Source organism: Xylocopa sonorina, chromosome 6, assembly GCF_050948175.1.
Source record: "Xylocopa sonorina isolate GNS202 chromosome 6, iyXylSono1_principal, whole genome shotgun sequence".
In the NCBI taxonomy this organism is placed as follows: Eukaryota; Metazoa; Arthropoda; class Insecta; order Hymenoptera; family Apidae; genus Xylocopa; species Xylocopa sonorina.
The window spans coordinates 8054104-8123684 of NC_135198.1; the positions used below are offsets into that span (position 1 = coordinate 8054104).

A 69581-nucleotide genomic window follows, 5' to 3' on the forward strand; every position below is an offset into this window, starting at 1 on the left:
GAAAGATCGAACGGGCGGCGTTGAACCGTAGCAACGACGAAATTTTTATCTTCCTATATGATTTCGGGAGAGCGACGACGCTGGATCTCGTACCGTTAAGAGCAGGCTTAGCGCGCGCTCCGCCGCGATTTGAATATCAGAGCGTACACAGAGCGAGAAAGAGATCGAGATGGTAGGCGTGAGTAAGCGAGAGGGAGTGAGAAGAACACGAGGGCACACCGTGGTGCCCCGCTACACGTACGTCTGTGTACGTGAAGATCGATCGTGAAAGATCACCTCGTACGTTACCCGGAACGTAGCCTCTTCTCGCGGTTTCGATCGTGCCACGAACCCAGAGTCCAGATCCCAATAACATCCTGGGCTCGCCGTTAGAGGCTGCCCGATCGCGAGCCATCGCCATCTCGAAATGGATCCAGCGTGCGATTTTCAACGCGCTCCAAAACGCGGCGACGTCTCCTCTCGCGGGCACCTCCGTCGATGCGTAACGCGTACGCGGATCTAGTACGGAGAACATCGACGGCACGATTTTCCGTACGCGATAAACTCGACGCACGACACGTCGAGGTTCGCTGCCACCTTTTGCGTGGCTGTGCATTCCGTTTGGTGGGTGTGAATCGGTCGAACGTAGACACAGGGATCTCACGCAGGATTCTGATCGCTGTTGGCGCGACTGATAGTGTAATTGGGTTAGAAGGAAAATGCGCACGCAAAGGGCATTCCGTTTTCGCATATTTCCTCGATGATCATCTAACGTTTAGCTTCTTCGATTGAGATCGATGGACACACTTGTACCGTTCTTTCTCGATACTCCCTTTCATCATGGTTTTAAGTGTTCGCCGTTAAATGGTAAATTGGAATTTTGCTTTCGAAGCAAACTTATCGTATCGATCAATTTCACGGACATTTCCACGGCGGATACCATCGGCGCGTAGACGAACACCGGCAATATTTCCCATCCGGACAGTTATTTTGACTCCGACACGGTCCCCGGCAGTCGCCTCGAAGACATTATCGGTGACATTTGTCCGCGCCGGACAAAACATGTTCCGGTCCGGTAGGATGACCCTAACGCCGCGCCTTTTGTCGAGCGAAAGGTACCCAGCCGACCCGGCGTGTCTTTGTCATTATATAACGCCATTGTGGCCACACTTGCCCGGCGTGGAAGTCGACTATACCTTTGCATATTATTAAAATGACGATGATTGTCATTTTTCTCCCCTCTCGCATCTCCCTCCGTCGTCCGCCGCCACCACCTCCGCCACCTTCTCCTTCTACTGATTCGCGTCCTCTCTTCCACCTTGGCGGTCTCTACCTTGGTCGGACACCAACACCAGCCAGCCGCGGAACGCCCGTTTCGTTCGCGACGTTTTCTCGTCGAAAACAGAGGGACGAGAGAGACGAGAGCAACGTGTACAACGAACACACGCAGGAATTCCTGCTTGTCGGGGTTCACCCTCTTCTACCTCGGCGTCTGCCGCGTCTCAAGGCGAAAATATACGCGGTTCGCTTTGGTCGAGCGAAATATGGCCGATGCGAGCGACGCGCGTTACCTGTCGGACCGCTTCGAGCGACTCCCGATCTGCATCGTCGAACGTAACGTGATTGATTCTGAGGATAATCAAAGGAAATTCGTGGACGATGAATGAAAACGCGAAATAGAGAGGTATCAGTGGCGATTCTTGTCGTTCGAATGGAATGAATCATGTACTTTCGCGTGCAAGTTCCACTATGACCCTTCGTTTCCTCCGCAACGCTCACACCTACGTCCCTAACTGCTCCTCCTTCGCTCTTTCCAGCTTTTCGCGCCGTTCTATTCTTCTCCGTTTCTCTGTGCGATGGTATTGTGTCTAGTCTGACCGCACACATCCGGGTGCAAAAGGTGTTCGTGCAACTACAAATTTGAAGGTTCGCATATTTCTCGTGTTAAGTTCGAGTGGTGGCCATTAGTGCGGATAGTTTGAAAGCGAGCTAATATCGTTTTACGTGGTACCACGGTATGGAATTCTGTAAATTTGAAATGGTAACGCGTTACTGGAGTAAAAAAAAAGTTCCGTTCGAAGTTTCGGTTCTCGAGCTCGCGTTCGATCGCATCGCGCGTCTCCGTCGCGCGGCCTTTCGACCGAGGAGAAGCTTGCCCGTGGTTTCGCCACGGTGATCGCAATGGTAACGTCTTCCTACGTGCGCGCGGGTACACGCGGCGATACGCGGCACCGCGCGAAAACGATAATCGTAAGTTTCGATGTCGATGATGCTCGAAACGAGCGTTCGAGCGAACCGTTGCACGTACGCTACCAAGCGCTGGGGACGGCGGCCATTCAATCGCCCTCGTACACACCGCGAATCGATGAATCGCGCCGATCCGAGAGCGAGGGAGATCGTTCGCGATACACTCGCTGGATTTACTTCGCGATTTCGATGCTCTCTTCCTTTTCCAAACCTGAATTTCCAGGTGAATAGCAACGATTTTCTAAGATACCATTAAGAGTGCAGAACTCTCCTAATTCGCATGAAAAATAAAAGATTCTTAGTAGAATCTAGAATTCATTGAAACTTATCTGTAATACAAAATAAAACTGCATACTGCGAACGTTATGAAATCTTCGAGATTAAACAAACATCTATTCTGCTCCAATATCGAGGAGACATGGAAACCAGCCGATAAAACCATCCTACCCCTTTCCCTTCAGCGACGTATCGCGATGGCAATCTATCCATACGAATTCAACGCGAGTCCTCGAACGAAAAGCACGATTGTGACAGCCGTGTCGCGTCGATAGGTCGTGGATGATCAGGTCGATCGGGTGAGCTAATGGATGGATCGTCGCAGCGTGGAGGGACCCGGATGACGCAACGGCACGATTCTTTCGGCCGTCCTCCGTCGTTTTCTTCGGTAAATTCGATACACCTGTGTGCCAATTGTTTTGACATGTGTCCCCATTGTCGCCTGTTCGGGCCACGGGGCGAGAGGAGGCCGACGAGCGGACACGCGCGTCCCGGACACCTATTCGGCCTTTCGTCTCGTAACGACATGCGGGTCGTACAGTCCGACGTCGAAGAGGACAGGAGAAAGAAGCACGAGAGGCGGGGACGATAGAATCGGTGGTCGTGGAGAGGAGAAAAGAAAAAAAAATGAAAGAAAGAGAACAGGAGGAGAGGCTGGCGAACGAGAAACGAGAGAGGACGATTCAATTTTCTGATTAGGAGACGTAACGGTGCGCCTACCGAATTTAACTCCCCACCCCTTGCGCGCTCGCCTCGTCTAAATCGAGACCAAGCTGTACGCTCGATTCTTTATTTTGTAAATGGATTTTCTTTTTTGTTTATTACTTCTGATCGATTGCCAGGGTGCCTGTTTGCGCAGAAAAAATTTGTACCACGCGATCGACCATCGAAGAACGCGATACAAGTGCTGAGAAGCTGTATTTTCGTCCGTATATTAATGTATTTGGAAACAGGAAGTCAGTTGCGACGCGATTACAGAAATTACGATACCTAACGACGAAACGAAATAAAGGGGACAAGCGGATACTGGATACACGAATAAATTCCGTGTCACACGATGTTGTACACGATTAATTTGTATTCCGCTTTATTCGCGATCTTCTTTTTTTTCTTCGTTCTTTTTCTTCGACTGTGTTGTCTCACGTCGGTGGAAAAAGAGAGAGCAACAAGATCGCGCGAGAGATACACAGGCGACTTTTTGGGCGCGCCTCGTGCCCGCTCCGACACAGGATGTAACGACTACGACCGCGCGGAGAAAGTTATGGCTTTTCTATTGTTTCGCGCGGCTGCTACGACCTGCGGGATCGTCGTTTTTGAACGGGACGCAGGCTCGATCGCCGAGATGCGACCGGCACCGGCCGCAGCCCAGTCGCAAGAATGTTACGACCATCGAGGAACCCTCCGTGAAAATCGCTCGAACGGACGATTCGAGGCGCCTCCGTCGAATTTCGACGACTGATGGGACGATAGAGCGTGTGGTGTTTTGTGGGAACTTGTTACCACGAGAACGAGGGTTTAATTTGATTTGGATTGGCTCCGTTTAAGTAACGAGTCGCGCTCTAGCTACGCGCAGAGTAGGCAAGAAGTATGATAAATTACTACGCGGACAAAGTTTCGTTGGACTCCGGCTTTAGCTCGAATTTGAGAGTTTAATCTTTGCAATTAGACATTCGGTGGAGGGCTCTAACTTGACGCGAGGAAAGTGAAAGTTTAATTTCGAAAATTGCCATCCTTTCCACTTGTTCTTCTGTCTTCAATTTTCCTCGTACAATTTTCTAAGCGAGCCCTCCAAGAATGTTAAAGAAATCGAGTCGAATGCAACGACGCTTGAAGAAAGATTTAGTACGCGAGTCAATTTCGATTTATGAATGACCCACTGTTCTTTCATCGAGTCATTAGGCGCGCCACGATCGCCTGAGTAACAGCCATTTAAGTTGCCTCTCATCAACAGGCACTTCAGGTCGTTCCCTTTTTCTCGTTTCGTTCGTTTGCTGCCACGACTGTACAGGTGGTCAGTTGTCCCAGCGTGGCCCGCATGGAACAGGACAGGTGAGGGCCAATGAGATAAATTCGATCTGACCCTCATGACCGGTGGATACATTAGAACGTGTAATTATGCAAATCTCCGGGAAAGTTCTGACAAGAAGAAGGTCGCGCTTTATCGGGACGCGCGGCACGAGCGTATCGATCGTTCAAAATTTGCTCGATGATGTACGTACGTAGATAAACCAACTTCACAAGGCCATTTAAACGCTTCAATAAATTCCTCGTTCATAATAATTTTCACTTTTGTAAAAGTTGTCAAGACTTGTTACGAAAAAAAAAGAAAAATAGGATATAATCTGTACATTTTGTTAGATGCACCTGGACACATTCGTCACCCTCGAAACTCTCCCATCAACTTACAGAAAGAACTCTGACCACTAATAACACGAGTATCCCTTATAAATCAAACATCTCACGTCCAGTCCATCTCCCTTGCAAGCATTCGGAGCAAAGTACACGCTACTAAAACGTTTCGAAACCCAAACAACCAATCCTGCCAAATCGAATCCTTTTTCCCTCACAAAGTACCCCTACCATCGCAATTTCTCATTATGAATATCACTATACAATACAAGAATAATGTACGCGTACTAAAATATCCAATTCGATGCAAAGAAAATCTGAAACGACTAAAAGCTGTAAAAATTAACTAACCAAGCATAAAGACACCAAACCCACCTCGCAATTATCACAACCCAACCCTGAAACGCTCGAGGAAACGGAACGTCCACGAATCCGCCCCCGAAATCGAGTTAATCAAGACGCTTTTATCAAGCCGGACGAAAACCTCAAGATGGAAGACGGTTCGGAATAATGCTCGCGTAAAGACTCGTACACGGCGAAGATAAAGAGGACAAGAGGTGTACCGGAGAGAAGAGGCACGGTCGTATTCAGGAGAAACGGCTGGTGGACCGTAGGAAGAGAGGCTGGCCACGATCCTAATCTCCCCGGGCCAAGGCCCTCGGTCGAAAATTCAATTAAACTTTTGATATACGGGCGGCCGCGCGGCGCGGCTGTGTAAACGAAAATTTCGCAAGGTCTACGTACTTTCCTTGGGCGAAACCGCGCGGCCGTTTGCCGATCGTTCGGCCCCGTAAAACGATTAGGCAACCGCGACGCCGCGTTTCGTTCCTGAGGCTCCATTTGCCTCGCGGAGGGTGGCTGAAGATTTGAGAAAAAAAAAAAAAAAGAAACGCACGAAGAGAAAGCCGCGGATGGGCATCCTGGATTTGGGCGAGATCACGCGACGACGACGCACGCTGGGAAATCTGGGCATTCATCTTTGGACGGTTCACCCCCTGAACGCCACGGGCGACCACGATTCTAACGAGCCGGATATCGGCGCGCGAACGATTACTTCCTGCTCTTTCCGCGTTAGTCCAACGCCTTTCTGTTCTTTTTCGATATTTATTGTCGACCTAATGCGGGGACAAAGGGTGCCTCTCGGGTGATTTACGCGGAGAATGGTGTCGGATTTTTCTTACCCTAGGAGATGGGGTGAGGGTGTTCTTTAAAGAATTCTTTGCTGCAGTTTAGAGGTGAGGTGTCTCGTGGCTGGGTGAAAGAAGAGGTTTGGATGGTACAGAGATTTCGCTGGATGGTTATCGATAACTAAATCAATTTTCAGTAAGTAGTAAATCAGTAGTAAGTAATGGTACGTGTCTCGAAGGATGAAGGTGAGGAGAATTCTTCTACGTTTCGGAGTATGTCTCTCGACGAGTATATTAGAATGTTATTTCGCTTGTTCGATGCAGATGTGTGTTTATAAAACGCGTGTGGGGACGTGTTTACGATGTTTCTAGGAGCGGTGGCTGGAGAACGAATTGCGTCTGACTTGGTCATTGTAACAATGGAATGTGCGTAGTATGTTCATGTTTAAGAGTGAATTATATAAGCGCTGTACATTATTTAAATAAATTTGTTCGTTTCTCTACTCGAGACAATTGTCTAAACGTATCGAGGAAATATAAATTGGAATATGTTATCTTTGGTATTCCATAAATCGATTGCAATATTCTTAAACATTTCTAAGACACACTCCCGCTGTTACATAAACGAAAATGGTTGATACGAATGGAAGACACCAGTTTAAAGCACGGTCTTGCAAATTATCAACTCGGAAGAAGAACGTTCTAGTAACTTTATATGCGAACGTATCCTTCAAGGATCTCAGCACTGAAAATATGCGACTCGCATAGCATGCTTTGCGAATTTATTACCTTCTAAAAATACAGGTACCTTTAAGATTCATTATTCAGACACTGTGTCCGTGTGCGATACACGTTTAGAATTGCTACCGTTTAAATTTCAGGACAGTATCTTCGATTCGTATCGATGAAACAAGGTTAATCTCTTACCTTCTGTATCCTCCTCGTCAATCAGCACGCAGCCGGATGGTCCTTAGCTGTACGTCGATCGCAGACACTTTAATGGCACTCGTTACGTACATTTCAACAGAACACACGCGCGCACGAACAAAGAAATTTTCACGTTACGTTTCCCGTCTCCAGGTGCGACCTTAAAGAAGGCTCGCGAAATACTGGCGATGTCCTGCGTTTAATATACGACCGTACGCGAAAGACTCCGAAGGAAATACAAACAAAGTCGCTCGGAGAGCTCGCCGCGACGGACGTCGATTACTGCTATTATACAACATTGATGAATCGAGTTCTACGTACAGTAAAATTAATACTGTTCGAAATTAATTTATACTAAAATCGAAGAAATGATTTTCATACTATTCTCTATTACAGTTAACTATTTGTGTGTTGTAATAAAAATGAAATAGTATGCGATATGGTGTTAATTAATCGTTTCTATATAAAATAAAATATTATTTCGTTCCATAGGAGTACAGCAAAATAATTCGTTAGATCTAATTTGAAACTCATCGTTGCATCGTTCTCGCAATCATCAACCACGAGAATTAAACCAACTCTGAGAACCCGATAATAATAACCACCCCTGTTTACCTAAAACAACAAATTTTCCTAATATATTCATTCATCCCCCTTCTGTTCCCTTGCGCCCATCCCACGAGCTATCGCATCATCATTCACCCTTCCCAAACTCGAAGAAACTCGAACTCCTACCCACTTTGACTCCCATCTAATCTCTTCCACCGTCTCTAATAATTCACCGCTAAATACCTAACGAAGGCTCGCGCACAAAGCCGATCAGCAGACGAGATTCCAGCTTAAAGATAGAATTGTCCAGATGCCAGGCCTGCTTCTGACCAAACAGTCCAGAAGTGGCATCGCCTGAACGATTTATTTTCCCGCGTTTATTCGTCCACCAAGAGGTGGATGGTAACTCGTCCAGGTCCCTTCGCTCGTTCGCAGAAGAAAAAACGGGGAAGGGAGAAAAAAAATCGGCGAATCTGACCGCGCGCCGTCGATCGTCGATTGTACGCGAGCATGTGTTTGGACGGGGGCCCTAATCATCCGGTTTCGGTGTGGAATTGCCGAAATCTGGTGCGACCGGACCCCGGTTCCGGGCCTCCGATTTCTCTGTGAATGAGAAACGCGCTCGTCATCGCGGGAATCCGTTTGCCGTGTCGCCGCTGCCCTTTCTACGGCGAATCGTCCATCATAGGCAAATATGACAACCGGGCAGCGCCCCCTACAAAGGGGATCGGCAGCGTGAAAAATCTGGCCGGGCTGACGGTGCAGATTCGGACCTCGCAATCTGGGCCCGCGTCTTAGGCAACGCGAAAGAGCAACACGGTTGCTCAATGGGTCCACGCTTGGTGACGATCTCTATGGGTTTCTGTGGATGTTACGCTCCGCTTCTGTGCGAATGAATTTCTCGGTCTTTGGGTCGCCTGGCGATCGCTCATCCTCGTGGCGAACCTTAGCTTGCGAGCAAGTCGTACTTCGACGAGAAAAACGATTTCTCGAGCGATATATATATATATTATATATGTGGAAATATAATTTTTGGGTGTTTTTTGTTGTTGCTGTGTTTCTAGTTGATATTGGAGCGTTTGGATTGGTATTTTGTCAGGTGCCTATGTTACGTGTAACCATAAGATTGTACGGTATTGTGTGCATTGGTGAAAGATTAATGCACGACCGAACGAAGTTTCTAATACTTGTAACTGATAGATGGCTATCTATCATCTGATACCAGTTACGTTTCGCTCGATTAACAAAGCACCTTATAATTTAACAAAGTACCCGATGCATCGTAAACTTGAGCGCGTTGAATAATTGCACTGCAAATAAATGCATAATAATACCATGCCTGTTGCGTATCTGATTTATCGCTCGAAATTGACCAGAGGCTTCATTATTGAATCGATCTCCGTGTAAATCGATCGCCTCTGCGTGTCGTTTGAAAGTATATCGCGCAACGATAGTTAATCAATTTCGCACTTGACGAGCGACGATTTCCAGCGTGTCAGGTTTTCGAATTTCTTCGACGGCTGGCGAAAATATCGAGAGCGATCGCGAGTCAGTTGAATCGAGACGGGTGTTCGAGCGGGGTCCACTAGGAGCCACGGGTCGCATCCGTGATTTCAGCCGGATCCAGCGAGGAGGAAATTATTTTTTCCGTTTTGCCGGCTATTTTTGCGCCCAGAGGAGTGACTGACCTCTGGCCAGTTCGCGGTGTGCCATGCCGCGGCGATCGCCTATTTTTAAGCCGGCGAAAAATGCATAGTCTCCCTTTCGAAAGAAACGGAGAGTCGAAGATCGGCGGAAAGAGAGCAGAGAAAGACGGGACAGGAGCCAGCGTAGCGAAAACAACCGAGACGAGGCCGTCCGTCGTCGTCGTCGTCGTCGTCGTCGTCGCTGGCGTCGTCGTCCCCGAGTTCCTCGACGAAAAATTTATTTCGAATACGGTCCACGTGTCACGGTCAAGAGAAACGTTCGATCTTCCTGAACTCTTTGAAAAATTAACCAGCGAGATCGTTTATTTGCTCTCCGCTGCTCCCGACTGGAGCCAACGACCAGAGGAGGAAAACGGGGAGGCAATTCTCAGGCGACGAGGAAAGATCTCACGAAAACATCCACCGGTGTTAACAAACGACGAAACGTCTGATTAACTTCACAAGGTGGCATCGATCTATTTTCGACCGCGTTCCTCGCCGTCTGCAGGACGTTCAGTGTATGGATACGCGAAGATGCGTCGGGACAGGGGAGAAAGGAGCGCTGGTCGTGAAGCTTCTGCTGGAATTCGCCTTTGTTTTCTACTAATCCGTGTCGTCCACGTTTCTCTAAAAGTATGAACACGTACCCACGTGAGCGGGACTGAATATGAATTTAAATAGTCTAATTCCAATCGACTAGAGGAATTTTAATACAATTTTTTAACAAGTTTTTTTGATGGAATTCGTCAGATTTTCTGAATCGATGAGAAACAACCCCGTCGTCTTAGCGAGAAGGACACGATTAACCGGAATACGAAGAAGTTTCGAAACCTCGTAGTTCTCGTCGGAAATCACCCTTCGCAGAATTCATCCTGCGCATTATTTAACAAGGTTCGTCCCAAATAAGAGCCAAAATCGGTCGGCAAATGTGCTGGCCTGTTCGCTCGCTCTATTTCCGGAAGCGTGGTTCAAGGCTTGACCGATCTACCTGTTCGGATGCATCTAAGCAGCAGCACCGGTGGCTCGCCAATTTAAAAGTAATTTACTTCGAATCCCTCGAAAAAAGGCAGCTCTTCCCACGGTTGGTCAGCTGGTCTGCGTCCAGAAGCGATGCTCGTTCTCGTCTCTCTCTTTATCATTTCTCCCCGTCCCTACTCCACCGTCGCTCTGGCTGTTCTCTGTTTTTTTACGAATTTCGATTTTTCTACCTGAGATCTGTTCACGGGTCATCCGAGACCTGGCTGCCACTTACGGGTCCTTTACAGTTACGCAAAGAGATTCGGGGAGGCAGATAAAGCGAGAGGAAAACCTTTATTATTCCTACCACGGGCTGCGTGGATGTTAACCCTGAAAATCGTCTGATGCAGCGGACAGTTACAGGTTCGTGAACAACTAGGTGGGCTGGTGGAAAGTAGCGTTTGAATTCTAATGTTTTTTTCCTTGGCGTCAAATGAAACGGGGTGGATTTCATTAAATAGAAATTCTTCTTATCTTTCTTTTACGAAGAACAGTGACTATTCTTGGCCAGGAGAAGGGTTTTCATTATTTTGATAACTTGGGATAAGAATAATATTGGCTAATTAATGGCTAGTAATTTATCGTTGCGATAGATATCTACTCTTCCAGATGTTCTTGCAAATGATATCTAAACACGGTTTATTATCGATACGTAAAAAAATAGTACGAAAATGCCCGCGCAAATGTTTATGCTGGCTGATCTCACGGAACGCGCGCATACCGTGAAACGCTTAGCATAATGTTCCACGGCTAGTTTATATTCATCAGGGCCCATAATTCGAACGTAGCAGCTTTCGATAAACACTCTATCCTTGCAAGCTAAATTTCAATTAGACCTCGAGACCACCGTGGCGCAGTGCGCCCTCACGTAAGGGTAGGTAAGAGGGACGTTCAGGTGGCGAGATTCGATTTTAAGAAGGAACAGCTTCCCGCGAGCGGTGTTTAAAAATTGATGCCAAGAACGAAAGGGTCGGTCGAGCAATTAGAGCGCTGTTTGGATGTGGACTGCGACACGACGGGCGAAACGATTTCTCGCGTTACGTTCTTATCGTGCCAACTACTCCGCATTGGCGTACAACCCTCCAAAAATTCGACACTCGAAAATTACTAATTTTCTGTACACTCGAAACATTTGATCGTTCAACTTTACGCGTAGATTTTACATAAAATCACCTTCGTCAAAGAAACGTACACCGCATTCTTATTAAAAATGAAATCGCAGCTGAAGCGAGTCAACTTCATCGCAGAAACGCAAGAAACGTCGCAGAGGACATTGGATCTCGATCTTAGCGACGATATCGAGCCACCGTAAGAGGGAACGAGTCGGACAGAAGAGAGAGCCGATCGTAAAATCGATCGAAGGGATGAATGGCCGAAATTCGATCAAAGAACGAATCTGTTCGGGCCAACTCTAGGATCTAGCTCTCTCACGAGAAATGTTCAAGAACACACGTGGTCCATCGCCCCCGGCCGTCCCCATGCCTTTTTTTTCCCTCCCCAGATCGCTTTTTATAAACCTCCTCCCTACGACTTTCTCTCTCTCGCTCTCTCTACTTTCGTTTTTTCTTCTCTTTTTTTTTTTTTCTTTTACCACGGGGCCCTAGGATTTTTTTCTTACCCCTTGGCCGGCCATCTGCCGCTACGGAAGGGGCGGCCAAGATGCAGGATCCGCAAAAGAGGGGTTAGGGGAGAAGGTAGAAGGATGCGCGGCGTTGGACGAGCAGGGCGAAGGTGCGACGCAGACAGAGGAATGATAGAAAGGAGGAGATGAGTCCGAGAGGAGCCGGGGTAACGGCTTAAGTCCCAGTTTCGGCTCACAGAGAACTGATCCGTGACATCCAGCGGGTTCGAGGAACATAATGCGTCGTGGGACGTTGATAGAACGTCACGTAACGCGGAATTGTTCGGGGGACGTGGTACGACGGCGTTAAGGGTGGTCGTATTCTTCTCCTGCGATTATTAACTTTCAATTTTTGAACTTCTACAATCGTAGTTCCATTCATCGATGGGACGAAGAAGTTCGTATCTGATTACAGTTTTCCGTTTAATTTTCCTCAGTAGCTACGTAGAATCTTTCGTGCAACGTAACGTTACTCGAGAACGAAGAAACGTCTAGTACTTGATGCAACAATAATGCCAATAATGGTCCCCCTTATGCTACAAGGCATCGATCACGACAAAATCCGCTCGCAACGCGGGCTCTGACGCCGTTAGATTCCCAAAAGGTGCGGTGCCGTTTTTTAACACGTGAACGGTACCGGGGTGCGCGTTCTCACGGAATCGCTCGCGAGATTTTCCCAAAAAGCTGAGGGAAAACACCTCATCCGGCCTCGCTTCCTCGCCCAGTCGCGGCAGTATTTTAATTTTTTCATCTCCACCCCTCCGCCTAGTCCGTTCGCTTTTTTTCTTCCCCTCCCCTCGCCCCTGCCCCGCCGTCGGGACAGAGAATCTGTGCCACTCCGGGTACCGTAAACCACTCCCCTCCATTCACCCTCCCGAAACCTGCCCTCTCCCGGCTCTGTGCTCGTTTTTTTACACCGCACAAGGTGTTTCCGTCCTCGCGTCGAAGTTCCGCCGACCGCTCGGCCCTCTCCGTCTTCCTGGATCACCCCTCGAGCGCAGAGGAACGAAAAAACAGACAAGGGGGCCCCCCATCACGGAAGTCGCACGTTCGTCAGCGCTCCACGGATTCCGATCGAAGGAATCCACCTAGCGAATCCTCGATCCTACCCCCCAGCAGCCACGGAACGCAGTTTTTTTACCCCCGCTGCTCACCCTCCACGGTTGCCTACGCGCAGCTAGGCAGGGTGAGAATTTTTTTATGCTAAATCGGACATGGGAAAAAATCTCTGCCTACGAGAGACACGTTCGAGTGGACCAAGGTGATTAGAAATGGCGGACATGGGAGCAGTACTTGCTAGGCCTTCGGGAGATTACAGTTCTTTTGGTCACCTGCTTTGGAGGGACGAGAGACGATGATGGTAATGGTTGGTTCATGAAAGTGACTCGGATGTACGATATTCTTCAGAGCTTTTTTTTTCTATCGATACTGCGATGCGGTTCTCAAGTATTGAGTGAAAATAGCGCGAACCGGTTTTTCATTTTTCAGAGTGTTCTGAAATATGAACGCGGAGTCGAGCGTGCTTTTCCATCTTTTTAAGTAAAGTTTAAAGCGCTCCGTGGGGCTCCGAAAATAATCTAATCCGGTGAAACAATTTTATTTCTCCATCGCGGACGGCTCTATTGATTTGCGCTGACATTTGTCTTGGATGTTCAAAATGTTCGAACATTTTATCGGAGACGGTCGAGGACAGAGAGGGCGAGAGGAAATCGAAGCTACGGCAAATACATTGGAAATGCAAAAAGGAGCTCGATGGCTCGGCGTTGCCCGCCTCTCGATGATTTAGGAAACCGATGAATCATCGATAGAGCGCGACCCACGCTGGGCTGATTCGCGAATGGAGGAGCACGAGGATCCCGCGGACGTTGATCATCGAGGCGAACGGTGGATTTATAGAGTATTCGGTTCGACTCGACAATTTTTCGCCCAGCTCCGTGCCAAGGAAAACACAGAGACTGGACTTTGTCCTTTTTTCCGCCGCCCCATCGATGGGATTGGAAACCGTGCCCGTTCGCGTAAGACGTTACCCCCTCATTTTTTCACATCGCGGTTCAACGACCCGCGGAAGACCCAGGGTCCAGGATATTCTGTCGTTCGTGCCAAGGATCGAGCAGCTGCGAGTTTCCGCTGTAAATTAGTGATCAGTCCTGGTGCAAATTTTTAAGAAGCCCGCCTTTAAATAGCCGGTTACGAAAATCCCGACGAAAATACCTCGGGGCGACGACACGAGGAGGGAAGACGATCAGCCGGCTCCAGTCACGCCACGATTTTCCTCTACCCCGAAAACAGTTTCTGGCGCGAGGAACGCGGCAGGACCAGGGCCTGGCTAACCCTTGCGAGGAGGATGGCCCAAACACCCTTGGCAAGGGGTCTCAATCTCTCCGGTTATATTTGGTCTCCGACTACGCTACTCCCGGGCACACATGCCGCATTGGCGTAGCCAAAGGTCGAGAACAGCGGTCAAACGGTTTTTCAACTTTAACAGAAAGTCATTTTAGTTTGATTGCAATTCATGAGCGATAGGAAGGTTCGTATGAGAAACGATGGTACTTGAAATATCGTGGACTGCAGTAGCGAGAGTGTAGCTATTTAAACAGGAGCGCGAACTTAATGCTTCTTACTCGTTATCTACCTGGAACGCAACGAACTTTGCTACTCGAAAACACGGAGCAACAGACGCGCCTACGTCATACGATATCGTTCGAAGGAGGCGTTATCAGACGCGGAACTGCGGTTCACAATAAGGCCAGTGTCGACAAAGATGTCCAAACGCAAACTGAGGCAGCGCGATATCGTAGCGTTGCGTCAGTAAGGCGAACCCCTTTGGGGCCCAAGGCGCGGCCCGTTCGCACCTGCGAGAGATTACGATGCCCCGCGACGTCGCGCGATCCTCCGACCAAGGCGAGCCCTGCCACGTATCTGGCCAACCGACATTCTGCCGCGAACGGCTCAGACAGGAAGCCTATAACGTCAGTGCGGTTTCGTTCGACCTCTTGACCATCCCTGGTCACCCATATGTATATATATATACCAACGCGACGACGCGCAGCCGCTTTGGGGACGCGTTCGCTTTTATCTTCGCTCCTCCGCGCGGTCCTCCTCGACCCCCCTTTTGGCCGCCGTTTTACGACGGACTCGCAGCAGAGGACGAGCTGAAACACGGCCCAGCCTGCCGCGTCGAAGGGAAGACGAAGAGGGAGCGATAAACTCCCACGAAGAGCTGGACGCGGGCAACGAAAAGCGCACCGAAACCATTCGTCCGCCCCGTCTTGGTCGTCGCCGTGGCGAGGCACATGTGCACGTCGCCGAGTCGCCAGACAGATCTTTTTTGTCCCGAAGTAAAAATAATCTTTAAAACCCCGAACAGGATGCGTTGTTAGGGTTGGTGTGAGCGAGACGGAGCGAGAGAGGGAGGGTGACGGTGCCACGCGGGCATCGTCACCAGCATGGTCCACGGGCTACGTTTTTTCACCCTTTGGACGATCCTCGCCCTGTAACGGGTGTCCGAAATTAACGCACGCGTACGCCTAAGGGGCCCCTCTGCGATCCTCCTTTCCTGTGGAGACGCTTGAACGCATCTGTCGGAAGCGACGCGATTCGACGGCCCCGCGATCCTCCTTGGTCCCCGTGCCTCTCTGGTTCTTCTAACAATAATCACTCGCAGACGGAATTCCTTCGAGCGGGATACTTGTTTTCTTATTAATCGATCAACTGGACGTTCCTCGATCTTCATTTTCTCCGCTGGCAAGGTTTAAATTTTCCTTCGACTCGTCGTCAGATTTTTCTGTTCCCTAAATCGTTTCGCGCGGAACAGTCGAAGCGCGTTACAAGTGTCGCGTGCACGCGTCACGGTTGTAAATTGTACGGCGATCATGGGACGCGTTCTTGATTCCACGTTATCGCGGCCTGCTGTTTGACTTAACTAGGCGGTCGTGCTGCTAAATGGCACACGTGTCCACACATGGCGCAACCGGCACCCAGCTCGCAACGCTACACGCGGAATAAAGAAGTCGAGCGAGTGGATGGTAGCCTCGCGCGCGATCGTCGCGAATTCGAAGGAAATTCGTCGAGATCGTGCCTGCGCGCGGTTAATCGGACCAGGAGGATTCGACAAACCGGCGAACAAAAGGCTGCATCGTCGTAAACTTCGCGCTCGACGATACGGTTCCAGTTGGCACCGCAGATGTCGATTCTACCATTCCGCGGTAGATTTTCTAACAATGGATAAAAAATTCTTTGACGTGGAAAGAGTATTTAATTAGGACGGCCCAGAAAATGTAACTCCATCGCGTCCTAAGTTTAGCTCATTGAGACGAAACCAACAATGCAGATACGAACAATCGGAGTGGAAAAACCTTTCAGACGATACATCAATGTACAGCTTGTTTCTATAGGCGCTTTATGCTCCATGATATGTTTTACGAAACGCTCGGATGGTTACCTAATTTTCGAGTCACTTATTGGCGGCGAGGTGCGCTCATTTTTTCTTTTTTCTTTCCCCTCCACGCTCAGGAAACCAAAGGCTCTTCCCATGGGTCAAAGACCGAGTAATTCTCCGGTTTCTCTTACTTTTAATTACAGCGCGCGTACGCTTCTTACCTCCGCGCTCGTTCAGCTACTTCAGACCTGCTAATAATCAAGAACCGAAAAACGACTTTTCAACCCTCTCAGCCGCTGCGCGACTTAGAAAGCTGCGGTACTCCCGTATCCACAAATTTTTCTTCGACACCTTCTTACTTACATTCACCACTGTGTAATGTGCGAAACTGTATTCCTGCCTATCGTGCTGGTACCAGGTGGTCTACTTCTAGCAACTGTTTCTACTTTTCAAGTCAAGGCGATCAGCTACAGATAAATTCCAGTGAGTATCCGAGTTCGAAATTATTTCAATGCTTCGAACGGAAATCACGAGTAATTAAATGGTAAAAATTGATATTCTCGTGGTGATTTGCGAATCTGAACTTCGATCGTAGACAGTCGAGGAACCCCCCAAAGAAGTTGCGATTTTTTCGCCACAAGCAGAGGACGCGGTACTTTTTCCACTCCCGTTTTAAGTAACCGCGGTCGAGGATCGCTCGCGCGATGGCTGGCAGCGTTTGAAAATATTCCAAAGGCACGGAAACGTCGACGAGGAGGAGGAGGAGTGACCGTAGGAGACCTCTTCCACGGTGTACGTGAGCGTACGTGCGCCGCCGTGGAATCGTAGAAACCCACGGGTTAAGACGCGGCGGAAAAATCGTCTGAACTTGCGGACGCGTTTGAAACACAGTGCCCCCGCGGTAATGAATGTGGGAGTTTCACACGGGTCAACGGATCGCTGCGTTTTCTAGGGATAGCGCACGCGAAGGAGAGGAGATGCGCGCGTGGAATTTCTCCTCGCTTAGAGCTGGGCCCGCGCTCGCGCTATATAGCGTGCACGTCCGTAATAAACTCGCCTTGATAACTTATGCATTCCGAATAGACGATACCATCTATCTGGCACTGCGATAAATTCGCCGACATTTTAAACCGTGCCCCGCAACCCTCCGCCGCTGCTCGATGAAGCTGTCCAATGCCGCGCGGACCGTGGAATTACTGGACCCTCGCTTCGGTTTCTACCCTGCGTATCGAAATTTATGACACCTCGCTGGTCACCAGATTTCCCGTGGACTTCGAATCGAGCGATAATTGCCACGATGCATCTCTGGATGAGAACAGTTTCGACTAACGCGTGGCAAATTTTTGAGGACGATGATACAGATGATGATAGATCGAATAAATGAGTGACCATCGAGAGGAGAATAATCGAAAAACGACTATTATTGAAAAGAAATGGAATTACTGGACCCTCGATTTGGTTTCTACTCTGCGTATCGAAATTTACGACACCTCGCTGGTCACCAGATTTCACGTGGACTTCGAATCGAGCGATAATTGCCACGATGCATCTCTGGATGAGAACAGTTTCGACTAACGCGTGGCAAATTTTTGAGGACGATGATACAGATGATGATAGATCGAATAAATGAGTAACCATCGAAAGAAGAATGATCGAGAAAGGATTGTTATTGAAAAAAAACGCAATTATTGCCATAAATGGGCAAACAGAAGTTCCACCGCCAGTTCCATTCATAAAACTCGATTCAAGGAAGCTGTCGAGCTTAGCGTAGGGTTCACGCAGTACACCCGAACACAGATCGCTCGAGATATCTCGGACAGGTCCGTGTCCCCGGGACACTGTCCAGGACCCCGGGAGCCTGTGTCGCAGGAGCCGCAACAGATAATTTCTCGGGTTAGTTAAAAGTCACTTCAGATCCTTCGCCGGGCAGGACAGCCCCCGGAGCCTGGGAAACGTTTTCGTCGCCCTGCCTCTTCCTCCTTTCTCGGCCGGAGGCACGAAAACAGAAATAACGCTCTCGTCCCGTGGCATTAAATTGAAGACTACGCCACGTAGGAAATCGCGTATATCCTGCGCGAGTGTTCCAGATTTTTGTAATTAAAACGACATCGATATTAAGAGAATCGAACGAGGGGGAATTGCAGGCTGATCAGTTGAGAAAAATTCAGTTCTGTGAGTTTCATTTGTCGCTGATTTCGTCGGCTACTAAATGGACAATTTGGTATTAAATTCGAAGGTATCGCGGGCAAGGTTTCCATCGATTCGATCGCCTTCGTTGGTAAATTCCGGGCCGTTCCTATCCGTCCTCCTCCGGACTGTCTTTCCGCCGCAGGATCTCGATCCTCGAACGAATAATCCCGTGGAAAGATCCGCGTCGCGGGTATCGATCCCACCGCGGATGAAGGGTTTAGTCACGGAATAATTAATGTGAGAGAGCAGGTACCTCCTTGCTTGCGTACACTCGTCTACTCCACTTTCTCTGCGATTCGAGGCTCTGTATAGGTGTACGTGTTTACGGGAAGTTCGAAGGGGACCGGCGTGCATCGGTAATCGCGACGCTGATCCATAACGTTCGCGGTCGACTGATGGATACGACTCGTATCGCTTCGTATTGTAATTTTTTACGCGATCGTAAATAACATTAAATCGTCGTGCTCGAGTGTTACAAATCGAACGTAAGATATGATTCTCGCTGTTTCCGCGGGTTTGAGAATAGTTATTTTTTCTTTTAACGTCCGATTGGACGATGATAACGATTTCATAAAGTGCTGGGAAGGCGGTCTCTCGGCGTCATAATTAATTAGAGCGTTGCAGAAGTTAATTAAAAATATTTTAGGCAACACGTTCGCTTCAACCCACCCCGCAACCTTCTGCAATCCTAAAGTTACACGCCTTTACACGAATATTCTATAAATTTCGCGGGTTCGTGCAACGTAGATAAAGAGCGCAATCTGAGTCATGGCGGTTGATACTTGTACGCGAAAGAGGAAGGTAAGACCGATTACTTCGACAACGATCCGAGACTGAATTATTATTACTCAACATTTAACATCGATTCACGATCGAACCGATCAAGCCATCCCCTCGTTCGCGACTCTGAAACTTTTATCGCCCACTCTATAATGGATCTGTACAAATCAGTGTGTTACACTCCATATCGAGGCACCTCCAACTGTTGCACAAAGGCGACGATTGCTCTCGCGGATCGCGCGCGAGCCTTTCATCCATCCGTGAAAGAAAACCAAAAAGGGCGACGGGAACGAAAAACAAAAAGGAACGGACGGAGAGGGCGGGGGGCGAGAAAGGGAAATAAAAAAGAGCGCGGGGCAAAAAGCAACGTAATGACCATGCCGCCAGAAGGGATACTCCGAAACGCGGCGAGGAAATTTAGCGTGGGCCACGGGTAACGCGAGTATAACAAATGTGACACCGATCGTCAACAAAAGCCTGGCGCCGCTCCAAGCCGGCATTAACACGCGTGGAAATTACCCCTGGTAATTTAAACGCCTGGCCAGTGTTAATCGCATCGTCACCCTGCCGACTAACGGCCGTCCAAGATATTTCCAAAACCATCTCCACGGATTCCCTCCAATTTACCCGCGTCGCCAATAAGAACCGAGAGTTCACTGCTTCGTCGAACCCTGACCTTCGTTGGGTATCGTCGAAATACTTCTCGGCTACGTTATTCGTCCGCTTCGAAATCTAGCAGTCTCCTCGTTCGTTTAAAACGGAAATGGGAATAAAAATGCGTCGTGAGAATGGACGGATACGTTTCCGACTATTGCAGGGAGAGAGAGAGAGAGAGCAAGAAAAGTATCAAGAAAAACGCTCCGAGGATATAGATAAGGTCGATCGTAGAAGCGTATCAAGCGCATTAAAATTTCTAGAAGTCACTAATCTACATTACGCAACGAATTGACTAATTGCAAGTAGTCAACTCGCGAAAGAGGAGGTACGCGGTTCACCTTGTTTTCGATCTCCACGAATCGCCGACCGATTCGATCGAAGACGCGAGAAACGAGAGCGACAGCGGCTCGTCGTAGCCTCGCACAAGACCACGCTGACGAGCGCCCAGCCGAGAGGGATGAAAGCTCGCCTGTGCGACGGGGGGTGAAATTTCCGAAAGAGGAGAAAAAAGAGAAACCGCAACCCTCCGAAACGGCGAGTAGTCGCGCGAGGACACCGCGTCACCGTCGCGGAACTGTCGGTCCGATCGCTCGAAAGACTCGCGGGCCCCTAAACCCAGACGGAGAGGGAACGATCGAGGCGGACACACGGGGGCCGTGAGCGCGAGAAAGAGCCGTCGAGGCGGTGGGGAAAACGGAGTCGGCTGGCAGAGTACGCGCACGAGTGTACACACAGTGTAGCCCGCGCGCGTGTAACTGCACGCGGAGGGAAAGACAGCGAGAGAAAGAGACAGGGAGCGAGAGAGAGAGAGAGAGAGAGAGAGACTGTATGCGAGAAGTGGCGAAGGGAGAGACGAGAGACGAGGAGACGAGAGAGCAGATGCCCTGCCGGCAGACAGAGAGAGAGGCGCCGCTGGAGCGAGAGGCGCCCGCAAGCCAGCGCGGTGCGAGAGAGAGGTGGAACGCGTTACCCCCACCACGGGGGTGAAAACTACCCCGAGAGCGCGTGGGGTGTCCGGCCTCGGCGCCGAGGCGAACCGAGCGCGTCCGAAGTGAGCGCAGTGCCCGACACACCAGGTCCCGCACGGCACGACTAGGCGCACCGTCCGGCACAGTCCACTCAGAGATACGACCCATGCTGGACCATCGTCGCTCTGGTCCACGCCATCCACGGCATCAGGCATCCAGCATCCGCGCGTCGGCCCACACGCTCAGACAACACCAACGGCGAACGCTCGTCCGGGTGGACCGCGTTGCCCGGGACACGCGTAGCCCCGTCACGCCAACCACCACGTTGCCCTTGCCCTCGTACCTGTGCTACGCGCCCGGAAGGACGAGGTACCACCAGCGACGTAGACGCGCACCGCGTACCGGGTCTCGTCGCGAGCATCGCCGCGGGAGAACCGACGGACCGTCGTTCGGTGTGCCACAGTGCTGCGACGAAGCGCGCCTTTTTCTACGCGATCCGTATCGCGTAGAGGAGTTCCCTCGCGGTGAGATTTGTGACTGAAAGAGGAGGACCCAGTGTGTGCTCGCCCGGGAAACGTGTTACGACGGCCTGTCAGAGGAACAGCGCGGACAGAGTTGCCCGCCATCGGAGTTTATACTGTTTTCGTTTCGTTCTTTTTTTTTTTGGTTTCTTCCTCTTCGTTTCTATTTCGCGTCTTCGTGCGAGACAGGTGAGAGGGAAGACGATGGAAACGGCGGCGGGATCGTTGGGATGATCGTGTACGCTTGTGGCACCGTGTGACACTGTCGCGCGACGGTTACAGCTGGCCGCGGTGACCCTGTTGCCGGGAATATATTTCCGCGAGGTGAAACTCCATCCAGACGGTGGATCTGTCGTCTGGCGGCGGGCTGGTCCCAACGGGAAAATCGGTTGTCTGGAATCCGGCGAATCGAGCACAGCGTTGCGGACAACCGATCGGTCGGCACCTGTACGCGCGGACAGTATCCTCCCTCTCTCTCTCTCTCCCCTTTCTGTACTCCTTGAAGTGTCGACGGATACGATCCGACGTCGTTCGATCTACAAGTGTGCCGCGTATATGTGCGTCGCGACGCGTGTCGTACCGCCTGGCACTCGCGAACGCGCCGGTCGAGGAACACGATGAGGACGAACATTAGTTGACGAAGAAGTGTCAGTTCCGTCGTCGTCGCGGCCGGGTGCACCAGACGATCGGACGGAAACCAGCGAGGAAGGGGAGAGATCGAGTGGATCGTGCGGTAGAACGGATCGTTGACGATAACCGGGAATAATAATCGGATGAGAAACAGTGCGTCGAGGGTGGTTCGCCGTTGAAATCGACGAGGCGGCTCGAGAAGAGACGGAACAGAGGACTCGAGGGTACCGCGGTGTGAAGTTTTTCAATGTGGGAACAGGTGAAACGTCGGATGGACTCGTATAAGAGGAACAACACCGCGGGGCGGAGGTGAGGGGGAGGAGGACAGGAGCGTCGACGATCGTCCACTTTGCTTAGCCAGGCTCGAAGGAATCTGTCGTCCTTCCAGCGTGGTCCTCGCCTCCCCCTTTTCGTCCAACCGACCCCTACGAAAAACGTGCGTCGAAGTTCGCGAGGGTAATCGCGAGCAATCGTCGCGAGCGCACACACGCGAATAGAGGAAACGACGAGGAACGCTCGAAGACCGGGGGAACGATACCTTCCGTCCTGGACTATCGAAGGAAACGCCTGGATCGGAGGCATAAATCGTGCGACGCGCCACGAAGATCGACGAACGTCACCATGAGGATCAAAATGCCCGCGGTCAGGATCGCGCAAGGTGAGTGAAAAATCAAGCGGTTCCGATCGCGAGCGATGGACGCCGCGTCGCGTTCACCGTCCGTCGGTTGACCGGAACGGCATCGCTCTTTTCGCCCCCAACGTCTCATTATTTTTGGATTTCGCGTCCGCTCGCCAACGCGCGACGACTACGCCGCGGCTGAACTTGAAAAGTGAAACGCGCCTCGTGCATGAATTTTCCTTAGCCCTTGCGAGTGTCCCGACTCGAAATAGTTTCCCTTTCGCAAAAGCTCGCGGGTTCTCCTTCCTTCGAATCTCTAGTTTCCATTCTCAGTTTCGCTTTGCTCTCGAAAACTACGTCTCCGCGTTTCTCTGTTCTCCATTGGACGCGTGTACGTGAAAATTCACGGTGTAACCTGTGTCTGCGAACTCGAAATTTTCCCGCGTTGCTTCAACCGTCTCAGAAAATCGAGGTTCTTCTAATTCTAGTGGAAATTTATTTGACGCGAGTGGAACAAGTTTTTAGTAGGATTATCTGCTTAGGAAACCGTAGAAACGGTGTACGAAAGTTTTGTTTCTCTGACGACCGTTCTCATACGATTTTGCGATTCTTTAAATGTCATATAGTATGGAACGAATCGACCATGTTTGAGTTCCTCCTCTACCGCTTCTTCCAGCTTGCTCGTTCGCAAGAATATGCTCAAATATTTCTGTACCGTACAAAACTGTCAATGACTTGGAAGTCCGTTAAAATGGAGCTCAAATTTTGTCCATAAATCGAGCACTCGCTTGAAATGTCAATTAACGCGAACCTTACAATACGTTTCAAATGAATGCGAACACTGTCTTGCAGTAGCCGCAGAAATGATCCTCGAAATCATTCTACAAATATGGAAAATGTTCGCGTGAACGTTTCAATCGTGACGGCGTCGAAGGATCGACGAACGAAGGATTTTTACCGCTCGATCGATACCCTAATAAATTCCCAGACGAAGGAAAACGTGGTAGCCGGGCTCGCGGTTCTGGTATAAACGAGCATCGACAAATCCGTTCGATTTGTAAACCGGTGGCTCGAAATCCAGTCGATCGCGCGGCCATAAATCGCTCTGGATCTCCCGTCGCGAATCCGCTGGCCCAATTCTTCGCGATGCCCTTAACCCCGTCGCAAGATCGATCGATTATAAACCGTCGACCATCTCTAGACCCCTTCAAAACAAACACGCGAAACGATCTCAACGTACGCCTCGAAACGCAACCTGTCGCCTCTCGCGGCGAGGGCGAACTAAAAGCAGCTGCAAAAACCGGGAGGGGGGGGGGTTGTGGGGTGGGACGTAGAAGGGGGAGGGAAAGGGGGTGAAAAAGGAAGAGGAATCGGTGGCGGTCGCGTGGCCACGGTTAAGAAAAATAAAAGACCCGCGGTGGCGCGGTCGTCTTCGAGGGAACGGGGGAGGCGACCGAAAGAAAGATGGTGGAGGAGGGAGGGAGAGAGGCGCCGCGCGAGGAAGAACGTGGCGAAAGAAAGAGAAAGGGAAGCGAAGGAATGAATGAACGAGGCGGACGCGGGGGTGGCGGCGGGAAAAGCGGGGTAGCAGGCCAACGTCTTCGGAGAACTCGTCGCAGACTGAATTTTTAATTAGTCCCCGACGCCCCCACCGCGCGTCTCGCGAGGGTGGAAAAAGAAGAGGCAGCGGAGAGAGAAGCAGAGGAGAAAGGTGGCGTCTAAGGCGGAGGTGGAGAAAGAATAGAGGGCAGAGGGTGTGGGGTGGACAAGGAGGGGCGGCATTGTCATGCGCGCGTTTTTCAGAGACTTTTCCACCCCCGTCTCTCTCGTTGCCGGCGTCACCAACCGTCGTTGCACACCCTGCACCCCGCGTCGCGTCGCCTCGAGCCAGCCTGCACCCCCTTCGCCCCCACGGATAGAGAGAGAGCAGCGGCGGCGGCGGTGGCGGCGGTGGCGGCGGCGGAGGCTCCGTTTTCTTAATTACAACTGCGATATTCTTTAGTTCGCGCGATGACGCCGCCGCGAAAAGATACCGGAATATTTCTCCACCGATTAACCCCGTCGTTCCATCCTCCGGGATCGTCCGTTCCCCTTCGAGGAGCATCGATCAGGATCCACCGTCTGACCCTCTCGAATCGGTCAATCGACATCGTCGTGGACGCTGAAAGGGTGGAGAGGTGTCTTCGTACGGTTCCTCCGTGTGGAGGAGCTTCGGAAATCGCGTCGAGTACGTTCGTGGCTCCACGGGACGTCGCGTTTTTCGCGATTAGGAAGCCTGCGGGGGTGACTCGTACCTTTCTCGGTGTCTGGAGGCTCCGTCAGTGTCGAAAAGTGGTCCATCGTACGCGTGCACGTATAAAAGAGGCGGAGTCCGTCCGCGACGACGCTGACCGATGCGCGATAATCGATTCCGGGTGAGATGCTCGCGATCGAAGGTGACGACGAGCGATGCGTGGACCGCTGTGGACACGCGCGTGTCGCGTGACACGGAATTTGGAGGAATTCGCGTTGCAAAAGGTGAGTCGATGGGCTTCTACCGCGAAACGGGTGCCCGTGTTGATAGCTCGCGTTCCGCAACGCCACGAGAAGTGACATTTCTGATTACAATAATACAGATTCCTCTCGTTTCGCTTTTGTTTTTCAAACCCCTCGACCGTTGTAACGTCGAACGTCGCGTTTCGAGGGGTCTGCCTGTCTAACGGACAGCTCGAGCGGAGCTCGGTTCGACGGTCGCCAGGCGAACCTTTAAATTTCTGTTTGCAAATGCGGATTATCCTGCCGCTGCTTGCTAGTACGACTCCTGTTTACATCGCGATTATCCGCCTTCCGGCTCGTCTTACATACGTATAATCAAGTAAATAGATCACGCGTTTGCCTAGACGCCGATCGGCAAACAGCACGAACGATTACTTCTCGATCAGCTACTGTGACTTCGATCGAATTTCGTTTCCAGCCATTCTTTGCATCTTCCCTAGCTGGAGCACTCGGATAATTGGAAGAATTTTTATTTTTCACGATGATTCGAGTTTGACAATTGTGTGTCACGCCTAGATTGTGGGTACTCTTAAACAGACTGCTTCCACTCTCTCGATCAACGATTCTACGACCACTGAACGACTGAATGGAAATTTTTCGACCGAAATAATCATGTAATAATCATCGCGATCGTTCTAGGATGCTTAATACAACCTGTTTCTCGAGCGACAAATTTTTTTCACCGTTCGACGATCGAAATCGACGCCGCGGGACGATTCGTTATCGGACCAGGCGAATTCCCAATTAAGATTAGGATCGTGTATCGAGCCTCGTACAAGAGCGAAACGGTTCAATCCGTGAAACAGGGACAGCTGTTGTTTGAATACAAAACAGCGAGTCGGGTCGGGCGAAGTATCGTCGACGGCCAGGGGAAAATCGCGTAACCAACGAATCACCAGCATTGCGAGTAAATTATCGCTTCCCTGTGGACTGTATCGCTCATTGTGTGCAGGTAGACGATAAAAGAAGAAAGGGAAAGGTGGACGTGTCCCACGTAACATTCCAGCCAATTTCTCTATAAGTGGTAGAGGATACAGTCGCCTCGCGGAGGGAACGAGAAGGGTTTTTCATCCGAACAAATTATGCATGCACGACTACAAATAGAGTTAGCAAAATCAATGAATATATTAGCAGAGAAATCGATAGATATAAGTGGGTCGCAAAATTTCCATGGTTCACTGTCCTACGTTTAAGACAGCGAAGCGTACCTTCTTTAAATCCCTACACGCACGTGTATCCATCGTTTTACTATGACTCGCGAGTTTAACGAGATTGCATCGATCGTCGACGCAGAGAAAGTCTCGTCGGGAAAAATCGCTGGTCCCTCGATACCAGCAGTGCTCCTCGATACGCGCGTCCACGCGTGGTAATCGCGTTGGGGACGCGAATGGTCCCGCGTCGCGGGCAAAAGTCGCCCGCGCGCCGACACGGGGCTGCCGTACGACGTTTCGCGTAGTCGAAAGCAATTTTATCAGCGGCTCGAAAGCGTGACTCGCTAATTGACGCAATTACGCCCGCATAGCAGGACAAGCTCGCGCGGCGCGGCGTCCTGCAAAGCCTCCGCGGAGCCCGGTATCGGCCTCGAACCACTCTCGAGGATGTTATTTAGCAAACAAAGTGAGTTTTACGCGCCCCTGTCGGCACGTGCACGGCATATGCGCGTTTTCTATATACCCATGCGCGTTAAATATTGTCTTTGACGCGGCCCGTCGGAAGCCCTTCTCCATCTACCTTCTCCGTCCCGTTCCCTCTCGTTCCCTCTCGTCATCCCTCTTCCAAGCCTTCTTCTGGCCCCGCGTCGGCCCGCCTCGTAGCCCCGGCAAAAAACCACTTTTCACTTGATTTCTTAGATTAACCTTTCGGGGTTTCGGCGCGTGGCGAACCCTTTCTCTCGCGCTACCATCCGTCCCTACCTCTCCCGCGGTGGGCACGTCCTCCGCGGGTCTCCCTCGTGCCAGCCGCGGCCCGCTATCTTCAACGGAGGGACCAGCACGTGGCCAGGTAAGAACTCCAAGTCGCGATCGTGCGCCCGGGGCCCGGCTCAGCCCGACTTTTGATCCCAGAAGCACGCGAGCCACGCAAAAACTCCTCCGTAACACGAGTCTCGCTAATGGCGATATCTTTTATGGGCCGTGAGGAAAAGTCGTGCCGCCATCGCGCTACCGTTCCGGCCAAGCGCGAGTTCCCTGCCTCGTGGAATTCCTCGAAACCGTTTCTCGCTCGTTGCCGGTTTATATGTCCGGTTATTTATTTATATCGAAGCGGCGGTGGGAAAGACGAAGGCGAGACGGTGGACAAGCACGACGAGGAGGATGTTCGAAGACGATGGTTTTTAATTGGCAACGCGCGGGGCGCTCGCGACGATACGTGCGAAGCTGGTTTGTTTTAGGGGTTTTAATTGAAGGGATGCATAAATTGGGGGATGTTTACGGGGAAATCGATGAGAGGAGGACGGGCGCGATAGATGGCGCCACCGACCGCCTCTGTCCGATGTCGCATTGACGTCCGCTACTGGATGGCAAAAGGTGTTTGCTGTCAATAACTCAGCTGCGTAAGAAGTTTTCGTTCTCCGGCTACCGTGGTAGGGGGTTATTGTTTGGTTAACTGCTGGCTTGATTGCTCGATTGAAAGATGCTCGGAGCGGAATTAAAAGCGGGAATTGTACGTCTGACGGAATAGTTTGCGGGTTCGTGAGTTACTTGCGTTGTCGCTGATGAATATTTTTAGAAATTTCGATAGCCTCCAAAGGTGAAAAAATTTTATTGCTTAGGAGAAAACCCTTTTCATCTAATATTCCTGCATTACAATTATTTCTTTCCTCACAAATCCTTAAAAAATCCATGTCTGGTGTTTATGCTCTGGCGTAATCACTGTTTCACGCATCGTACACAGACAGAGACGGTCAGGTTCAGCGAATGAAAATTCGCGACGTCCGTTACCATCGCTGGGAGAGTAATTAGACCCGTTACGAGAAAGAAACGACCGCTGGGAGGACTGGAAATTAATTAGCCATCGAGTCGAGGCTTTCCTTAAATCCTTGTCCACCGTCAGCAGGGCGGGCGACGTCGATACTGGCTCTCGCTATCTTTCCCAGGAACGTGGCTGTATATCGTCCGTCCAATCTGCCGTTCGGCAATTTCGGCTGAAATACGATGTCGTCGGGTTCGTTCGCGAGGCTCGACGACCTGGCTTATTGGCCTCCCACCCGGTGGAACCCTCAAAACGGGGTTAAGACCGCGGAACCGTGCAGAGATCCGCTCGCGTCCCCCGTCAGTCGAATCAAGGCGAAATTATCGATCGATTTTTGAGAACGGAGACGCGAACAGGACGCGACCGAGGAATATCGATAACAGCTGAACGATTCGAGCGAGATTCGTCGATTCGATTCGAAGTAATTAAGGAGAATGAAAATAGTTCCTCGCGCTCTTGATCTTGCGCAAATAGTACTTTTAACGAGCAATTAAAACTGCCATTGTGTATCGCAAATCTCCTCTTCAAAACAAACCTCGAATCGCTCGACAACAACTCACAACAATACCACCACCGAAATAGCATTGGGTCTCGAATAAAGGGTACCAATGGAGAACGGCTCGACTTTCGGCCAATAATGGACTTACAAGCACTCTAAAATAGGCTTTCTCAAAACCTGCCCGGCTTCTCGAAGGAAGCACCCCGTCTGTTATTTGTCCCCGCGTACGCAGCCGTAAAAAAAAAATGAGTGGAGAAGAATCCGTGGAGAAGGAGAACGGTCCGTGGACGATATAATGGCGAGGTGCTGCGAGGAAATTTATGTTGTTTGCAGTGTCGGTTTCCGGGCACCATTGTCCAGCATTGTCCGAGTCCCTCCTTCCAAGGTGCGAACACCCTTCGGGGCGATAATCTGCTCGCGTTATTATGCTCTTTGTCGGCTGGTCCACTTGCCCAAGAGGGGAGGGCAGAGCGAGTGTCTACCTGACCAAGGGTCACTTCGAGGCGCCTTCCTTCGCAGGGCAAGGTGCGCTGTAACCCTCGTGGACCATCCTGGACCGCGCCACCCCGATTGTCAGGGTGCAACGAGGGTCAACCTGTCTCCTCGCGATCAGAATGCCCCCTTCTACAATTGACCATACCTCGATCACCGTCGAAAAGGTCAAGTAGTCTGTTTTTTCGCTTGTTTTTTTTTTCGTTGAGATCTCTTCGTGACCCCGCGCAAGGGAAGATTGGATGAAGTAGTTAGCCGAACGTTCCCATAATCGTAAATACTTTCGAGACAATTATTTAGCTATTTAGAAAGTATGCTGGATGCGAGCAAAGAGTCGGCTGAAAGCGTTCCTTTGTGGATTTTCACTCGACGATCGATCATCGATGAACTTTTAACCGACAATCACGCTGGTTGTCCATTATGCGAGCGATGCGCTCTCTGGTAATATATCGCGAGTGATCGCCTCCCGCTAGTCGAATGGTACGATTTAAAGAAAAAATACGAACAAACCCGAAAGTGAAACCGACTTGGCCACCCCATCTCGGGTCACAGTTTACCCAGTGCGCTCCAATATTCCCGGAGAGCAGTCGCGCGTGTAAACCACGTGGCGCGTACTTACACACACGGCTCTGGCCAGGCCCGCCTAAAAATAGTCGCGCCAAGTTCAGGGGAACAGGGTGGCGTGGTTCGCTTTTAGACTTTCCCTGGTTATGACTCGAGTCGTCAGAAGGATGGAACGCCACGGGGCTCGCGGACGGTGGCACCCTTCGCGGGAACGCCACAGCCAACGGCGTTAATTTTAACGGGAGAGGTGCCATTCGATTCGATACGTCCTCTGATCGTCGACGAAGTCGCGTCTACGCCTGGCCTCGACGCGAACCCGCTGGATTGTTCGCCAGCCGTGCACGCGGCTTAACCTTTGTCGTCGTTTGGAAGAAACGGTGGTTCGTAAGGTTACCATCCACGTGGATCGTCGAGCGGCACTCGCGCTTGTGGATTTCGTTGCTCTATCGAGGTTGATATCGCGGCGCGGAGTGTGGGAGGGGCCTCGAGTCGATAATTGGCGATTCGATCGAAGATTTAGCGTTCGTTGAAATATTTATGAGAGCGTGGATATCCTCGTGGTCGTACGAGGAATTGATTTGGGGGAGTTGGTAGTCTATTGTTCCAGTCCGCTACGCGTTCGAATTAAGACTGGTGTTATAAATAGCGTTTTCGAAATAGATTTCGAGTACCTATTTAGAAACAGCGCGAGATTACTATGGAAGTTTAAAATACCGAGAAGATTTGATATTGTTATCCGGAATTGAAATAGCTACGCGACACGACCGCTCGAATGCAATTTTCCTAACGGAGAATAAATTTTGGTTACTCAAATGGCAGTTGAAATTTTATTTCTGACCAGCGGTAAATCAAGAAATTCTACCCAAAATTTGCCGTCTCTGTATAAAGTAATCTATTACAAATAATGAATTTCGCTCCTTGGCGACTAAAAGCTGCCTCAGAATCGCTAGAAATACCTTCGAGTCTGAAGACCGCGGCCACGTACTCTATCGTCTAGTCGAAGGAGACAGTAATCGGAAAAAGTAAAATTGTCAATGGGCAAACAAAAGTATCTCTGGCCACGCTCGCGAATAAAATATCCGAAAGAAGAAATAAAATTCCCTAAAACTCCGTCCAATCGCTATCTTTCCCTAACCGACTTTATAGGAATCTTAATTGTATGCAGAACGCTAGCGACTACTCGTCACCCGTTCCCATTTCGTCCTACCTGTTCCCATATATATTTACACCAGATCGCGTTAATCGATAATTCCATATGAAAAGGAGCCACATTCCCCGCTCGTGTAAACTCTGCCCGTACATGTGTACAGCGTTGACGGAATTATAAAGTCTAAAGGCATCCATTCAGCCCGCAGACTACACAAAAACACGTCCGAGCGGGGCTCCCACGAAACGCGTTACAATCGTCCGTCCGCTTACGCAAGCCTCGCCTCCCAAGTCCTCAGCGTCGTTCGTCGCGCTGCCACCGGAAAAGGGAAACGACGATTCGTTATGCCGTTTTCGGCTCGGCTAGTCCAGGATATTTGCTCGAGACAGGCGACAATGGAGAGCCGGCGAAAGAAGCCGCGCGACCGCTCCAAGTCATGTTCCGGCCATTGGATCGGCCGATCCGGAAGTCGAATGAGAAGACGTGGAACCGGCTCGACGCTCGGCCAGCGTCGACCAGTGGCGTGGCCCTGTTTCGCCCGCCGCCCTACGATTGGCTGGCGACTCAGCAAAATTGCGCAGCGGGACGGATTTTTTTCTCGCGAAAAAATCGAATGCCCGCTGTTCGAACCGGTAGAGTGGGATCGAGTTCGAGATAATTCGGTAGGGGCCAGTTGGGCCAGGACCAATTGCGCGGTGGATCCGCGGGGGGGCTAGAGACCGGATCGAGAGAGAGGAAAAAAAGGAATCGAGGGTCAGAACCTTTTTTTTTCTTTCTTATAGGTAGCTGATCCTGTTGCGAGTCCCTCTTTCATTTTTATTGGTTAATGAAATTATTTTAAGAGAGAGAGAGAGAGAGAGTCTATTGATTTCTCGATTTCTTTTTCTTAACATCATTGCTACGGAATAAGGAGAGAAATGAATGTTGAAAAAACTTGCACGAAGTTAAGCAACACTCGAATTCCTCGTTGAAACTGAGAACGCAGTGGAAGCGAGTTACGTCGCGCGAAATGTTCGACGCACCCAGGAAACATTACAAAAACCGTGGCGCCCGCCGTGGAGGGTAGCCGTGGCGCGGCACCCCGCGCGCCCATCGCGGTTTTCGGAAACTCGAATTCGGTTTAACAACGGGACCAACGTCCCGAGCAGGTGGCGTTAATTCGCGCTCGAGAAAATTCGCCCCGCGCGATCGTTAATTATTTCGCGTGACATGCTTCGGCACTTGGCGCGTTCGCGCGTTGTCAAAAGTTTGCATTCGTATGTTTTGCGGCGCGCAACGCGAGCTCGCGGGGGTGGGGACGTTTTGAATAATATAACAACGGAGCTCCGTTGGCCAAACCTGGCCCGCTACACCCGCGTTGAGTCCCCCCTCGCTAGCCGTGCCGCTCCTCTTTCCTCTCTTTACCACTGAACTTTCTAATTAACCGGAGCGCCAGTCCCGCGTGGCGGTCGAGCAGAGCCCAGGAGAAACCGGGGAAAACATCGAGGGAAGAAAGAGACCTCTGGGCCAGGGAAAGAAGAGGGACGGACGAATCAGTCACGATACCGGACGATACAAAGGCCCCGCTGGTATTTCGTCGCGTTCCCCGTTACCGATCTACCCGTTCCAGGCGTTTCTCACCGTTTGTTACAGGCTCGATCGTCCCGCGGCTACCGCTACGGATGGGATCGAGTCAGCATCGAGCGAGAGGCCTTTTGCTACGTTCCACCGTGTATTATACACGACGAGAGCGCGAACTGTACGTGTACGACGTCCAACGAACTCGATCCCGCCCCTTAACCAACGCGTTCTCGTCGCGACTCGTTATCCGAATCTGCTTTGAGAAAATCGCGCTACGAAAAGACGCTGACGCTCGTGCGCGACGCGTCGTCTGTTCTACGATTTTTAACGTAATCCTTTTGGGTTCGAGGTTCGCACAGGCTGGAAAAATACAGCGCAAAGGGGGCAGAGCGCGAGGCGAGATTATACCCTGGCCGTTTCTTGCGAACGTCGCGGAAATTGCTCGGCTGTTTGAACGCGAGACACCTCGCACTCGCGCGCGTAACGACGTAGTTTTCTCCTCTTGTTCTCGTTATTTAGCAACCAGCAAGCGGTAGGATTCTCGAGCGATTCTCGCGAGAGGCGTCGATTCTCAGAGGAAAAGGTGAAAACTCGACTGGTAAAGGGCACGCACTGGCGAGCGTACTACGAGCGAGCGAACGATACGTGACGGAATGTCGTGGAGACGGAAAGGATTTTCGGTAGGTGCGCGAGGACGATCGAGGGCTGCGCGGCAGCTGGTCCGCGGCTAACTGTGTATGCCCACATGATTTATTTTGACGAAAAAATCAGGAAAGGGGTTTTCCTTGAAAGAAGCCTCGCCACGAATTGAAAAGAGGGGACTGGCGTACGGGTCAGCTCGTCGCTCGACGGACCTGTTTCGGCCCGTTTCTCAATGGACAATGTCCTGCTGCACGCGGACAAAGGACCCACGGGGACCCGGGAGATCCTCCCACGATACGCATGTGGAGCGGGCGATACACAGTGGAGAAGGATCTCCAACCCGGTGCGCGCGAGTGGGAAACCAGCCGAGAAAGAGAAAGATACGCCGCGTATATACCCATTCACGGCCCGTGAGAACCAGATTTCATATTTCTCATAACCGTCTGGGCCGACCGCGGAACGGATAGAGCCGCAGTTTTCTAGCTGAAACGCGTCTCTCTGTCTCTTCACCCCGCCTGTGTCCTACGACCGCGGGAGATTCCTTCGAAAAAGTGGTCAGCACCCCAGTTGTCGACGTGTTACTCGGTTATTGTGTTCGTTTAAGGTTTGGCGAATCGGTAGAAGGGTTCGCTGTTGGTCGTTTCTCGCGCGTCCTTGGTCAGCGCACACCTTGCGAGTCAACGATTCGACCAAGTCCTCCATGGGAAGAGCGAACCCTTCCACTGTTTCGCGGTGGGTATATCTGATCGCAGGCTAGGAGGAAAAGCGGTTCCGTGACACGTGAGAAACGCCGCGTTTCCGGAGGTCTCGAGCTTTCGATGCCCTCAGATTAGATAGCGGGCCAGGAGAGGACAATGCAGACGTTGACGACAAGAAATGGCGGACTCGCGTAGGTGGACCGAGATGGAACGCTCGCTTTGCATTCGCGAACTTCAGTTTCGAGTTAATTTGGATTCATCCAGGGATTGGGATACTGTCTTCTTCTGTCTGTTTTTATTTCGCTTGGGTTTTTCGTTTCCTGATAATTGCGCGTGACGAAAGATCGCGAGCTGCGATTTCGAGTCGAATAGAAGCGATCGTAAAAATTTAGCCACGAAGGAACCACGAACTCCACTGTCCCGTCAAGTGAAACGCTTCGAACACGAGGACCGAGAGACGAAATTCCACCCACTTCCTTTTCTTTGCGCGCGGTCGAGCCGCCGTTACACCTATGACCTCGATTCCATTCGAAAACAAGTGGCCGTTAGGTCCGCTCCCGTTTCCAAACGATTTCGAGTGGCCCCCGGGTGAAAAACTAAAAGCGCCCTTAAAAAGGAAAACGATCATCGGCGGAGATATAGAAGGGAAGCTTTCTTCCATAAAAATAGGCGGGCCCAAGGAGAGCGGGGCAACAAAACGAGATTCGAACTGCAGCCTTCGACGGGGCTCGTGATCCGCGCGTACCCGAGAACGGGTCCGATTTTTTCTAAATCCACCAAAGGACCAGTGCGCTTTTTCTTCCCTTTTTTTTTTCTCTCATCGCATGGTCCACGTACGCGAGGAAAGGGTCTGGCTACGAGGCGAGCAAAAAAAAAAAAGAACACGTACAGCAACGCCATTTTGGCTCCTTTGTGGGGTGGATTCCACCCCGGTTCAGGTTAGATCCAGAGGGCCAGGGTTAAAAACTCTTCACCCCTGGAGGAAAGTCGAACGGACGAAGGGGTTTCCGGGCGAAGGACAGGAGAAAGGAAAAAGGGGTGAGAAAGAGAGGGACGGGGCGAGGGAAAGTGGGGGTTTCGTATAAAAATTGCCCCCACCATAGAAGGACGCGCCGGTAGGTCCTTTCTATTCTTTTGATATCCTGTCGTCGGGGTCCTTGGTGGGCCCTGCGCGCGGCCCCGATACTCCAGTCAGCATCCGAGCATGCGAGAAACCAGATCCATTCCGCCCTGATCCTACGATCGCGACTCGACCTTGGCTGATTAAGAGGAGCGAGCGGGCGTGGAGGACGGTCGACGATGCGCGTCCGTTCGTCGATCGCGGTCTTCTGAAACTGTGTGCACGTCGAAAGGTTGAATCGATGGTGGTACGCGAACGGAAACGCCGCATCATGGAGACTGCCGCCGCGGAGCGACGCGTAATGGCGCACAAAGGTAAACAACCGTGACTGGCCGAAGTAGGAATCGTTCGACGTCTCGTGAAAGTAGTCGAGAGCTTCTTTCGAGGAGGATGTGTGTTTCAACGCGTTACACAGATTTTGGGATAGTTTTCGACGATTTCGCGATGTCGCGATCGGATATCGGAGGGTTGTGATCGAAGGGACGACGTTGGTGGTGAGAGTGAAGGGGTTTCTGTTGTGCAGGTGGTCGTGAAATGTTGCACGATTCGTAAATTTGATAAGCGAGTAGAATTTTCTAAATGCGATGAAGGAATTTCGTTTCGTACGATATTCCAAGAAGAGTAACACCTCTCTTCTATTCTATTTTAATAAATCCTACTACCTGGGAAATATCGCATTCGTGATGCTAGATTATCGTCCCAGCGCGACACAAATTCCCGAACAACGAATATCATTTGTCGCGTTTAAATTACTTAAACAAACTGTTGATTACGATAATTATAATAATTAATCCCGAACCAACGGAATGGAGCACGACTCGATAATAATAGCTATCCAACTAGGAGCATTCGTACAACTCATTTAACCAACCTTCTAACGACGACTTAGCTGAAAGCTAATGCAAATTATTTCAAGATTAGAATCTAATGAATGCCAACTGAAATTATTCCGAGATTGGGAATCTAAGAGTCCATTCACGATTATGATCTCAATTAGAGCTTTAATGAAACAGAAGCTACGGGAAATTCCAATAGATACACTTCCTACACGATTCACAATAGTTCACAATAGCGTCGGACAGGCTGAGGCTACTTAAAATGAAAAATAATCGCGTTCGACGCGATCCAGGGATCCTAACGAAGCAACATTTTCCGAGATAACTCGAATAAGACGATGCTAACGGCTGTTACTCGAAGCAGCGAGGAAAGGGGTTGCTCGTCGCTGGCCCACGCAGCGGCACGCGTTCAGATTTCCACACGTTCGACGGCCATCGACGACGAGCTCCAAGAAACGAGGACAACGTTTGCCACGCGGAGCCTGGAAACGACGTCGATCGCGTTGGTACGCGGGTCCATTATCGAGGATACGCGCGGCTCGATATTCCTGGCGACGTGTGCCAGGAATCCATCGGTCTCCACGATCCGTCTATATTTCGCGTTTCCCGTGGATCGAGCCCAGGCACACGTACGCGCGTCCGTTGGCCCCGGCCGTGGAAGGAAATTGCCGCGACCCGATACTAATGGATAATGGAATTATTGGTTACGGTCGGGGCTCGCCCTGGGGATGATCGTAATTCAATTGCTTCGATGTGTCCTCTGGACGTTTTGACAGGACGGATGTCCTAACAAGGAAACCGCCTCGGGATATCCTCGCGTATATCTCCCTCTGTGTTGCGTCGCCGTTTTGATCCCGACGCATCGCGGAGGAAGCGCGCGGAAGAAATGTCGCTCGACCCGGTCGAAGAGATTAGAATTCTTCCGGAATTTCCTCGGATACGCTCGTGGAAAGGGTTCGCGTGGGACGTCTGCGTAAGGTGTTTTCACTTTTAACAGTTTAAGGGTGGTCGTTTGCATTGCAGTCTGTCATGGAGTGAAAGATGTAGCTGATGCCTTGAATCGTTCTTGGTTGTGAGAGTTCAGTATTTGAGCGAATCAAAATTGATGAATTTTATGGGAAAGACTGTCGATGAGATTGCTGAAAATTGAATGAAAGATAACTGAAGTCATAGTTTGACAATCTGGAGGAACTTTGCTCGATGGTTATGAATAGATACGTTCGAAGGGCGCAGTTTTGGGTGCGCTGGAACTGCGATTGAAGTTCGAATTGGGAGTAAAGTTTCTCCGTGTGTTACGAGTGGCGATCTTGCGGTTAGTTAGTTACGTGTCTGTAACGTGAACCGCGCGCTCGGTGGTGTTCCCGGGATCGAAAGGCGAAAAACTGCCAAAGCGAGAAATGAAATATGAAAGAATCGATGGGGAGGAGAGAGGATGGCTCGAGCGAAATGACTCAGAACTCAATATCGAAGATCGTGATGAGTAATCGACGCGCGGAGTAAATTTCTCGAGCGTTTCATCTAACTCGAACGACGGACGAAAGGAAATTAATGCGAAGGACTAATAAGACTCGGGACGTTTCCTGCAGTGATTCCCATACGCATCCACTACCCCCACTCGTCGATGGAAATTACGAAGTCTCTCGCAATAAGGGAGCCACGCGGTACAGCGATCGAGGCATTACAGATGTATGGGCCAATTTGTAAGCAATCCAACTTACATTCGCGGGGCAATATTGTATTTTTATGTTATCTTGCCTCGGTTATTCGCGGCAGCCTCCTGTACGACGCTACCCCTACTCGTGGCTAGCATCCTCGCTTTTTCTCTATCTGTTTACGTCCAATCGGTAATCGAGAAACATCGATTGGAAAATGGGAAAATTAGGAAGCAATTCTTCGATTCGACGTATTACGCGAATACTTTATCCGAAGCGTTCAAATATTTCACACAGAAGATTAAGTAGTCTGCTACTATTTATTAATAGCAAAATAGATAGACAAAAACGAAACAACAAGATTCCACCCCAAGGCACCCAATAACCACCCTTGCCTAACAGCACGCGCATCAACACGCAACGTCCTACGCTTTTCATCGCAGAACCAAAAAATCGCTTGACATTTCACCGCTGCCCAATTGCTCTCTGATCGTTCCTCGACTCGTTTCAGGACAAGATCCTCCGTGTCCCAGGAACAAGCCCCTCCCAAAGTCGTCCCGCGGCATTCGAATCGCGGGCTCGTGCCGATGCGGAGACGAACGCGGAACGTGCCCGGAGCGCGATGCCGCTAAATGAATAAACAGCCGACGACAGTGTACGTCAGCCGTGGTATCTCCTTCGGACCGGTTCTGCGGACAGGTTACAAGGGCGAGAGCGCGTGTGCGCACGAGGGAGATTCACCGTGGAAGAGAGCGGTCCGCGCGGACACGTGTCGGCCCCGAGTTCCTCCTTCGCGCTCACCTCAGGCGAACGCCAGAGGGGTTGCCCGGCCGTGGCCTCTTCCTCGCTCTTCCTGCGGGCTACCCGTCGCCGTAGCCACCGTGGCTCGGTCCAACATCTGCCCTCGAAAAAACAAAAGCCCATTGTCGTTAACGACCGGTCGCGCGTCTCTTGTTTCTAACCGAGCGCTTTTCAATCGTAGGCGAATAACGGACCCGGGCCAGGAGAGGTCCATTCAGGCCCTCTCCCTCGAGCTCGGTCCCGTTCCTGTTCCTGTCTCCTGCGAGCGCCTCGATCGACGATCCCGTGGCCCTCTCGTGCCGTGGTCCTCCCTTGTCAGTCTCGTCGCGCGTTGCTTGATTCGTTCAGAGCCTTGGCGTGACAAACACTTTTGGTCCGCGCGTAAAGTGTGTTTTTGGGTTGCATTTGTTGCACGTATAGCTTGCCTCTGAGTGTGTGCAGCGTTCGTCAGGCGATGCTGGTGACTGATTCAGGGACGATTAAAATCTTGCGTTCCTTCGAACGGGAAGATACGAGAGTCGAGGCGCGATTGTCTTCGCCTGGTAGCGACAGGGAATTATCTCGCTTCCTGTTGGGTTCAGGTACGAGTCCTTCCGGTAGTGGAGGGTTGCTTGGAATGTTTCTTCTCGGAGGAAAGTTCTGACAGCTCTGTTGTACGGGGATTTTCGAATGATGCTATCTAAGGGTGCTGTCGAGTGTCTGAATCCTTCTTCTTCTGTTACTTTCGTGGGCAATGATGTAGTAAATATAAATTATGCCTGCACAATGGCTTGTAGATTACGAGATACCGCGTGTTAGACCGTCGAAATAGATACGTGCACCAGTGAACGATTCCCAAGCAACGGTCTAGCAGTTCCACTCGCTGAAAAGGTCAGGGTACATGCACTGGGGTCATCGGAGCCGAGTTTGCGCGCTGGCCAGTGGTCATCCAGAGCTCCGCCCAGAAAGAATCGAACGGTGGTACGCGCGCCAACGAAAACGCGAAAAATGAACAGCGAGAACATTGAAATGCGAGTAACCACCCCTGTCGTCGATACGAGACACCTCTTTCAACCTCAAAAATTCGACCAAACTGCACGCGACAATTTGATCGTTTCTATACGAAGAGAAGAAACTGAGATCTTTTGCTGCTGGAAAAAAATTACAAGTTTGAATAGAATGAAAGAGAAAAAAGGCAAGAAGCAACAGAGAGACAATGGGTGAAACGGTAGGCAGTGGGTTTTCTTATTTCCGCGCGACCCCGCCAGCCCCATCCGGATGGATATGGATACTTGACTACGGCTAGGGAGAGATCGATGTATGAAACTCCTGCCAATCTCTATGTTAATGGGGCGAGGCATAAGCAGAGGGCAGGGAAGAGCCGCGAGGAACGCTGCCAGGAGGTCTGCTGGAGGACACTTAAAAGTGAATTGTTACGTCTGCGGCTGACCCCGGGACCTTAGACCCTCGAACCACGGTGAATTATAAGACTCGCGCCGAAGGAAATTAGATCTCTATATCAGCGGCGCTGGTTTTCCTACGGCTAACCAAATTTTACCCACCCCGCCGTCATCCGCGTCGCCAAGAAAATCGAGCTAGCGCTCGCGTCTCCACGAGGCTCGTGCGTGGAAACGATTTAATTATGAAACCTTGGGTCGCGTCTCTGCCTGGCAATATTTACGACTGCAATTACGATCGACTAATTTTTTAATGATTCTTAACGAATTCTCGAAACACGCGTTGTATCGTTGATCTCAGAGATTCGGTAACTCGTTAGCGCGACACAGTGGCCATTGAAGCGAAGATGAAATTCGAAGCAAGCGATTTAAAAGGGAAGTTGGCAATTCCACGATTTCAATTATTGCTCGAGGCACGAAACGCGAAAATTTCATTGGGAATCGATAAATCGCTGGTACGGAGTTCCGTTTCTAAAACTGAACGAGAGTATCGCGCGACGACGAGTGCGCGCGGGGATCGGTGTTTAAATTTTCAAGCAAACCGGAACGAGGCGGACGAACTGTAATTTTTCTCTTTAGGGGGTGGTGGGTTAACGCTACGGAATAAAACATCGCGGGAAATTCCTTGGGTGGTCTAGGACGCAGGTTCGAGAGAAAGGACCTCGAGTGTCCTTTTATCTAAAGTGTCTGCAGGTTTGGGCGAATTCTTAAGAGGGTCTTCTGTTTAGTTTCATAGGAACATATGTGCGACCTCCTCTTTGCGCGACGCCTAGAACTGGACACTTCGAGCTAGTTTAAGTGACGGTAAAAGAACATAGGGGAATCAACCTACAGCGACGTGTAACATAACGTAAACCACCGAACATGTGAAAGTAACAATATATTCCTACCAAATTCATGGTTTACATTATCTATAAATTCTTCGTGGTTAAAAAATCACGCACAGTTTACTTTTTCCATATATTATGCAAAGTACACTTAAAAACATCAACCTTGAATAACTTAACCAATCCAATTCGTATCGATTTATCCATACAAAATTCCTTTGAGTTTACTGGAACCTTGGTTCAAGGTAGGGGTTGCGCAAGAATTGAAAACGCGGTTCGACCGTGAAACTTCTCTCGAGGGCCGTGGCAGGGAATCTAAAGAAGCAACGTTTTTCGAACTTGCAGCGGAAACCTCGCAAGGCACCACATCCCCAGACACCGTCCAATGCGGGGGCTGCAGGGTGTCCTACCCCCTTGGCGAGATCGTGCGTTTCATCGAGCACAAGGTGAACCACTGTCGCAGCACGCTGCAGGGCTGCCACAGCCCGCCAGCGACCGCGGCGCCGGAAGACTCCGATCCGGAGGACGCGCTCGCCCTGAAGGCCGTCGACCAGGACTCGAAGCTGAACTCGGTACCCAGCATATCCGCGCCCATCAACAAGAGGGGCGGCGGCAGGCTCGAGAGTCCGCCGACGCCGCAAGGCTCTGGTCCGGACGCTGGTAGCCCGATCGAGCTGAAAGCCAGCGCCAGCTCGACACCCAAAAGGCGGACGGAGGCCTCCGACGAAGACAAGGAGGACCTGCCCAAGAAACCCAAGACCGAGTCCGTCGACGCGGACACGAACACGGTCAATTCCGGTGAGTACACCACCGCATTTATAACTTTTTAATTTGCTTGCGAGCAATTTTGCGATCAATCGTGAGAGTATTCTTTGGTCATCGTGCGTTTGAAAGAGTAACGAGTAACGAATTGTTCGAATTTCGAGGGGATGAAACGGTAGCTTCGTGAGTCGAGGATCTATCGCACCTATTTTCTACTTATCTTTTGTTCTATTCGGAGGAATTGTGATTTGTGTGAGATAGTTTGTAGTTTGGATATACGTGCGTGGAAATGAATGTTTAATTGGTCACTTGAGTCTACAAATTTCGTGAAAACGCTCCGCGACACTTCGTTTCGACGTCACAATCGAAACCACCGGTGGTACTTCTGACGCGAGCTGACGTCGGCTCGCGATATCGAGCAGACCGGAACGCGACTCGCCGATTCACGTGTTACCAAAGGATGCCACTTGATGTTTTGACATATCCCGCTTTGAGTTCTACGCTGGGTCTGTCGAGTCAAGGTAGCTTCTATAAATAAAACGAGCGTGTTCCGGCAACAAATGCTCGCCGCAACTTTCATACTCGGCGCAGCTTTCAAACCAGCACTTTCAATGGGCCACGCGGACAACAAACAATCGCGAGTTCTAATTAATAGTATAATTAACTCAACGAGATAATACGATTTCCTATTTAACGGGCAAACAATTCCATTAATTCGAATTGTCGATTGCGCGCGGAATAAAATTGCGACTATTAGATGCTTGTTGGTTCGACGACTAAAAAAATTGTGTCATTTTATTTCACTGACTGTATTATCGTCGCGATCCATCGCTCCGTCACTCGTCGATTGTTAGTTAAAATTACGGACACATTTTATAACTGGAGGCGCGCGTTCGCAACGGTCGCAGCCTTCCAAAATCGAGCCGACAGCCCGCTGTCAACCGTCGAACGGTCGATCCGTCATCTGCGCGGCGAAATTTTTGGTTTCGGATTCGCCGGTCGAGGGGGCGAGAAATAAAGAGAAAAAGGGAGTTTTAAAGTACAGTTACGGGCTGCCATGTGATGTCGATCGTGGTTCAACGAGCACGGACAATGCCGCGGTAGATTCGATTTTTGAATTTAAAGAGCCCGCTCGGGGATTGGGGTGAACCTGCCCCCATAGTATCGCCTGCACCCCCAACGCACCTCCCCCCGCTCTCCCGACCCTCCCGTGACCCTTTTTTATCGGAGACCGCATTGTCGAAAGGTTTAACGCGCGAATGTCCCTGCTGGTTTTCGATCGTTGTCCACGCGATGGAAAGTCGCGTAATTAATTTTATTTTCGCGTCTACTACTCCGACCAGTTCGCCAAGTGTTCGCACGAGAGTCTGAGTGTCTGAAAATTAGAAGGGGTAGCGTTTGAAATTTTCTCTCGTTCCAAGAAAGCTACTGATCTTATTATAGTATTTAGAAAAGTGACGTTTATTTGTTTTTTCTTTTTTATTACTTTTATGGGGAAATATATATTTGAGACGAGCTGCGCGATCGCATTGAAGTTTGAACGCGAGATACAACGGGCAGCCGCGCCCGTAGCCTCTGACATGAAAAATGTACGCGGTCGAGGACCCAGCGCGGCGATAATATGAAAGGGATGGCTTTAATTTCGCACCCACTCGCGGACGGATCGGCACCAGGATCGCGGCGGTTTACTCCGATTAACTTCAAAGACGCGGCGACGGCCTCGAACGAAATTCATGCGGCCCGACGCCCTTGATGAAGTGAAAGCACGGCCTTTGAGATTCTTAACGCGGTGCTTACCTGTGCAAATTGACGCGGACGCCTGTTTTGCATCGCGCGGGAAAAAGCGAGAAAGAAGGGCGACGGACGACAGACGAGGAGAGCCGTGCGATCCTCGATGAGAATCACTGGCCGCGCCTCTCTCTCTTCCCTTTCTTACAATTACCCGCGTTCTCGCCTTCGTAAATATTATCACGTCCATTAGAATGATCCGGCGTTCCTTAAGAATCGCTCGGTCTTAATTGCGCCCTGCTCGAAGGCCGCGATTACAACAATGTCCCGCGTCGTCCATTTTATTGCCGATCGAACGAACTTTTACTCGTTTTTCACTCGATACGATAAGTCTCGCTCGCAAGAAACAGCCAGACGGAATCTCTACTTAATAATTATTCCGCGAACAGTTAGGCCAATTATCGCTAATGTATTTACCCCTACGATTCAGCACCTACGAAGAAGAAAAACAATTACCAGCTACGCTGAGAATTTTTCACCCCACTGATACAATTATCCAGTACCTGTTCGAGGAATTTTTTCAACACACGCTCGTGCACGCACTCGTGAAACAGCAAAACGTTATTAATTACCCCTAGGATGTAACGACTATTTACTATTCAACAGTACAAGGCATTGAATTGCATCTGATTCTTTCCCCCATGCTCAGATTCCACTGATAATTCCACCAGCTCTCGTAAACGCAGTCGAATAGCGAATTACCCTCATACGCGTTTCTGAAACATTAATTATTCTTCGAGAACGCAAGTAACCGCGCGAGGAGCACGCGAGAGAATCGTTAAATATAAAAAAGAAATCCCTCCAAGTTTGCTTAAATTAATACGTTTGTCGAACCCCTTGCGCGCCTCGTAAAGCTCGAAGCTTTTTCACGCTCGAGTCGATCCGTGGCGGCGATCGGAACCGCAGAATACGCGGTGGCCGAGTGATTAATGCAAACGATCATAATTACGCAACAGCCTGTTGACCCACCGTAGCTGGAGCGTACCGGTGTCTCTTTAAAATTTCATCACGGTCCGTGAAACTCGTTGGAGGCGAGCCCCCTTTCCGGTAGCCGTTCGAGGAGAGTTAACCCCATCTACGGGGGTACGAGGCGAGAGAGAGAGAGAGAGAGAGAGAGAGAGAGAGAGAGAGAGAGAGAGAGAGAAAGCTCGCTGGTGCTCATCCCCCGATGCGGCAGTTCGCCAGTCTGGCTTGTTCCACGGATAAGCCCCTTTCGTCGCCTTTTTTGTCCCGCTCTCGCTTTTTTGTCATCGACCGGCCACGTCCAAAGGCCCAATTAGAATCGTCCCATTGTTTGGCCACGTGGTGCGCACGAGCCGCCGCTGCCACGAGCACGCACGCGAACCACCAACGGGGTTGGTAACTATGCCCACCGTTGGCTGGGATCGGGTTGTATCTGTTCCAGTGTCGTCGCACGTTGGCCAGGTAAGGCAGCCGCGGATTCGAGACGATCGACACGCACCACGGAGCGGAAACGAGATCGACGATCCGCCCTTTTATTCGACTTTACGGACGCCACTTTCGCTCCTTCGCGAATCTGCCATCTGCCTTTCTTCTGGGATCAGGATCGCGATCCTGTGGTTTTGTGTTTCGACTTCGACGAGGGTGTGATTCGATTTGCTCTGAGAGCTTTTAATCAATGGATTTTTTAATATTCGAAAATGTAATTATTGACGGGGAGCATGGAACAACGTCAAGTTTTAACTGCAGAAACTTGGATGCACAGAAACGCATAGGCTTGAACTTCTCATTTACGAGGGTAGATTGGAGCGTTCGCGGTCCAAGTGCATATTTGTACAGCTTGTCTGGCTGCGATCTCTTTGCGTAGTCTGATCTACTTACACAATCACGGGTAGAGCCATGAAATTCAGTACATCGGTATACAAGCGACAACATGGTAGACTGCGAGCATTGGAAGCATCCAACGGAACCATTCTGTACTTGGACCTCTCGCGTTACTTATCAAATTGATCCGGTCAAAATCGAGCTCAATCTGAAACTTTCGATACGTCGTCTGAAACGACTTTCGTCCCTCTCGCGAAGCTAATAGCGACGCGATACGTAGAAACGTAAACGCGTCCTCGTATAAGTGAGTCGTAAACCGTTCCATCGTGGCTGTATAAAGGACAGGGACGAGAGAAGATCGAGAGTGACGTTAGAGGGAAAAACGGAGGCCTGCGAAAGGGGCGAAAGCGGTGGAGCCCAGACAAGAAGCGATAATCCGTCGAAATTGACACCAGCGTTCCCCGTGAGATGCAGATTTGATCTATCTGTCACGTTTGTCCGGAATATTAATTCTCCTTTCGCGGCCGACCGTTTTCCACCGTGATTCTTTATGCCACGCGATCCCTTCCTGAACCTTCCCTCGCCTCCTTTTTCCCACTTTTTTCTAGCAACCCCGTCACCCTCGTGCCCAGCCACCTCTCGTCTTCGTCGACCGCCCGAGGCGCCGCGAGAATTGCTTGCGAATTGGTTGTATCTCAGGGTTTCGAGCTCCTGCAGCCCCGTACGCGTCCTCCTCGCCCCGCGAGGAAGGAAGTCAACGAGGACGACATAAAAGTGATACAGTGGAGCGGCCGGCGGTGCCAATACGCGAGACAGTCGCCGTTTCTTACGCCCTTCGTTCTTCCTGGCGACATTTTTTTCCACCACGCGAGCTTTTCTGCTCTCGACCAATTGCAGGTGCTCGTTTTCTCTTCGAAAATATTCCTTGTATTCGTTGTTCGTTATTTCTCTCTTTGAAACTTTCAACAAGAAATACTCCTTCAACTCTGCTTACGGTAAAAGAGAAACAGTTTCTTCTTTAGCGTGTGCCTTTGTATATCGTCCCAAGAATGCGTTTTCCAATTACAATTCCCCAAGCACTGGTGGAACGACGCAAAGACAAGTTTCATTTTTCAACCCCATCTCAGGCGGGCGTCGTAACTTCTCTTTTAATTTTCTTGAGCGAGGACACGCGACTTCATTTGTCTTCTTCTTGCCGATGGAAGAGCAACGAGGACAATTAAAGTGTCAACCGGAGGCGGGCAAGAAACCAGCGACGTTTCAATATGCCAACCCCGCGAAGCGTTCCGCGAGTGCCAAGAGAAACGCGTCCTCTCCTCTTCTCGAGCGTTTCCTTGTTGAACGGGCGCGGGACGAAGTCGGGACCAGACTTGAACGCAATAAGGCGCGAAGCATCCGCGAAACAGCGGGTGGGAAAAGAGCAATATTTTTGGCACGCGTGAAGCTTCAGAAATGTTGTTGCTCCAAGCAGAAGAACAGGCTGGTACACTCGCCTGGTGGTTCTCTTCTTTCGGTTCGCACGCGAGACGGTTCGGTTAATGGGCGCCGTGGTCCTCGAGCGACGTTTGCGGTTGGACAGGCGAACAAGGGTGACCACGGGGAATGCGGTGCAAAAATCGCGACCGTGTGCGAGGCGTTTATTTTTAGAGACATATGCTTGCTATTTATGAGGAATTTACCGTGCAAAGTGTTACAGTGTTAACATTCGATGTTTCGATAAGGAAGCTTGCGTTTGAAATTTGTTGCACCCTCTGGCAATGCAGTTTCGATGATTGCTTACACTCGTTCGTCGTTGGTAGTTTCAGTTTTTGTTAATTAATCGACAATGCTACCTACTGTGTATTGTACCATGTAAAAAAACGTACGTTCTGCTCGTCGATAAAAGAATAAAAGCGAGATTGTCCAGTAGATTTGTTTAGAGCGGGTTGAATCGGTCACTCTCCGTCGAATGTGCATAATCTGATCCCTGATTAAAATCGCCCACAATCTATCTACCTGGATAGGACGCGCAGTCCCTTTTAAGTGCAACCCTTGTACGTAGGACAAAGTGCATACGCCGCATACGTTGGCCAATCGATATTTTAATATTGTCACACGCCATCCGGGATTAAAGGCCTTTGTCGCGTATACGTGCAGACGCGTGCACGCGTGTGCGCGCGCGCCACGGTCACGTCCAGGCAGATGCGCGCCGGTTGAAAAGCGGAAAGATTTCACCGGCGCGAAACGGTGCCGGTTTTAATAAATTTTCAGCCCGCCGCCGGGGACAATCGCCGTTGGACGATCGATAACCGCCGCAATTAACGGTTCATAATGAATAAATCCTCGAAATAGTTGTCGCTCGATAATCAGATTTGTTATTAATGCGCCTGGAGGGTCTGGAAATGTCCGGCTAAGCGTGCACATCCGAGCGAGCTGATCTCTCCGCATCGAGGCAGAATCGGGTTCCGATTCGGTGAAAGGATTGATCCCTGACAATCTCGCGAGATGTGAGAAGTCCAATAGCTTCTGGGACGTAAAATCTGTCTATTTTTACGGTTATTTGATTATTTGAATAATTAAGAACCGTCCTCCATGGGAAAAATCTTGCTTAAAAATAAAAGAAGCCGAGAAGAAGGTGCGTCTATGAAACGTGCGTCGAAATAGGCGCATTTGGAAAATTATTTTGCGGAAACTACCCCCCTCGGATAGAGGGTGGCAAGGTCTCGTGTGAAATCTTCCGTGAAAGGGTTGAAAGGAAGTATTCGTAGGATGACCAGGGCCTGGCTCGTCGTTAAACAATGGCATTCCGAACGATTTGCCCGTAAACGTCACGTGGGCCAATTTCTCGGGCAATTTCTGAGGAAAATCGCCCGGTCACTATCGCGAGCACCGGAGGACCGCGATTCGTCTACGGCCAGGCCGTACAGTTCGTTTGATCCTGTGATACCCCTGTCGAATTCAGCTATTGTCGTCGAGCCAGATATCGAGCATCCTGAACGAGCCAAAAAATTCCTTTACGAACATTCGATCGCGCATTCTTCAGTATTTTGGAAGTTAAATTTCTTACATTAATTAAGATTATGAAATAGAAGATATACCCTAGGTAGTTTTAGGGGGTGAAAACTTTCTTCGATAGTGTTCGCGAACGTACGAATTTGTCGGTATTAAATCTCGTACAGCAGAAGCAATTTTAAAATATAAATTTCGACAATGATTCCCGTAGCCTCGTTCGTTTTTCGTCGAACGCCATTCGATGCGCGAGCGGAACTCTATAAATCATGATCGACGCCGCGACGCTATCGGGGTCGCATCTTCCCGCAAGGGCGAACGGCGTCTCTCCCGCGTGGAGTGGGAAAATCGTGAAAATCTAAAGAAATAATCCTAACGGATGGCCGGCCGCGACGTTTGCATATGAAAAGCGTTTCGCCCGCGAATCGATACACCTTTATTGTGCTCGAGCACTTGCTTATCTCTCGCGACGTCCCCTTCTTCCGTGGCTCGAGGGAGCCCCGCCAATATTTCTCGACTTCCGGCCGAACAAAGGCGGCTCTCGAGGGCCGTCGCGTGAAACAATATGCCAAATTTTCACGGTTTGCCACTCGATGACCCCTCATTTGTACCGTGACTCGGCCTTTCCCTCGCTTTCTAATTCTTTTTCGGCGCCACGGTCGAATTCGTACTCGAGGCGGCTCCTCGAATCGATGACTCGCTGGAAATTCAGTGGTTTTCCGTCCTGTCTTCTTAAAACGACCCGTGAGTCGCGTAGATCCTTTGTTCAACCGTTTTTCTTTAGCAACGTGAACTAATTTTAATTCGATTTTTAATATTGCACCACCGACGCTTAAAATAAATGGACATTTTTATTCGATAACAATTTAATGCTTCGATATCTCGGGGTGTCTGGTGGTTGACGCTGACGATTAAATATGAAACATTTTTCCGCGGTACGTTTATGAATCCTTTACTCGCAGCTCGAGTCGAGACGTGCTTATTTTTATTACATTATTGTTTATTTTTCTGTTCCAACTATACCTTGGTATTAAGTCTTAATGTTTCGCCATTGAACATGATATCGTTACGCTACAAGTTTCGATGTCTCTCCAAAATTTTCCAATCGAGAAACAGTTTATTCCGTACGACAGGGATGAGCGAAATATTTTTCACCACTTTTCATCCCCTCGAGTATAATAGAAATCAGCGCGAGCATATTTCAAGCCGACGTATCGTTCTGCACGCGGAACGAGGTTATCCGCGAAGGATCAAGGAATTTCCCTCCTTCATTCCGCGAGCGTTCCTCTCGCCGCGGCGCGTAAACGCAAGCGTAATCGTGGTGAAAGGTCAGCTAGGCGGGGAAGAAAAATCTGTCGCCCACCGACAGTCTCGTTATTCTACTTAGCACCTTGTTACACGCGGCGATATGTGTTCCATTGTGTATTGTCGCGCGGTGTATCCTATCGCTTATGAAGCTGACGTCCCTCTCGAGTTGTTTCTAATTTAATTTAGGATTCATTGTTTACGCGTCCCATTGTCGCTGGCATCCGCGCGACGCGTGATTCATTTATTGGACATCGGTGATACCTTCGCTGCTGCGCGTTTTATGCGGTTTCCAGCCACCCAGCTAATACCGTGTCGCCTCGCCAATTTCAGTGATAATGGGACACCGTCAACTTTTTAAATGCTTCCACATAAATGACGGATAATTTCAAGCGTCTGCCACACGTTGCGAGTGTATTATAATACCTGAGTTTCATAAAATTACGATTAAAATAGTCACTGATTCGGTCCTTATCTTGACTGCAAAAGTAATTTCTGTACACATTCCTGAGTTTCGAACAGGAAAAGGGTTCTCTCAAAGAGTTAATGGTAACGTTACTTAAAGTTAATAAGAAACAAAAACCGTTTCTGGTAAACGTCTGGTTCAACCCTCTACTTAAGGGTTTCGTTGTTGCCACAAGATTTTTAGGAAATTCGTAAAATGGGCGAGCGATCGACAAGGATAGTCCGTTCGTAACAAATGACTTAATTTCGACGTTGGAGAGGAGCGTTTAAGAAAGTTAAGTAAAATGTAAGGTCTTATTTAGCGGAGGTTCGGCTTTAAGACTCACCCGGAGTTCCTTCGACGACAAAGATCTTCCCCCTATCTCGAACAGCCATTTAATTAGGGCTGCTTTTATTTTTCCGAGATCCTTTGTCTACGGCCGACTCTCCTTCCCGTTGCTAAATCAGACTAAAACGGGATAATATGGGAAACGATCTCGAACTTTTTAATCTCCTGCTAACCCGCCCCCTGCCTTTCTCATCTCACGCCCGATTTGACCGAAAACTTTCCGTTTTGTCCGAAACTTTTTCCACGAGCTTCCAAGTTCTCGTTCGACAGCGCAACGGCGAATCGAAGTTGCGAAACGCGCCGACTTCGGGGCTACAATCGCGGCCCTCGACTTAGAGAAAATAGAAAAAAACAAGTCGTGATGGATCAAAGCGAGATGAAGAATGGACGGGCCTCGACTTTGTTTCCCCGCGAAAGTGGACGCAACGGAAAGATTCGTCTACCGAAACGAGCAGCACGGAGACACATCTTCCCACCGCATTCCACTCGAGACGTAAATTTAAGCCACCACCGGGCCCCCCGACATCCGGACTCGCAGAGTTCCCAAATACGCTCCTTCGAGTCCAATCCCGATGGCGTTTCCGCGGCGCGAAACAAGGGAGCCGCGACAGTCTGTTCCACTTCCTTTCCATCTTTCTCCTATTCCTTCTGGCCTTCCGCGGCCGATCACGGAGGGTGGTCTCGAATTAATAAAATCCCACGGACACCCCAGCGTCGCGCAGGGGTGGCTTCCACGGAGCGTGAAAAATGGCCGAAAATCTGATATTCCGGATTAAAAACATTGAAATTCAAAACCCGTCCCTCCCGCGATCGTCTACGGTAGTGGAGGGTGGGTCGAGAAGTCGTTAAGGGTCAGTTTCATCGTTGCCACGACGCTGAACCGTATCCCTTGTTCGCCTCGAGCCAGCCTTTTCAACCACCCCGCCCTGGCCGTCGAACATCGTTCTCGGGGATATTATTTTTAAGCCCCCGCGTGGCCGCAATTTGACACAGCCGCGCCGTTTGAATTCCGGATTCAATCGACGGACCCGGTTTTCTATCCCGACCACGGGAAATTAAGGGCGCGCGCCGGGGAAATTGATAGTCCGGCCGTTTCCCCGTGTCTACGTGGGTAGAACACACGTTAGACACACATGTTCCTGGTTGTACTTTCCGCGTTGTCCCCTGTGTATCGATGAGACTTTTAGCCGCGTCCTCGTATATCATCGAAATTCACGGTAATCTTCTGGACTGTTTGACACGGTCTCGACTTATCGCGCGCTTAATCGTCCGCGGCGGAGTTGTCCAGGGGGTAGCCACAAAGGTCTCCTCCCTCTTCTATTATTACGAATAAGACATCTCGAGGCTGTTTCGCGAGAGAAGACTTATCCCACATCGCCTATCAGCTGCGACTGTATAAAATAAATGTGCCTAACCGAACGTGTCCGCATTCGTCTGTTCCAGAACCTCGATGGCTGCAGTGCTCGCAGTGCTCCAGAAGACTATCCTCCGCCTGGGAGCTGCTGCAGCACGTGCAAAGCGTCCACGGCGCCCGCCTCTACACCTCGCCCTCGTCCTCGACGAACTCGTCGTCGAACACGCCCGCGCCAAGTCCGCCAACGCCGACGCCGACCCACACGCACCATCTAAGCCCGCCCAATCATCTCAATCTGAGCGGTAAATCCACCGGAAGCTCGTCCGCGGCCAACTCGTCCGGCGGTACCAATTCGAGCGGCAGCAGCGGCGGACGACAGCAGTTGCAATCGTCCGCCTCCCTGGTCAGCGACCCGCTCCACAGTTTCCTCAGGCTACCTCAACACCTCGAACGAAGCTTCCCGCCCATGTTCAGGCCGGACTTCCTCGCGCTGAACCCGCTGGCTGGGTACAGAGGCCTCCAGGAGCTGCAGACGGCCACCAGGAACCTTCAGAACCTCGGTGGGGACCCTCTGCGAGGCATGGACGGGTTGAACCTCGGCGATCCGCTGGTACGTAGCTCGTTGGACTCGTTGAACAACGCGCGGAACCTGGCGAACCTGGCCGAGCTGTCGCACGGCCGCGGCCTAGCCGGCCAAGCGCACCCACCACCCCTCGAGGCCAATCTGGATTTTTACTCGGCGCGCCTAAGGAGCCTCGCTAATCCGTCCTTAGGCGCGGCTCCACCTAATAGCGGTAACTCAACGACGAACTCGAACCCACCCGCCCCGGTACCACCGGTTCCGGTGCCTGCCACCGTCCAGCAGCAGCAACAGCAACAACAACAGCAACAACCACCGCCCCAGAATCACAGCCAGCCGGTGGAACCACCGAGCCCAGCGTCGAACAACACCACCATCTTGACGCACACTAACCATCAGAAGGAGAACTCGCCACCCTGCTACAGTCAGAGTCCAGTTGTCCATCATAACAATAACAATTCGACGGACAGCGAGAAGACCAGCCCCACAGTGGGCTCGACGCCTATCATCACTGACTCCGCGTCAGAGACGATCTACTCGTGCGAGGTGTGCGACAAGAAGTTCCGATTCCAGTCGAATCTGATAGTGCATCGGAGGAGTCATCGGGACAAGGAGAGGCAGTACCAACAGGACGGCACGCAGGACGGACAAACGACGCCGACCAGGTGCGAGGTGTGCGAGATGGAGGTGCCCAGTTTCGCGGAGCTGAGGAAGCATATGAGGAAAGAGCACCAGGAGAACCTGAACGCGGCTAGTCCTCAGGGTAGCGTCGAGACGGTGCCAGACGATGGTTCCAGCTGCGACGAGAACATGGATCTTGACGAGGCTGAGGACAACGAGCAGAAAGCGGACAGGGAGGACACGGAGGAGAACACGCCCGAGGATTTGAGCACCACGCAAGGCCAAAGCGGGGAAGAGAGCGGGGGACGAATCGAACAGAAACCAGCGAGCCTGGTCGGCGATCTGATGGAGAAGTTCGGACTGAGCAACATAGCGCAGTACTCGGAGGCTTACAGGCAGGCTCTGCAAGAGAACCACCGAGGCGGATTCATCAAGACCGAGTCCCCGTCGAATCTGACCAACACCCTGAACAACAACAAAGAGAAAGACAGCGCGTTGTCGCCCACGAACTTCAATTCCTCGACCACGCCCAACATATTCTCCGGTCAGGGTTTTCCCAGGTCGACGGGGCCGGACTTCGGAGGGCTCTGGCTGCCAAGCCCCCACTATCTGGAGAACAACGAATTCCGCAAGGCTACCAAGGCCACCACCTCGAGCCTGGCGCTCCAAGGCCTGCCCAGCCCGCTTCTAAAGAAAGAGCGTAGCGGCAGGAACGACACGTGCGAGTATTGCGGGAAGGTGTTCAAGAACTGTTCGAACCTGACGGTGCACAGGCGGTCGCACACCGGCGAGAAACCGTACAAGTGCGAGCTGTGCTCGTACGCGTGCGCCCAGAGCTCGAAGCTGACCAGGCACATGAAGACTCACGGTCGACACGGCAAGGACACGTACAAGTGCCGTTTCTGCGAGATGCCGTTCTCAGTGCCGAGCACGCTCGAGAAGCACATGCGGAAGTGCGTGGTGGTGGTCCAGCAGGGGCCAAAACTGGGTATGCCCTACCCAGGCAGTCAGGACGAGGACTCCTCGCTCAGCACCAAGGACACTTGATCTTGGAACGGAAGCCTACCGCCGATCCCGCCACTGTGGCCGCACAGGCCGCCCTACCCGGTGTACTGAACAGGGGATCTTCTTCCTCGGGAGAGACGCAGAGGACAGAGCAGACGATAGGCGCGATCATTCCGACCGTGGACCAACGGTCCGTGCGGCGACTGGCCTGAACACGACCAGCGAGGAGGAATTAAAAATGTTTAAGGGTCGCCTCTTGGGATCGGGAGAGGCGGTAGGTCGGTGAACGAGCAACCAGTCGATCGGGAAGACCTGGAAACGGTCCCAGAAACGAGAGAAGCGCGCCGTTCGGGGCTGAACGAGAGCCACGCGACGCGCGGTCCTCATACGACGAGGGACGACCTCGGACCGGAACCGAGGATGGCGAACGCGGACGAAGTTGGGGAGAACGGAGCGGTGATCCGCTCAGGCGATTTTAAATTCAACTAGAACGAATGGTTACCACTTTGCGAGTCTCAGCACAGCTATTTAAAAAAAAAAAAAAGTATATCCCTATAAATAGTTATAAATAAAGACACTATAAATATGAATATACATATATATATATATACATATAAAGAGTATAAATATATATATATGAGAATATAAATATAAATTGCGAAATACAGAGGAGAATTATACAGAATATAAATATTATACATAGGATAATGAACATAGTGACTTTATTATCGCATTTGAAGATTATTTATTTAATAACGATAGAGATATCATGCATACCGTATGCGACGCGACGTACGCGCGTACGCGTGCGATGGAGGAAACCACTCCTTGCGCGTGTACGCGCGCACGTTGCGTTACACGGTATGGAATACCTGCAAACCACACTCTGTATGTATGACGTTAGGGGTTCAAATTCGGGACGCGAGAAGTAGAACGGGAGAAAATATCGAGGGGGGATGGGAAAAATCTTTTTGTACATTGGAACGATGGTCGCCGTGCGCGAGGAACTAGCGTCGATCGATGCTTGGCGTCCCTTTTTCTCTTCATTTTCTTTTCGTTTCTTACTTTTTTTCTCCAAGAGAAGAGATATAGGCGAAAGTGGGCAAAAAAGAGTGACGAATCGTTCGTTTCCCGAGGAAAGGAATCATGTAAGCGACTTCGACGATATTGTCTGTGTGTATATAAGCGCGAAACATCGATACTCGAAACCTCACACACCCCTCCGCCCCCCCAATCCCCTGAACGAATCCAGAAAATCGTTACGTATCGATGCTTAGAATTGTACGAGTCGAAAATGGTGTACAGCGGAAGCCGGAAACGCGGGCTGCGTTTATTTCTAGATCATAAGCATCTAGCCTCTCGATCCTATGTAAAATGTATCATAGTACTTTTATTGTCATTATTATCTATTATGTACCTATTATTACCTATTATTATTATATCAGTTCTATTATTGCTTATTATTATTAATATTATTATTGTCATTATTATCATTATTGACCTTTATTATTATTACTATTATTATTATTATTATTATTCATTGCCACTATTATTAACGCGGTTGCAGCGACTGTAAGCGCCGTCTTCATTATTTTATCCCGCTATTATTAAATTATTATCGAGAAGATGTTTTTAAATGGTTAAGAAAATGCCAAAGTTGTTTAGGTTTATCGGCGCTATACCATTATCGTCGCCCCTCGAGGTGTCCCCCGGACATTTCTCCATCGATGAAAACCTCCGTTGTTTTTCGCAAGACTCGCAAGAAGTTACTGGAATTTAATTGAGCAAGATGAAAGCAAAATTAACAGCCCAACAGCTAACCAGAAAAATACGCGAGGACTCTACCAAAGCGTCTAGTTAAAAATGTCTGTGTCTGCTGCCATCGTTTCCTGTTGGATCGTCGTGTCAAGCGTTCGCATCGGCGACGCCAGTGGATACAAAGGCAGCTACACTCGGGTGAATGTAAAAATTGGATGAAAACGAAAGAAGTAAGAGCAGAGCTTGGACGAATTCAGAATTTTTTGTGGTTAGCTGGTGTTCGCGTGTCGAGGCTCGTTGGAAAAATCTCCGGGGGCCATTCTCGCGGTGGCGAAACTCGCGATTATTATAGCGCGTTTGTTCGTTGGTTATATTTATTGTCGTCGAGGCTGGCAGGATCGCGCGCGGCTTTCGCAGGATCGAGGCAGCGATCGTTGATCCTGCGAAAATCGTCGCGTCCGCCGCGAGGCGCGCTCGAACGACGGTTGGTTGATTGATCCTTTTTTTTTTCCTTCTCCGTTCTTTCGTTGGAAAAAGCCGAAGACTGAGGTACAATATTGTATTCGCGCGAACGACGCCACTGAAACGACGTCGAAATTTTCCCTTATTTTCCCCTTTTATCTGCGTTCCATTAAACGGTGTACATAGTTTCTCCACCACGCCCTTTATTCCCCCTTTCCTTCTTTCGTTTTCCCGCAAACGCCTCGTTATAAACGTTTTTCGAAGGGGACTGTTCCTAAATAAAAAAAAAAATTAAATAAATAAATAAATGATCTAGGCAATAAGTTAAAGAGTATAACTGGTGTGACAGATCGTGCGTATCCCCGAGTGTGTGAGTGTGTGTGCGTGCGCGTGTACGAGCGTTTCACGATTTTTCGCGTGCGTGGTTCCGTTTAGAAGAGAGGAAGAACGAGGACAGAGAAATCTCACAAGTTTTTCTCCGCGTACGTACCCCCGCGGTACGTAGTGTGTGTATGAGTGAGTAATAAAGGGATAAAGGAGAAAAATGGAAACTCATATCAAGATAGTTGTCTCGGTGTTAGACGTGTACGGCCCTAGGTAAAAGGCAAAAATGCAAAAAAAAAAAAAATGAAAATCTCGTTATCTAGTTAAAGGAAAAAAGAAACGTTTGTTAGATCGATTCTGAAATACGTACATGCCAGGCTCCGTTTATACGATATATTGTAAATATATGGCACTGCCCGTAGCAAAGAAGCGAAAGCCGCGAGGGAAGAGACATCGGAGACGAATACAGGGAGGTGGAGAGAGCCGGGCGTTTAAACGAGACGGACGAGCGTGATCCGTCGCCGTTCGAACGTGAGAAAATAAATAAATCGTCACAGTATAATTAATTGCATCAATCATTTTCAATATGCGTACGAGTACGAGTCGTTTCATTATCATCGTTATCATCGCGGCGAATCCGAGGCCCGTCCCGCCGGCGGCCAAGCAGTGTAGCGAGAAATAAAAGAGAAACAGAGGAACGATTAGCAACGGCGACGAGCTCTTTCATCCTTCGCCGGGGAGCACTCGAAACCGCGTTAAAATCCGCGTGAACGTGATCGTCGAATTGAAAGACACCCACAGGGAACCGCGCTTCGGTTCCGCAAGTTTCTCTCGTCTTTCTTATTCGAATTCATCCCACATAGGACCAAGTTCCCTGCCTCACGAAGCGAGCATAGCAAACGAAAAAGAAAACGAAAAAAGGAAAAAAAAAATGAAGGAGAAAACCTCAATCACACACGCAAATTTCGCGACGGGCGATTCGACTGGCAGGACGCGACGAGGACGAGCACGGGGAGGCGAGAGTTTCGCGAACATCGACGACGAATCGACACTCGATCGGGTGCCATTTCTCGTTGCTCGTGTTTCTTGCCTCGCCGCGTCCCACCGTTCGATCTCGAACGTTTTCTACACAGGGTAAACCAACGTAAAATGGTAAAAGATAATCTCCCAGAGGAAAATATGAAAAGTAAAAAAAATGGAAAAAACAAATCGAAGAGCGGAACGTCGGAAGTATAGCGCAATTGAAGTATCTAGACAGTTAAATAAATAATGGTAAATAGAGGTGAGAGGAGAGTGAGAGAGAGAGCGAAGTATTTCCTATAATATAGTAAGCGACAGGACGGAGGACGAGCCGCGCGCAGGATGTACGCGAACGGACGCGAATAGTGGTGGCGAAACAAAAAAAAAAAATGTGTCGGTAGCAGGGAAATTGGATTTTTAGCAAGAAATCTTCTGATCCAGGGTAAACAAAAAAAAAATCCGAGGCTCGGTTTCTAGACGCAGCACGACTGGGTTTCGACCTGGCACTTTTTGGAACACTTAATACGAAAAAACAAAAAAGCAGACAAAAAAAGAAAAAAAAACAGGAACAAATAACAGAGTTATAAGAAACGCCGAGGATCGACATTTAAGGCAATACGAGAAAGCAAGGCGTCCTCGGGCAAAGTCTGGCCAAAGCACGCGACACACCCTTTGACCAGCTTTTCCGCGAGGAGGTCCGTTAATTATAAACATAGCAGATACGGTGTATGTCTTGTGCGATTCAAATAAACCACATTGTTTTTAAATAACCTGTGTCGTACGACATTCCTCCTGGTTCTGTTCTAGGCATACCTAATCCTCCACTTTTTCCATTCGTAACCCCTAGCAAGCATCGCTGATTAATTAAAACGAGCTCTGAGCTTTTTCACGACAGACGATACAAATTGATTTCAGATTTAACAAACAGCTGGTCGAAAAGAAAAAAGAACGGTTTAGAAAAACTAATCAACGGTCGCAATTAATTGTCGTTCCTGCAGTTTTGATGAACGACCGTTCGTCCCGATTATTGGAGCGAATTTATGCGCGACAAACACAATCGGTTCCCGTCGTTAATTGATCGATCGTCACGATAGAGAATATCCGTCTCACGGCAGATCCCGATACACCTCCGCCGGCTATAGAAAGCTCGTTACATAAATTGTTTAACTCGTCTCGAGCCATTACTATTGGCCGCTTATTACGTTTATTGCATAATACGTTTCGCAACGAGGCTCGCGTGTGCGAAACCGCCGCGTCGCGTGAAACGTCGCTCGCCTCTGCTCCGCTCGGGATCGGATAGTCGAGCTATTATTCGGGAATTTTTCTTTTCCAACGATTCTCTTCTCGCGAGCGGATCGTTTGAACCAACACCTTCGACGAGGGACCCGCGAGCCGGTCTTTTCGCAAATACATCGGCGCCATCTTACGTTCAGGGGTGGTATCGACGGACGGGGCACAGGTAAGAATAGCCTGACTGCACCTACGTTCGAAATACACCACCGTATATCCGGTTGCGGTACCAAGGAGATCATATACCTCCATTTTGTAGCGCAGCTTCATAAAATAGCAAGGTAGAGGAGACGTACAATTTTAATTTTCGATTATAATAATCGATAGCAGGATATTGGTAAATTCATAGGAAAGACGTTTAAAGCCAGTCTATTCTAATTCTAGAAATTCTAGTTCCGATTCTAACATCGAACTTCGCTCTGGTTGCCACGTGACTATCAGAAAACGTGATTCGCCCCAAGAATCCGCCCCATTTCTTTCCATACCTTAGGACGAGGCTCGTAATAAAAAGCGCAGTAAACAAAGGGCGGGCGTAAACGGGCGTTTCGCTCGTCGACGGGTCGTACATCTCCCGAAGACGTCAAAGCCAAAATTACACGTCATAAAGTTCGAAATCCGACGGTAACACGCCGGGGACAATCCGTCGTCGTCGTCGTCGTCGGTGCTGCTTGTAATCGAAAGCTCCGCGTGGCCCTCGACGGTCCTCTGAATGCGCTCGCGCCCAGCCGCGCCTCCCTGTTTCGCGGTAATCGACTACTGGCGCTGGCAAACACCAGCCGCCATGCGAATTCGAAGTTAAGACAATGCCGTTAATTTTTGGTCGGCCCCATTGTTCCCCGGCGCACATTCATCTGTCAACCGGTACCGACTTCTGCCACGTTCCGGATAGCAGACTGGGGCAGAGCGCGAGAATCGACGATAGATCATCCCCTTCGTTTCCGACCGTCCAGCCAGCATCGGTTTTTACCCCCTTCGAAACCGTCGGGACGAGTTGTTCGCGGTGATCGCGAGAAAAGTACGGGGTGGAACGGAGACGAAGCGACGCGAGCTCGCGAGGCGTTGGTCAATAGTTTCACCAGCCGCCTCCACGGTCGTTTGAATGCGTGTTAACTATGGTGACGTCACCACAATGGCGGACACTAATCTCCACGTCAGAAGCAGAGGTGCCCCCGTGCTCGCTCCGCCAACCCCCAACCCTTTCTCGTGTGCCGCCTTCGTCCCTGATCTGTCGGTTTTCCGGACAAAATATGTCAAACGCTACCCCAACCCCATTTCCGGCGTCGTTTCGTCCGCATCCGCCGTCACGACCCGTGGAAAACAGCGCGTGGCCACCAGCGACGATAGAAGGGAGAAAAAAACCCGGGGAAAACGAGAGAACGAGAGAGAATCTACCCTCTTTACTGCGGACATTCCGCCAACTATTCAGACGAATTCACCGTTTCCGCTTAGTTCCACCGATTTTTCGGGTCCTCTCGCGTGAGATTCACGCGCTTTAGGGAGTTCCTCGGGTTCCTTCTTGCCGCACACTGATCGCCCTCGAATATGGAAAATATTGGCCTCTTTTTACTTCGCTTGCTTCCTTTGCATTGTATTTTCCTCGAATTTCGCAATTTTTGAGCTATCATTAGCGGGTGTCTCCGTTGAACAGACAAATTCGATGTTAAAAACGATGTTACATTAATTGCACGTAACAGTGTTCCACGATTATCAGGCGAATAATATCAACCTAGTACTCTTCAGCGAGGGCAACCGTTAATTCTGTGTTCTGAACTTAACCTGCTCCGAATCTGTGCTAAAATTAAACTATCGATTTTCGCCTTCGAACAATCCTGAATAGTCCCACAACATCCAGTCGCGTTAACCAACGCGACATTGCGATTTAAACGCTGGAAATAATCGCGAAACGTGGGCGCCTCGAGCATCGATTCGCGAATTACAGACTTTTTTCACTTCGCCCCCGGCACCTGAGCTACCTGAACTCCGATGGCGACCGTGTAACACACGGTTGCCTACTAATAGGTGGTACAGTAAGGCGCAAAAGTTCCACCTCTGGAAGCCGGTTCAGGGGTAGGTTAGAGCCCCTGCATGTGAAGGGACCTCTTCCCTTCTCTATCGTTACGCTCAATATCAAACGAAATGACAATCGATGATTATTACTCTCGCTACAAACGAAGAAAGTACTAAACATTTACAGCTACCACGTGACAACAACTATAACAAATGTGTGCCCAAGAAGAAGCAACAATTAACACAGAAACTCAGTCACGAACGAACCACTTAAATGCCAAATATCATCCATTCTAGCTCATAAACTTAACAACAACGAAACAGCGCCAATGACGAACGATCGCCGCTTAAACATTGTTCCACGGTTTCTCGCGCGAGACCGCGTTTATTCGCCCTTAAACGGCCGCCATTTTCCTATCTCGCCGGAGACACGTATGATCTCGCGGCCGTTTAAGCGATTACCGTTGTTCGCTGCTTGTATCTTAATGTCCGGTGTTCATCCTCGAGAGTGGGCCGGGAGAAAAACTGCGGGGTAGACCGGTTAGGTTAACTACCCGTGGCGGAGAGGCGTCGGGCGCTCGAAGTTTGTTAGATCGCGGAATTAGTCGGCTGTTAAGCCAGATAAGCAGTCAACATGGACGAAAACAATTGCGCTGGATTAGTTCGGCCGCGTCTCGCGGCGGGCGTCTCGTTCCTCTGGTTAAAAGATTAAACGGCGCGCTCGTTTGTCTTCGAGGGCTGGTGGGACCCGGGTTCCTCGTTCAGGAATCGTTTCGCGACGAGCAGCGTCAAGGATCACCCGCCAACGAGAGGTATCGGTGGACAAGAAAAAAAGAGAGAAAAAACAGAGGAGATAAAAAAAAAATACCGATCGAGAGGGTAATACTCTCGATATAACGGGAACGCAGGCGTGGAACGAAAATCCGTGGCTTAGTTGGGCAAATTTGTTGAATTATCTTATCGTCGAATATCTCGTCGACCGGCACGACGTCGAATTAATTTCAATCTCATTATTGCCGATACCCGGCCGTACTCGCGGCGCCGTCCTTCTCCGTTTCTCGATAAAGAACTGGCGAGCGTATTGTCGCTGGTCGGGGCTCTTGATCTCTCCTCGCTCTTTACTACGTCCGACTAATTAAATGGATACTTCTAAATCAATTAATGGGACGTCTTTTAGCGCGAGACACTGCGCGACGCCTTTACTTCCGATTTTCCAATTTGCGGCCGATACGACTGATACCGGTTGCTCTTATTGCGGCTTTTGCTTTCGTTGCCCTCGCTGAGTAACCGATCTTGACGATAGATCTTTGTGGGAGGGTGAGAAAGGGGTAACTTTGGGACGTGGAACGAATCAGTGGAATGATTCGACGATGGTCAGGCGATACAATTAAGGTGCGTTAACATATGAACGTGAGATGTTGTTAATAATTCGTATACCAGAAATTTGTTAAAGTTCAGAATCGAAATTTTATTGAAATCTTTTTAGAAAAGTGAACTTCACGAGCTGATATGTATCCTTCTTGAATTAATTATAGGAGAAAGTTTGCTTTCAAAAGAAAAGCGACCCGTCACTCTCCCTTATTGGCCGCTAAACAATCCGTACACGTTTCATCGAGTTCCCCCGCGTGTTTCCTTTCCTCTGGCTTGCCAGGGGCGCGAAAGATTGCCGATATTTTTCAAGGGAGAGAAATCCACCCCCGAAGGGTCAGTATTCGCCTGTTACAAGGGTAGCTTTGACCAATCGCACGCGTGGGCTTGCCACCCCTTTTTGCTGACCAATCGAGGACAGCTTCGACGATGTTTGGCCGACACCGGTCCCTTCAGGGATATGTGGAGGCTTAACGAGTAGCTGGCTCGAGTGGCTGGCTGTTCGTTAAAATTTTACGTCGCGAGCATGACACAATTTGCCGGGTAACGTTCGAGTTTATGCTCGTTTGAATATCGTATATGCCTCTCAGCGATGGCGTTAAGGTATTAGCGAGATTCGATAGAAATTGCAAGAGAACAAGCTTGTAACTATAAAAACGAGACACAGATTGATTGTTCATACGACATCGATTCGTTTCTAAACTATTGGGAACAATCGAAACTTAATAAAATGAAGGTAAGTGAGTTTTAATAAAATATCTGCTCTCTAATAGAATTAGGAACGCTATTGCAGTCAGTTAGCGACGTCGACCGACACTTTTCGGACAGACGATCTAATATATTTATATAAACGACTTCTAATACACTCTAACACCTCATATCTAGAGCGCACAGACAATCGCTATTCCTCTAGAAACAGAACAGTCGATATGAATAATCGACTGCAGGTCAATCCATTATCACACTCTTACAAATGAACAGCTTTCCCATTAAATAGTTGACCCATTCCACTGAATCTGTGCATAAGAGAAAAATAAATTCCCGATCGATTACCAATCCCTCAAAAGTACCACGACTCATCGTCATTAAATTTAAACGCAAGCCTGACAAATCCAATTCTCACGTATCATCATAATTCCAAAGTATAGTTCCAAGCATAACATCCCCTCAAGAACAGGTAACAAAGATGTTACGCGTTGCAACGGAACGATAAAACCGCGAGCAGCTGGCGATCCAGAGGATCGAGCCGATCGATTCGCCCTCAGGCCTTTCAGTGCTCGTCGCTTGTTCGTCGCGGGTCCGAGCGGCTCGGGTTTTGCAAAATTCACGCACGCCAGAAAGCCGAGGGGGGCCGGGGCTAGCGAGATAATAATGATGAAGTTCGGTGTCCGTGTAGCCGAGTGGATGGCGAGACCAGACCGGGAGGGTTGAAGCCGGGGCGGAAGGAGAAAGGCAACTCCGTCCGGACGAGGGCCGGAGGGAGGGTGGGTTATACATTTGAGTACATAAATGTATGTAACTTTGAGTTTGTGTTGGAGTGGGCGTCGGCCATCTTGTCCGGTGGGTATTGACCGAGGCGACCGCCAGGCGAGAGACATGCCATGGCGGGCAAACCACCTCTAGTTACTACCCCCGGCGCTAATTGCTCTTATTAGTTAAATCCGTGCGGTATCGTCGCCGACTTGCACCGCCGAGACACGCCACCGAGGGGGTAAGAAAAAAATAAAATACACCGTCTGCGTTCGGTTTAGCCAATCGCGTGCACGACCTGGCCGTGGCTAGAAGTTCAGCCAGCCGTCGTTCCTGTTCGAGACGTTCGAGGAATGCGTGGCCCCGGGTGCCACGATTGTGTCCGGATGTTTTAAACGTCCGCGGGAAAAGGGACGACGCGGGCGAACGAAATTTGTCGCGGTTTTACATCGAAAAGGGGGAATAAAAATAATTGCTAGGAAATAATGAAAAATATTTGCAGTGTCTATCGCGTTATATTAGGGCAATGAATGCTTCCTGTATTGTAAATATTTAAGTATTGTTGTTTTTTTTTTTTTTTTAGTCTGTAGTACCAATTAACTAATTGGATCAATTATATTCCACGGGAGCGGGAGAATTGTTGGATGTCTGTATTGTGGCAGACTGAATGGTAATTGTTCGAGGTGATTGGAGAAGGAAATCCGAACGGCTGGGGGTTGTACTACAGAGAGAAAGAAACTGCGAATTTCAAAGTACATTATGAATGAATAATTTAGAAAATTCACGACCAGTCCGGTGTAGTTATGAAGTGCAAGTGAAAGTCGAGGGTTTAAAAGTAACTTTGTTGAATCTTTCCTTGGTTTGAGGGATGAATATTTGTGCTTGAGATCTTCCTTTTCGAAAAAACTTTCCCTAACTGAGTTAAGAGCATTCACGCTGTATGTTCCTCGTTACGCAATTTATTATTTTATACCATTAATATTATTCTTAACGAGTTCGATTCCAAATGAAGTATCCGTGGACCAAAAAGCAAAGCAACTAGCTGGCTCAATCGGTGCATACAACACCGCGTAACAATTATTCCAAAGTTTTTCTCCTTGTTTGGCTGCTCGAGGTTACGCATTTGCATTTATCTCGCAAGTTCTTTTACCTCCAACTTTCAGTTACGCTCACTTATTCGCGGCCATTGTAGACGCGGTTAACGACGATACAAGTCGACGAACTTTCTCAATTAAAGTGAAAAGAAAATTATAAGAAGTTTGTTTGACCTCCGCGGTGGTAAAAATCTCGATATCAGCATCGACCCTGTTCTCTCGAACGCGTTAAAATTCAAGGTACGCCTCCGCCGAGGTGCTCTATTTGTCTTTGTAACTTTCACGCGTTCCCCCGTCCGATCGAAGAACGAGCGAGGAACTTTTTCGCCGCTACAAATTTTTAATCCCATTTCGAATAAAACAGCAACAAATATCACAGCATGGAAACATTGCTAACCTTTAATGTTTGCCACTCAGACCGTTCCAAATTAATGCGAGCGGTTTTTAAATTAATCCGAAGTCCTCGATCTCCGTTCCTAACAGACCTTTCACTTTAAGCTAAAAACTGTCTTCCTTGAACTTTCTGAATCGACGCTGACATTTTCTAATGTTTAATACATTTCCACGAGCCACGTTTATTGCCTTTTAATAGCCCCGGCGATTTGCACATTCTCATCAAAATTGTAAACTATGTCGTGACGAAACCGCGATTCAACAATAGCCTCCGTATCGGTCGCGGTGAAAAAGTAACGAACGTATAAGGAAAACAGTCGGAGTCAATGAACCAGAAGACACGGAATTACTTATTTCGCGCGCGGAACGTGACGCTGGATATCGGTCAAAATCGAGTACCCCGTTCGAAACAGTGCAATTAAACTCGTAAAATAATGTATCATCCGTGCGAGAACGCTCTCGCGGATTGGATTCATCTCTGCTCGATCTACTCTTACAAGAAAGTGACACCAATTAGCAATCTTTAACCTGAACTTCGACTTCGCGAAAAGCGCACAGTGCAGACTGTTACCAATCTCTACCACAGCTCTCCAAGTGGAACACCCCTATCAACCCTTAAAAAATTCCAATAACCTTCCTAATATTTACTTTACTCGTTCGCATCTACCATTGACTCTCAGTTTCCAGACTGATAGCGATCAGATTTCCAATTGCAAAGAGACGAACGCGTCTGCGATCGGTCGCGCGACTCGACGCCTCGCCGGAATAAACTCGCGAGAGGTGTCCAGAAAGGTTTTGCCACCGGGGTGCTTCCGGTGAACTTGCTCGCCGCGGCGAGGAGGCGAGGGCAGAGGCACGGGGGTTGTAATAATCGTTGCGCGGCAACGAACTGCGGAATGTCTGACAATCAACGGGCGTCGGTGTCGTTGGAATTCAGCGCGTCGCGCCGCGATACAAGGTCCGTCTGCGTGGGCGAACGGCGCGCCGGCGGAAACGGGCGAAACGGCGGAAAGCTTGGCGCGGGCACCGGGGTTTGCGGCCGGCGAAAATACCGAAGGTTCGTCCGTTCGTTCGTCGGTGGCCGCAACCGGCGTGTACGACCGGGCGCGGACTCTAATTCACGCCCGGTATTTCGCGCGGCGTGTATTTTAAGGCTGGCCCCGGCTCGAAAATTCCACCCTTGCACCGGTGTGTTTCTGCTCGCCCCATTCCCGTCCCGGTTTCGTCCGCGCCGCGCTGCTGCCTCGCGTTTCTCTCCTATGTACCACCTACCCCACCCCCAACCGTTTCACCCCGTCCCTTTCTGGCTGCTTGGCCATTCCGTTTGCCCCTTTCGCTCGTCCCGTCCCTGTCTGCTGGCGAGCGGAACGTCGGTTCGTCCCGCTTCGACCATCGCGCCCACCCTCTCGCCGCGATCTCACCCTTCTCTCTCTTTCCCTGTCTCTTTCTCTCTCTCTCTTTGCGTCGTTGCTTCTCTGTCCCTCGAGCACACGAGTAACCGAGGTATAGGTAGGTAGGTAGGTGGGTAGATAGGTAGTAGGTGCTCGTGACGGTGGTGGTGGGTATAGTAGCTGTAGATATAAAGGTTGTCGAGGTAGGAGGAAGGGTGGTGGAGAACGAGACGGATAGAGAGCGGGAAAAGGACGAAGGGAGCAACAGAGAGGCATCGCGAAGCTGGGGAAAACGGAAAGAGAGGTGTACACAGATGTGGTGAGGCCGTAGGAGAGAGAGAGAGAGAGAGAGAGAACCGGTGGACTAAGTTGGGAAGAGGAGCGAGGAAGAGGGGGAGATGGAGAGAGAATTCTTGGACTCCGTGTGGTAGTGCAAGGGTTCGTTCGACCCTTAAGGGGTTGTGGCTAGCATCAGCCCCCCTTTGCCCCAGTCCTCAGCCACCGCTATCCCCTTTACCGACCTCCGCACAGCTTCTCTTCGTACTCCTTCCAATCCTTGCCGACCACCCAGTTAGCCACCCTCGTAGCCACCCCACGACCGGCAAAACTACCCTACCGCCGGCGGCCATTTTACTCTCCCTTCGCCCTGGACTCGCCAAATTGTAATCCGAGGCCCTGGAATTCCGGGCAGAGCAACCGTGGTCCGGCCTCAAAGGAGGCTTCCTTCGCCTCTCGACTTACCCTTGGATAATGATTAACGGAGTGCTCCTCTTTCTCGCCCTCGGTCTCGCCTCGCCTCGACTCGCCTCGCCTCGCCTCGCCTCGCCTCGCCTCCTCGCCTCCTCGATCCTCGTTTCTCGCGGGCGCAAACAAAGAGCCGCGCCAGGAGCACCGCGTTTCGGTTCACGGACGCCTCTCGCGAACCGGCCCGCTGTAATAACGGCGAAACATCCGCGGAAATCTTATTCTACTCGCGCGTGGTCCGGTCGTTTGATGTCGCCGTAGACGCGTGCTCCGACGAATGAGGATGACTGTCTTTGAGACGCTCGAAAGAGGACTACGTCTGCACTGGCTGCTTCCCGTTCAGACTTCAGACACGGAGGTTTCACGCGAGCTCACGGGGGGTGAGTTACGCCAGCTTTGTCTATTTACGATCCGATGATTTTCGAGGTGTGTATCCGCATTATTCGCATAGACGATATCCTTTGTAATTGTACGACACACATCGTCTATATCCCACTGTTTTAATGTCGTATACGTATAAGATGAAGGAGGATATGTCACGAATTTGAATCTAGATCTTGAAGAACGTCAAGGTGAAAAGCTACGAATAATTACGATTTCCACGGGATGACTTTAACTCGATCATCACCGTGACTGGATCCGTCGTTAATTCGCAGGTACACGTAGACACGCGCGAACGAGCCGAGAAACACGTAGACAATAATTCCATATCTCGGCTGGTTCAGGTTTATCTGATTGGGCGAGCGGTATCGCCGGGAAATTCGCGATTATCTGTTTATGGCGCGGTTAATGGAGGTCGTGCCTAGTCGGAACGGCTCGAACCTCATGTCTGCCCGATATTGGCCAATAATGTAGCACATACTTACCGTGCGCCGTGTCCTCGCGGCTTTCCTGAATAAAATTAATGCACGGAGAAGGAGGACGTGCGACGGGAGTGCGGGACGGGAGGGCGATCAACCTCGGGTCGGGACCTTTCCCTGCTGCCTTTATTTCATCGTCTTCTCCAACGTTTTTAGACCTCTCTTTCATAGATTTCACTTCGATAGTCTAAGCGACTAGCTGTTTTCGACGCGTTGACTGTCTGCGTTGATGCAACGATGTGCTTTCGATTTCTGATCAACGGGAGTGATAATTCACGGTGTTGAAACGAAACAGTGGATGAAAGTTGTCGACATTTTAGGTAAGAGTTGGGAATGTTTTGTCATTAAATGCGCGATGTGCCTTAAGTTTATTTTTCGCGACACTTAAGGATGGTTTAAAAGGAAGGATCGTTGAGCGAGGTACGTGAAGAATTTTATATATTATTCGACAGTCAACGCGTCTAAGATCGCTTAGAACACTATACAATCTTCATCCAAGGAACCACAGAGCACACATTGCGCGATACACTTCGAATAATCCAAGAGTATCCGCGAAAGGGGTCGCGTCGAGTAATCCACTCCCCGTAAGGTACCTGAAAACACAGAAAAAAGGAACGAATGAAACAAACACAGATAAATCAATCAATTCTGGTTAAACTATCAAGAACTTGTACAAGAAGTACCAATGAAAGTACCAAAGATTCGTTAATTAAAAACGGATAGCTGTTGGAGGTGCTTCGGAAACCGGAAGCCACGGATAAAAACGGAGGAATTCGCTCGACTTCTGACTCGCGCGCCGCCTCCTGGCTTCGAGTGCTGTTTGCCTAACTTCCTAGTAGATTTTATCACCTCGAATATAATTTGTTGTGCAGCAACATTAGCGGTCGCGGCAACATTTGTCATCCGGCGCGCGCGCCCCTGTGTTGACAGGACTGGCCCCGTTTTGGGGGCGAAGTTCACCGTGAAAACCGGACTGGAGAACCGGATGGACGACGCAGACAGGGCCCTGTCGATCCCTCCGTCGACTGACCACAATCGCCCATGTAGACAAATCTCGTGTGTCAGTGGTGATCATCGCCGCGTGTTCGCGGGCGCCGTTACATCGTAATTCGATAGCGTCGCTCTAATATTTAACGGCTCGGGTCTGTCCCGCGCCGTGGTACGACCCGGGGGTGAAAAGCAATCTTCGGTTATTTCCTTCGCGAAACTTCCTAATGGAGGGTAATTAAGAGCGGAGTTTTTTAAGGTTCCATTCAGAATATTGTGACTTAGTTAAGGCGAAAGTGAAAGTGGAAGTTGCGACGCTTGAAAGAGGTGAAGTTGTTCCGGTGAAAATGGAGAGTTTCAAGGGGGTAATTGTTTAATACCTTGGCTCCGTAAACGGGGAGACACTTTGGTGGTTTTAGGTGAGGCGATTTCGTGTCTGGCCTCTCCGCGCTGTTCGGGAAATAATTATTTTAATAATGAGTAGCAGTTTCAATTATTTTGGGGCGGATGATCTGAAGAGAATTAATACCAAACTTCCTAAGAATGGAGCGTTTCCAAAACGTTTAACAATATAGATTTCAAACCATTCTACTTATTGATAAAGACGAGGATATTAAAATTATTTATCATTGAAGAGGCGAAGGAACGTTTTTTATTCATCGAAATACTGACTTGGAACTAAATTGGAATTCGAATAAGCAACGAATTAAGATCGAAATTTCAACGATCAGCAGAAACGGTCGCAGTGGGTGGGATTGGTTTGAAAATTTTTCTATCGTTCGACCCATGGATCTCCCAAGGAGAAAAATGGCTTATGGGATTCCGGCTGATCGTTCATTTGAAGAACGTTCGCCACGATAGTCGGGAACCGATCGCTCTGTCCAATTTTCTGGATTTCTCGTGCACGAACCTCTACAGATCTGGAAACGAATGTGAAACGAAGATCTCCCCAACCTCACCCCGCGGCCGGAGGAGGGAGAATGAGAAAGAGTGGGCAAAGAGGGGGCTGAGAGGGAGGCAAAGAGGACTTTTCCAACGATGCTTTGCTCCCGAGCATGTACGTACATCCCACGCTGTATACACATATCGACATCGGTCATGCATGACAAGACGCCTGACTGGCCACGCCAGTA

The 69581-nt window shown here is 49.9% G+C and overlaps 1 protein-coding gene across 2 annotated transcripts; it reads left to right on the forward strand.

The window, feature by feature from the left end:
* The first annotated feature begins 21453 nt into the window (after positions 1–21453).
* On the forward strand, positions 21454–53477 carry Cph (BCL11 transcription factor chronophage). Of its 2 annotated transcripts, none has more exons than XM_076896766.1 (3): positions 21454–22559; positions 40645–41097; positions 51164–53477. In XM_076896766.1, the coding sequence occupies exons 1-3, from the start codon at positions 22523–22525 to the stop codon at positions 53320–53322; spliced, it is 2649 nt and encodes an 882-aa protein (XP_076752881.1). In that variant the 5' UTR covers positions 21454–22522; the 3' UTR covers positions 53323–53477. The 2 variants fall into 2 exon arrangements, with proteins under 2 accessions (XP_076752881.1, XP_076752880.1); XM_076896765.1 differs by lacking the exon at positions 21454–22559 and adding an exon at positions 24805–25037.
* Positions 53478–69581: the final 16104 nt, after the last annotated feature.

Excerpts from the sequence above, each read along its gene's own strand:
- Cph (XM_076896765.1), top strand. The coding sequence starts at position 24,914 with ATGCGCGATAATCGATTCCGGGTGAGATGCTCGCGATCGAAGGTGACG. Across the intron at positions 25,038-40,644 it reads AGGAATTCGCGTTGCAAAAG|CGGAAACCTCGCAAGGCACC; the intron begins GTGAGTCGATGG and ends TCGAACTTGCAG. Across the intron at positions 41,098-51,163 it reads CACGAACACGGTCAATTCCG|AACCTCGATGGCTGCAGTGC; the intron begins GTGAGTACACCA and ends CGTCTGTTCCAG.